Source organism: Marmota monax, unplaced genomic scaffold, assembly GCF_021218885.2.
Source record: "Marmota monax isolate L192 unplaced genomic scaffold, Marmota_monax_Labrador192_F-V1.1 WCK01_AAM20220418_F8-fsc00153, whole genome shotgun sequence".
Classification (NCBI taxonomy): domain Eukaryota; kingdom Metazoa; phylum Chordata; class Mammalia; order Rodentia; family Sciuridae; genus Marmota; species Marmota monax.
The window spans coordinates 465,871-537,959 of NW_026692146.1; the positions used below are offsets into that span (position 1 = coordinate 465,871).

A 72,089-nucleotide genomic window follows, 5' to 3' on the forward strand; every position below is an offset into this window, starting at 1 on the left:
CCCTGTGGAAGGAAGGAAAACCGCAGCAGGCTGAGTACGTGGATGCCGCTGCCGCCAAGAGATGGGCTTTGTTCCAGAGACCCCTCCTTCCTGCCTGCTGCATGGGTCATTCTTCATCCCTAGGGAGCATGACCCTCAGCACACAGATGCAGTCACAGGGGTCTGGGGACGAGTGTCCTGGCACCCCGTGGCCATCTGTTGGATCTGGTGCTTCACAGGGCATCTGCCAGCTCAAATTAAGGATACTGGGGGTGGGTGGGGAGGGCTCTGGCCTGGCGTCCACTGTCTGGGTTCTAGGGCAGGTCAGAGTCCTTCCCCATTAGCTCCACACCAGGCAGCTCTAATTAATTTTATTCCGTTTAACTGCACTTACTGAGCAACTATCCTATAACAGACTGCTTGCCATGGGGCCTCTGAGAAAGATGAACGTGAGAGATCTTCTCCTGGGAAGGCTGAGGACACAGTGGAGAGACCCACATAGACACACGGCTGGGCCCCACCAAAGGCCAGGGCCCAGGAGAAAGGAATGGGGACCAACAGATCCCTGGGGACCCTCAGTCCTGGTACGAGGTGGAGCTGGTCATCAGGCAGAGGGCTGCCTCGCATTCCTAAGAGGCAGACCCTGGCTCCGGGGTCCTTTATTGGGGGCTGTTGGGAGGGGGGTCCAGATGATTCCACTACTCCCCTGTGAATATCTCAGCTGTGGGTACCTCAAGTCTGTGTGCCCCTTCTGGGTGCTCTCTGCTGGTGGGGCCACACTGGGGTGGGGTGGAGGGATCCAACAAGAAGGGAGGGAAGGAAAGTCACTTTTCCCCTCCTGTCCCCGAGACTCATCCTAGAGAGATGAGGTAATGTCTGTAACTGCTCCGGGGAGGGGAGGGGACATGCACAGCCAGGCATCCATCCGACTCCCTCCCAGCTCTAGGAGGGGGCCTTGAAACCTCTCGCTGGGATGGATTCTCCTGCAGTAAAGCTGTGAGGGACAGAGGGGATGGGATCAATATTTATGAGGCCTTTGGGAAACTTGGGAGCTTCATCTATCAAAGCCACCCCCTGATCTTGTTCTGAGGCTTCTCTTGCTCTGGCTGTCTGTATTGTTATCCATCAGAGCCTGGGCCTTGGGAGACCAGGAAGGAGAGGCCAGAGAGAAGGGAGAGGCCTGGGCCAAGCCCCTCCTGGGCAGTGCACTGGGCAGAGGGGGCCTGAGTGGAAGGAAGAGGGCTGTGGGCCTAGGCTGGTGCCAGCCGTGCTATAACTTGGACCTGGACAATGACTGTGGTTGGGGTGGGGGAAGTGGAGCTTCTGCTCTGTGTTCTCTTGCTGTTCAGACCAGTCAGGGCTGCTTTACGGCATGGCTTCCTCAGGAGAGAAACAGGAAAATGTCTGGTCTTTTAAAGGATGCATTTAGAACTTCTGCTCCCTTCTGTTGCTCAGGGAAGGTCCCAAGCCTGTCCAGAGGTGAAGGAAGGGAGAAGGCCTTGGTTCTTGCAGGTCCAGGAGCACCTATGGATGGGAGGAAGGAGCAGTGGAGGCCACCCTTGGAGACCACCTGCATGTCTGTCCTTCCACATGGGAGGGTTCAGCCCAGAAGCCACAAACATCTCCCCTGAGGCCACAAACTTTGCTATCCTGTCACTCCACAGAATCTGAGATATCCCAAACCCTGGCTTCCAACCCAGGCACGGACTCTGGGTGATTTTCCAATATGTTGGCCAGTTTTTTTTAATCAGTATAACAAAATACCTGGAGTCATCAACTTCAAGGGAGGAAAGGCTTGTTTTGTCTCAGGGTTTAGGAAGCTACAGTCCATAGTGACTTGGTGCTGTTGATTTTGGGGTGTGGTGAAGCAGAACATCATGGTGGGAGCATGTGATGGAAAAATCCTGTTCACCCCATGGAAGCTGGAGAGAGAGAGAGAGAGAGAGAGAGAGAGAGAGAGAGAGAGAGAGAGAGAGATCAGGTCCCACATCCCTTTCTAGTACATGCCCCAATGACCTAATGTCCTCTGACCATGCCCCACCTCCTAAAGGTTCTGCCACTTCCCAACTGTGCACGCTGGTGACCAAGCTTTTAGTGTATGGGATTTTCAGGGACACCCAAGGTCCAAACCATGACAGCCAGGAAAGAGTGGCAGGTTGCCTTGACCCAAGTGGCTGTTGTCCCACTCTTGCTCTCTTAAATAGCTCCTCTTTCTGACCGTGGTCAGTGCCTAAGATTCAGGTCATTCTGCTGTGTGGGGGAGGAGAAGGCCCCTCTGAGTCGGTTCAGAGGTGGATTTCAGAACAGTGTGTGAAAGTTCAGAAGGCAGACCTCACATCCATTTACGAATAAACTCTTCAAGAATGGAGTAGGCTGATTTCTAAAATGGGGATTCCCCCATTCCTAGAAGTGTCAAAGTCAAAGCTGGAGCATCCCCACCTGAAGAATAGTACCAATTTCTACACAGAGAGGCTATCATCTTTAGACTCCCCAGGTTCCTTGCACCTTGAATCACCCTTCCTTCTAACCATCCGGGCCCAACTGGGTGACAATTATCATTCTGTAAGTGGGGTGATCCTCATTTTAGGGAACCACCCCTATTTGCCTGTGTGCTCACTGCTGAGAAATGGGGGCAGGTGGGCTGAATTCGGGGAGGCCCTAGCTACCTGGACAACAAGTTCAACACCAGCTAGTCAGTTGGGTCGTGTGGCTTTGAGCATTCCTACTGTACTACATGCCTGGGTGGAATTTGTAAAGCAAGGAAAGATCTTGTGCAGAGATGTTAAAGTGTTTCTGCTTGGCCTGTCACATGGGATGAAAGTGGAAAGGACATAGTTCAGAGTGCTCCTTGAGAAACTTGGAAACCTTTACCTCTCATGTTGGCATTTACCACTGTCCCCAGCCACAAGACTGGGCTCAGGTTTCCCCATTCTCCAAGGAGCCCATTCCTGGGGCTTGGCCCACAGGATTTGTGCCTTTTCCTTCCACACTTTCTCCTGGGTTCTCACAGCCACCCGGGCTAGGCTGAGCATCCAGGCCTGGAGGCCAGAGGATCTTAACATGATCTGCACACTGTGCTGGTCCTGCTGACTTTCTGGGGTCTCTTGGCTATTGGGTTCCAACGATTGGCTGGCCTCTGCTCCTGGCTTACTGCCAAGGCCATTTATCCTGTCCCTGCAGGAAGGATGAAACCAAGGGTCCGGATGAAGTACTGTTCCTGCTCACACAGGAACAGGGAAAGAAAAATCTCCCTCATTATTGGCCAAGGTCAGGGTCAAATGAGGGTACTTAACATGTAAAAGATGTAGCTGCAGGTCAATCAGTTTTAACCTTTTCCTTTCTGAACCTCATAAATGTTTGTCTTTATTTTCAGTAGCACACAACTCTTGGCAAAATTAGCAAAGGCGTGAGGAAATGCGCTCTTATCAGATTTTCTAGCATATTCCAAGTTCTTCTCTGCTTCCAGTTGTGCTGCCCATCACCAGTCTGCAGGTGCATGCAGGCCAGGCTGCGGTGTAGGCTGCTGGCTTTCCCTGCCACCTGGCATGTTCACCTGGGGGGATGATTATTCCAATCCTTGGATTGCACTTCTGGGATGACCTGTGGGGTGTTTGGTGGATGTGGTGTGTGTACTATAAAGTGCGGCGTGTGTGTGGTATGTAGTGTGTGTGGGTGAGTATGTATGTGATGGGTGGTATTTTTTGTGGTGTGTATGGTTTTTTTTTGTGTTGTATGTGTGTATGATATAAGTGTGTGCACGATGGATGTGTATGTGGGTGAGTGCAGTGTGGGTATGTAGTGTGATATATATATGTTTTGTAATGATTGTGCAAGTAGTGTGTGCTGCAAGTGTGTGTTATATGGATAGTGTGTGTTGTATGTATATAGTATGTGTTATGTGTATATACGATGGTTGTGTATTATGTGTATGTTGTATGTTTTTTGTGTAAAAGTGGAGCTATGTTGTATGTGTATATGTGGTATATGTGTTGTGGTGTGTTTGTGTGTGTGTGTATGTGTGTGTGTGTGTGTGTGTGTGTGTTACCCCTGCAGAGTCATCTGCAAGAATAACAGAAGGAATGTAGGTGGAGGTGGTGAGCTGTGTTCCCAGCCAGACGCCTCCATCTGTCAAAAGGCTGTTCTTGTGTTTTCTGTTTGTTTTAGTTTGTTTTTGTGAGCTTGAGCCTCACAGGGGTTTCCTCCCGAGGCCGAGGCGGCTGAGGATGTGGTGCCAGTAGGGTTTCTAGAGGTGAGAGAGGCCCTGGACAGACTCAGGGTGAGATGGCCCAAGCTCAGACTAGCTGGGTGTTGGCCGAGTGTGAATTCCAGCAGCCAGGCTCACAGCCCTGTGCCACTTCTGACGTCAGATGACAGGGACATGCTAGATGCCTTTGACTCAATTGGATTTGGAAGGCTGCAGAAGGTTTTGGGGTGCTGGAAAAGGGCCAGGCCTTGCATTTAAGCTTTGGTCTCTTGGTTTCTCCCTGGGAGACAGTAATTGAGGCTGGCCTGGGGAGCTTCAGCTGAGGGCACCTCTCAGGGCCATGATCCTGTGGCGCCATCTGGGGGCAATGAGGAGAATGACTGCAGAGGCCCCAGAGGAGGCCAAGTGGGTTCTGCAGCATCCTCACATCTGCCATTGGTGGTCAGTGTCACCTTTCCCTGCACGAACCCCAGAGGAGACTGCCCAGTTCCTTGGGGTCCACTAGTGGACAAGAAGAAAGCTCGTCCTGAAAGCCTGGGCTTCCTTTGGGATTACGATGCCTGGGATCCCAGAGGGATTCTAAGATACCATTTCCCACTCTTCCTGCCCCACTGTTTGTCAGAACACACTTTTAAAAAGGTAACAATGATTTAAAGATCCTTAGAATATTGAGCCGAGGAGACGGCAGATCCTGACTCCTAGCCCAGGAAATCTTCCCATTGCTGTCCCCCCTCCCACCTGGAGGCACAGGGTGCATAAATGTTACCTCCAGAGGGACAACAGGCAGCAGAGGAACTTCCAACCTGAAAGGAGAAAGGCAGATCCAGAATAAAGCCAAGAGCTGACTATGGGGAGGGGACTGTGAGCATAAGGAGAGCCCAAAACCCAGCAGTGTCACTGAGCAGGTCACTGTCAAAATCCCCACACTGCCATCGGGGCCAGAGAGAAATGAGGCTTGTTGAAGCTGGAAGGGCCACATGCTACTACAGCCTAAGTGAAACAAAGAAGTGACGATTGCAGGAAGTAGCTGAATTTAGTGTTCTGCTCTCCTACGTGGCCCTGGCCTGGCCTTGTTGTTGATGCTCCTGACCACAAACTCTGGAGAGCCAGCTCCTGACCTCCCTGTACATCTTGCCTCCAGGACTTTGATTTCTGCTGTCTCTACTTCCTGGAGCACCCATCACATTCCTCTCTACTGGAGCAAGATGCGCAAAAACTTCCTGCACACAGCTAGGGGCCGCTGGAGCCGTGTGTGAGCTTGCCCACCCCTGCTGTAGCCAAGCACCACGGACTGGATGATTGAAACAGGTCTCACAGTTCCGAAGGCTGGAAGTCCCAGTCAAGGTGTTAGCTGGGATGGTTCCTCCTGAGAGAAGTGGGGGAGAAGGTATCTCTCCTTAGCTTGTGGCTATTTTCTCCCTGTATCTCAGCACATGGTGTTCTCCCTGGTGTGCATGTCTGTCTCCATGACTTCCCTTTTCGTAAGAGCATGGTCATATTGAATCAGGGCCCAAACAAGGTCACATTCTGAGGCACTGGCTGTTAGGACTTCAACCTAGGAATTTGGCAGGTGGAGGCACGATTCTGTACCAATCCACAGTTCTGGTATGGACAGTCGTTGTACTTTTCCTTCTGTTAAATGGAATCTGAAGGCTGAAGGGAATGGAATTCTGATCAGAAATTCTGAAGTGGAAGATGGATTGGAAGTATACAGAGAGGGGGAGACTGTTGGTGGATGTGGGAAGTGGAGGTGGAGGAGGCAGCCTCTGTAGGAACAGAAACTTAGGAGAAATATCAGAACTGTAGGCTAAGAGTTTGGGAGACCTTGTGCACCTGCAGCCCCAGCTACTGGGGAGGCTGAGGCAAGAGAATCCCTAGAGCCCAGGAGTTCAAGGTCAGCCTGGGCAATATAACAAAACCCCATCTCTTCAAAAAATATAAGTATTTGGGAGGGAGTTTCATTGTTGGGGTATGAAGAAAACTTTTCTTCCGTGTACTTGGGAAACCTTAGCATGGATTACCTTATTTGTACCTAGACTGAACTTCACTATGTTGGGAAGACTGTGCGAAGATACTCAGGCTGGCTCAAGGGCATGAGCAGGGACTGCTGAGGGACTCAAGAGAAGCCCCAGCAAATTTAAATCCTCCTGACCTTCAAGAACTGACTCATGTCTTTTCTTTGCACATCTCAGCTTGTGTTATTCTGACACAAAAACCAAGCCAAATTACAATAAATTATATGATGTACATTATTTCCACACCACTTTTTTTTAGGAGAAGCTATTTTGCAAGCCTTATAACTTGAGTGTATGTTTGTCTTACTTCTCCAGGTGGTACTTGTATGTGCACATGACATGTTGGGCATCCAGGGGACAAACATGAGACTTGATTTTGTTTCTCCCCACTCCACCTCATTGTGCTTCATATACCACATTGCACACAGGGGCTTGTAAAACAGGACTTCTGGAAGACAGTGCCCATTACCATTCCTTTCTACCAGCAGTAGCACAGTACTGGACATTGTGTTAGTCAGTTTTCTGTCACTGTGATGGAATTCCTGAGATATTCAACTTACAAAGAGGAAAGTTTCATTTTGGCTCAGTGTTTCAGAGGTTTCAGTCCATGGCCAGTGGGTCCTGTCACTTTGAGCCTGTAGTTGCACAGTACATCATGGTGGGAGCACATAATGGAGGAGGATTGTTCATCTCATTTCAGCCAAGAAGCAAAGAGAGAGACAGGAAGGAACTGGGATCCCAATATCCGCTTCACTGGCAAGCCCCCCAAGACCTAACTTCCTCCCACTAGGCCTCACCTCCTGGAGGTTCAACCATTTTCCAGCAGCATCACAGACTGGTGACAGAGCCTTCAACCCATGGGCGTTTAAAGCCAACGTATAGCAGACATGTGTACTGAGGTTCCCAGCATACTTGTTGAGTGGTCAGGATGTAAATGGAAGTGAAACCCACATACTATACTTCTTCTGTTTAGCAAAGGCTCACACTAATCTTCAGATTTCACCCTTCTCAAAAATGCTGGCCACACCCCTGGAATTCACTAGAAGGGCCCAAAAGGTCTGCTGTTGCACTCTTTGGTCTCGGATCCTCAGGAAATGCTGAGGCATTTGGCCCCAAGGGTGCAGCTGACCCTGGCTGCTCTAGCATCTGTTTCCTTTAGACACCTCGGGAAAGAAATGGAATTTTCCCTGGACTCTTTGAGAGTCCCTTCCCACTTCATAAATTCTGTTTGAAGCAGATGATAATGGTTCCAGGGATGAAGTGTTGGAGATAGATTGTCACATTTTAGGGAACAACGAGTTCACAATCCCCAGACCTGATGACACAGGCTTTGAGTCAGGGCCACGCTGGGAGGACAAATGGGCCATACAGATGGAGGGAAACTGGAAAGGCATGAATCTGGGCCTGGAACAGGGCCACGTGGTGAGTTGAGGGATGTGGAGGACAGCCGGGGTTAGCAGGTAGGGCAGGGCACTCAGGGGAAGGGTGGGGAAGGAACCTCTTTGAGGTTGTTCCATGAACCAGGTCTTGTGAGCTTCTGGCTGTGGGAGCAACGGTGCTGCCAGTGGGCTCATAAGCAATAATGACGAACGCCGTTCCTTGCCACACTGGGGCTTGGTGCTGCTGAGAACTGTGGCCTCAGAGGATCCCATGACTGGAGTGCCGGCAAAGAAAAATCACTCTTCATACTTGCTAACGATGGTAAGACGGGCTCTGTTTACGGGGGGTTGTTGTGGTAGGTCTTAGAGAGCACTGGCAATGGAGTCTTGCAGAGTGTGTGTGTTGGTTGGGAGGGGGACAGAGTCTGAAATTCACCTACCCCAGCAAAGACAAATGAATGGGGTTCATAGCCAAGAAGCAGGGAGAGTATCAGTGGATGGAGAGTTTTTGCTAGAGAGATGCAACAGACTTCTTGCTGATGGCGGGCCAGAGTGAGGAGCCATTGAGGATCAGATACCCAGTGGGAGGTTTGGGAAAGATTTTCTCTAAACTGACTTAGCAGGATTGCTCAGACTGGATTCTACCAGACAAAGAGGGAAGCCCAAGGTCAAGCCCACTGAGCAGAGGATTCGGAAGAGCCTGGGAAAAGCCTTGTTGAGAGGCAAGAGTCTTTGTCACTGCCCATATTCCAAACAGGTGGTGGTAGGGCCCAGAGCCTGAAGGGAGAGAACCAGCTCTGCACACTAATGCCACTGGGAATGCATAAATACTTATTTATGTATATTTTTAGGTGTTTTACACATTACATATTCATGCAGCATATAGTGACAATAAAAATAAGAAAATTTTTTGGCACTTTACAATTTACAAACTCTCATGTGTATTTATTAATTTATCCCTAATATGATGAGAGGAAGCTCCCCTAAGACCCAGCAGAGAACACATGGAAGCACCTGTGTGTACTTTAAATAAAGTGGGTAACACCATTACCATTATCATTAGACCCACTTTGCAGATGAGGCAATTGAGGCTTGGAGTTTTGGAGCTGCCTAAAGAACAAAAAATAAATGGAAGAGGCAGACTGTGCAGCTCAGGTGCCTCTACTATCATTATGACTACAAGTAAGTCCTGTTTATCGAACATGTACTTCATGCCAGGCTCACAACAGTCCTGCCAAGAAGAAACAGAGACTTGGCAAGGTAACTTGCTCTGGCAGTGATTATCAGAGCTGGGCTTTGAACCTGGGGCCTCTGATTCCAAGCCCCATGCTCTGTAGACTGTCTGGCTCTTCCTCTCCTCAAAACAGAGTTTACTCCAAACTCGTGCATGTGGGAGATCTCCTTTAATGCCATGAATGGGTGGGATAAATATATCCCTTACAGATAAAACCAGGTCAAGTCCCACTTTTTCTTGTGAGATCAGCATCATAATTTGTCCTTGGACACACCTGAACCATTTTTTTTTAACAGGAGATCTGTGTTTGAATTTTTAGGTGCATTTCAGGGAATCAAATCTGCTGGCCTCATGCTGCTCATGGGCTTACTCTGCTCACTCCCAGTGCCTTGACTACACACTGTTTATGCCTTCAAATGCAGATTTAAAATACTCACATAATTCCAGAAAAACTCTTGCAATCAGCTCCAGAGTCTGTTAAGGTGTCTGTGGGGCTTTGGGTCTTTGAAGTACAGACTTCGGAGGCGCCCCATTCCCATGCTACCAGGGGATAAATGTTGCTTTGCTTTCTGCTGCTTCTTTTTTTCCAGGATTGTATTTTAATGAAAAGAAACGGCAGTTGGCAACATCCCTGAAGCTTTTTAGTGGGGTTCCTATAATGAGGATTGCTAAAATTCTGGATAGGAAATATTTCCCTCTGTAGGCTCAGGATGCAGGATTTTAAACTTTTGTGATGTCTGTGGCCTTTTTCTCTCGAGCCAGCTGGGTTTGCCTCTTCAAAGATGTCAGCCCCAGCCCTGCCAAGTTTGGAGTTTATAGCTCCACTGTTAGGGACTTACGTGAGTATAAAAATAGGTCAATGTTTTTTCTTCCTTCTCTCTTAACGAACAGAAAACGTGGTGTGTATGTGTGTGTGTGTGTATGTGCGCGTGCGCATGTATGCACGAGCTCGCTTGAGCGTTCCAACATCCCATCCGTCAAAAACAGTTGTAACAATTTTAGCTCATTTTTTCCCCCAAGAAGATTCACTCCAAGTCTGACTCAGATGGTGGAACACTTGAAGGAAAAAAAAATTTTTTTTTTCTTCCATAAAAGTTAAGTGTAATTAATGAGGAGGGAGTTGGTGGGAGAAAGAATTCCTCAGGGTTCGCTGTAATGTCAATTATGCTGCTCCCTGACAAACACACATAAAACATGTAACAGATCCACTGCGTGTTCCCCTCCCCATTGGATTATTATGAGAAGTGAACACTTCTTTCCATTACGAATCTGGATGGCTCAGTTTTCCCAGTTGAAATTTTAAACAAGATGAAATTACACACACACACACACACACACACATCTTTGAAATTACTGATGAAGAAAATTTCCTAAAAAACAAATTAAACAAGGAGTTAGTTCAGTCATGGATAAATTTACTATGTGCCAAAAGGGTTAGCTGTTGAAATGCTTTTTAACTGCAAAAGGGTTGTAGCCAGCTCCATAAAGCCTAGGAGGTTTTAATCTGTTTGTATTTGGCCTCTGTTTCTTCCAAGTTCAAAAATACGCTCATGGCTATGTTGACAGACAAGGTCATAAGTGTATGCAGAGCTTTGAGAGTCCTCTCTCACTTCTCCTCCTCCCCTCCCCCATACTCATTTGCTCCCACGGGTTCCCTCCTAGTTCCCTGGGGATCTTGTTCATCTTCACCCATTTTCTCACCTGCCCCTAGAGATCTCCGTTTTTACTTGGGTCCTTAGCCATCTTCTGCCTCTTGGGTTTTTCCATGAGCATCTCAACCTTCTCCAGACTCCTCTGTCTCACAACAGAACCTTCTCTCCACCCCATCCCTCCTTCCTAAATACCCTGTGTCTTTTCTGCCCTGCGTGGCCAAGTCGCTTGCTAGAGCAGTCTAAGCTTGCTATCTCTACCGTGTCACCCACTGATCTGCCATTCTCCAAAAAACTGCCATATGTTCTGAGCTCATCTGTGACTTCTGCCTACGACAGTCAATGGGGCATTCCTCAGGTGTTACCGTAGGGGATTTCCACACTGCCCTTGACAAGGACCATTCGCCCATCTACCACCCGCCACACAGTAATTTTGATGAGTCTTAATTTCAACACCTGGGCTTTGCAGGGTTGCTCGGTCCCCACCCTCCTCTGTTCTTTAGTTCACTTCTTCCTTTGTATGGAGGACCCCCCAAACTGTCTCTCCAGCTGGGGCCTCTTTACTTGGCTCCAGAAGTCCACTGGCTTCTCATGGATGGGGGCCTCTGGTTCTAAGTGTCCACAGCCCTCCTTCACTCTGTGCTCAGGATATGGCTCCAGACTCATGGAGGTTGTCCTCAACTCTCCCTCTCCTTTTGGCCAACTCCCTCTCTCTTTAGGGCAAAAAAAAAAAAAAAAAAGGCCTGATGTCCTTAAAGTTTCTTCTATGCCTTCAGATTAGGAGGCCCCATGCTCCCCACCAGTGGTCAGGGTTCCCTCCAGCTCTACGCCCCATCCTGCCTGCTCCCCTCTGACCCTGACTGTAGCTCCTTCCCTTTGAACTAGTAACCACATTAACTTAACGAGTGCTACTCTGAGTCAGATGCTAAGCCGAGGGCCTCACAGGTGCCATCTCACTAAACCCTCATGACCCTGTGAGCTCAGAACTCATATTATCCCACTCACAAGTGGGGAAACTGAGGCTCAAAGTTGCTTTTGCTGGTCCTTCCTGCAGGTGGCCTCTTAGCCTCCCTGGGCTGCTGTGGGACCTTCCCAGCTTTTGGCCCCCCTGGGTGCTTCACTCTGCAACCCCAGGGCAGATGCTGCCCATTCCTGTGCTCAGCCCTGGCTCCAGGACCCCTGGCTCCAGGACCCCTACCTGGGTCTGGAGTCCTGTGGTCCCATTTGCTGGAGCCTCATTTTCTCTGCCTTCATCTCTTTCTGGCTGAATTCCTGAGCGGGTGGGTGGAATCTATTAACTAAAATCCTCTGCTCCTGGGTAGTATCTTGGCAGCCTATCTCCCTCCGCTGCAGCAGGATTATTTCTTCAAAATACTAATCGGGTCGTGTCCCTTCAGCTTAAAACCCTTCAGTGATATCTCCTCGTTCTAAGGACAAAGTCTAAGACTTAGCTTGGAAATGATTATGGCGGTTACTCTAATCTCTGCTGGCCCCACCCCTGGGACAGCCCCACCATGGGCACCATCTGTGGTCCAGCCCTGTGGCCGTCCCACCTTCCTGGCTTCTCTCTCCTTCCTTTACAGATGTTTGGATGTGACAGACAAGGGCTGGGCTGGCCACTGAGGGTAGAGATGAAATAGACAAACTAGCAAAAGGAAAGTTCCTTGCAGATGTGTGGGCAGGGGTGACCCTCCAGGACAACGGGGATTAAGCTTGACAAGCAGTACAGTGAAGTTACATCCCGCCCCTGCTGCTCTGGACTCTGGCTCCAATGCCTCCCTTGTCTGCCAGCCTAGCTTCTCTGCCATTGCAACCCGGGGGGTGTTCAGGTGAGCATTTCCTCTCTGGAGCACCTCCCAGGCTCCCCTGCTGAAGGGTGCACACCTCTCAGGAACAGCCTTGGAAACCAAGGGGCAGATTCAGAATTTTATCCTAAGAGCATTTGGGTCCCATTTAAAGATTTTTTAAGTTGGAGGATGACATGAGTGGATTTGTTTTTGAATATGTCCTCTGACTGCTCTGTAGAGGAGGAATTAGAAGACAACAGTAGTCCTTCACACATCCAAGCAAAAACCTGGAGCACACTGGAGTTCCAAGGCAGCTTACAAAACACCCAGGCCTGGGGCACACCCTAGAACCTGGTGGGGAGAGGGCATGTTGGGTAATTCCTCTAAGACTGGCATTGACTGACCCTGCATCATTCCACCTCTGCACCTCTCTTGTAGGGACACTAACACCATGACCCAGCTTTCTGGGAGGGGCTCTGTATATGCTACTAAGACACAGACTCCCCTCTTGGGGGGTGTGTGATTCTTAGAGTGAGGGCTGGACTGTCTGAGGTCAACTTGCATTACCCATCCCCACTCTCAGTCTCCTCTGCAGAAAGAAGCAAAACCAGGAGCAAATCCCAGATCCCTTCCCTGTCTGGCTCCCTGGTTAAGTCTGCACACGAGAAGCACTCCAGGAAGAAGGCAGAGGAAAGGCCAGTATTCTCCAGAGACAGATGCTGCCAGATGTGGGATTGGATATTCCGGAGGACTCCCTGGAGCACTTCAGAGACATCCCTTTGCTGCTTCCTGGCAAGTTCGCAGTGTGCAGTGCGCCTCCTGCTGGAGAGCTGCTGCCAGGGCCTTTGGGGTGGTGGTTTCCCTGCCCTTCATTTCCCCAGGTCTTACAGCAGGTCAGCTGTAGACCATTCTCCAAATGGAAACTTTGAGCGCCTGTTTAGATATACAGAGTGTCTTAAAGCCTGCTCAGAGAGCAGGGGCCCTCTGGTATTTTTCTAGCACAGAGCCACAGTGCTTTAGCAGTGAGAAAGGAACCAGGCCCATCCCAGCAAGGAGAACAACCTCTCTTCTCTCTGGGTGAGTCACAGGGAGAAGGAAGAAAGAGGCACTTCAGCAGGGGGGTGGAGGGGGTGGGTCAGAATGGGGAAGAATCAAATGAATCAAAGAATCATAAAAACCTCAGATTTGAATCACTTACTATCTAGGCAAATTGCTTAACTTTTCTGAGTCTGAGTCTGAGTCTCCTTGTCTGTGAAATGGGGATGCGACCACTCTTTGCATTGAGTAAATGAGATGATGTGTGCAGTTTCCCTAGCATGAAGGCTGGCAGATTGAAGGAGCCCAGTAAACGTTAGCCCTTTTCCTTCTTGGCAGAGGCAGCCCGCATGCTTAACAAAGACGCTACCACCAGCCATCAGAGAGGGTGAGGATACTCCTCTACTTCCAGGCTAAGACAATGGCTTCTCATTCTTCCCTCCTGTTCAGAAGGAAAATGGGTGAGGGAGGAAAGCACTGAGGGTTCCCTTCAGTGGGACACATTCTCATGCTACACTATCTCCTTGTGACCATGGATTTATCTCCCCAAACCAGTTCAAGGACAACAGATTTAAAAATAAATGCTAAAATTAGAAAGTCTCTAGAAGAAAACACAGAGATATACTGATGATCTTGGGGATAGGGGAATATTTCTAGGCAGGACACAAGAAAACTCACCATGAAATAAACAAATGAATTGGATTTCATCAAAATTAAAAGATTTTGCTCATTCGAGGTATTGTTAATAAAATGGAAGTCAAACTACAGACTGTGAGAAAATGACACTAGGACATAGATCCAGTGAAGATCTGTATCCAAATATTTAAAACATGCCTACCTGCAAATCAATAATAAAAAGAATCTAATTAAAGTGGGCACACTGCTTGAAAACACACTCCATAAAAGAAGGTATAGAAGTGGCAACTAAGCATGTCAAAGGTACTCAATATATTAATCACTGGGGAAATGCAAATGAAAACCACCATGAGCCACAACTTCAGTCCCAGGAGGGTGGCTAAAATGTTAAAGACTGACCACATCAAATGCTGGGGAGGATGTGGGAGCAACCGGAACCTCAGACATAGCTGGTAGAAGTATAAAATGTTACAATCATCTTAGAAAACTCTTTAATTTTTCATTTTTTAGTTGTAGAAGGACACAATGCCTTTATTTATATACTGTTTCTTTTGAAAGGAAAAATATATGCCTACCCTCTGACTCAACAATTTCACTCCTAGATACTGGTCTGTACAATTATTTGTAAAAGAATGTATAAAGTAGCTGGGTGCAGTGGTGCACATCTGTAATCCCAGCAGCTCCAGAGTTCAAAGCCAGCCTCAGTGAAAGTGAAGCGCAAAGTAACTCAGTGAGACCCTGTCTCTAAATAAAACACAAAATAGGGCGGGGGACATGGCTCAGTGGATGAGTGCCCCTGAGTTAAATCCCCAGTTAACACCCCCTCCTCCAGAAAGAATGTACATAGTAGCTTTATTTCTAACAGCTAAACCCTGAAAACAGCCCAATAGGACACTGTATAAATCATGATATATCCATAAAATTCAATAAAAAGGAACAAAATACTGATATTTGACAACAACCTGGAAGCACCTCAAAAAATTCCAGTAAGTAAAAGAAAACAGATGCCTTTCCTAAAAAAAAAAAAAAAAAAAAAAAAAAGATGCAAAAAAAAATTGGCTGAATGGTTCCATTTATGTGAAATTCTAGAACAGGAAAAATTCATCTATGTTGATAGAAATCACAACAGTGGTCTTCTGAGTCAAGGTAGGGGCAGTTGTCAGGAAAGGGAAAGAGGGAACTTTCTGGAGTGATGAAAATATTCTTTCTTAATCAAGGTAGTGATTACATGGACATAGACATTGAAGGGTATTGGGTATATTTATAATTTGTTCATTTAACTGCTTTTTTTTAACCAGCTTAGTTATTTATTTCTCAGATGTCTGGAGGTATTGCTTAGACTCCCAAAGAGGTGAGTTTTATCCCAGAGACAAAGAAGGGAATGCGCAGACCAGGAGAACTGGATGCAAACTTGTGGAGTTGAGAGAAACCTAGATGGTCCACTTTGACTAGCACCTCTCTGCACCACCCATGTGTCACTGTGCATTGATCTTACACTAGAAACTATGTTAATTGTTTCTACGTATCTTTTAACCCTGGGGAAAACAGAATCCATAATCCTAAAATGAAGCTCCAAGAAGTTATACAACACACAGCTAGAACAGCAATTTGGCTCTTCTAGTCCAGAGCATTATCTAGGGCTGTCTCTGGGGAGGATGGCAGCCGGGGAACCCAAGGCTCATTTTAGGGCTGCAGCCTGAGCAAGGAGAGAGGCCATGCCTTCACCAGCCAGTGACTCCCCATTCTTGTTCCTGTCTTGGGTACCTAGGCTTGAGTGTCTTCCTTAGAAGCACCAGAGGGGAGTCCTAATTTCTTCTCCAATAAGCACTTGTTTTCACAGGGACCAGTGCACCACTGGTGACATTTTTTTTTTTTTTTTTGCAAATCCCTCCAGGCTTGGCATGACCTGCAGACTTGGAAGATGCTGGCCCTATAACACAGCTGCAGCTGGAGAAAGCCCTGGGATCCAATTAACAGCCCAGGCCACTGGAAAAACCATGGAGGTGGCCTCAAGTGTTAGGCCCTGCGGGCTACTTGCACAGCGAACCCCGTCAGTGCAGCAGAAAAAGGTCCCAGCCTCAGGTCCTCCCAACACCTGCTTCCTGAAGGGCAGCCGGGCTCCCAAAGAGACATGATGTCATCAACTTTTTATCACGTCTCTGAGAGGCGACCTTCCTGGGGAGGAGACAGGGAAACAGGCCTGAGGAGGTGAACGGCCTGCGCTGGGAAAAGAAACATGATTTCCAGCCACTTGGATCAGGTCCCCAAGTTTCAGGAATAAAGCCACCTTGTCAGACTTGCCTGGACTCTGGTGCCTGAGAGGAATCTAGGAGCCTTAGCAAGTTCTTTCCATGGAATTTTCTGTAAAATAAAAACGTTTCATTTCTTAAAAGTTCGATCTAAATGGAAGCTATTGAGAAATAAAACATTTAATTGCAAAGTCAAACAGATTAAAAATCCCTTTAATCTTAAGAAAAATAAAACCAAGCAAAACATATATCTTGTTTGCATACATATTCATCTGCTGAAGTAATTTTGTTTTCTTTGTGGATTCATTTTCAAATTCTGGCTAATCCTATCTATATTCGCTGCTGCCGTGGACAGAAGTTATCATCTCAATTTTATGTAAGCACATCTGTACTTTTGCCTATTTTAACAGTGGTTAATGAAATGCATGTACAGAGTTAAACATCAAATAATACAAAAGACCCATAGTGAAAGCCTGCAGCCCTCTGCCCCTCCTCCTAATCTCCCTCGGTCCCCATCATAATCCATTGTGTTTTTTTCCTTTGGTTGGGAGAGCAAGAAAAAACTCATTTTGCAAAAATAAGGTGTTCAGGGAGCATGTCCCATTAGTTCTACATGAATCGGTCTACTACGTGTCTTCTATTCCTTTAACAACAACCCCTGAAATCTGCCTGCTTCTTAAAATTTTTGTTTTTAAAATTGAAGAATAAGACCTTACAGATAAGTGAACAAATTAATGGGTGCAGATAAAATGCAACACCACTAAGTGCATACACCCAATGACCATCACTCATTTTATTTTCCATCAAGAAATGGAAAATAACCAGTATCTCACAAGTCCCCTCCAGCACTTTCCAAAGGTGACCATTATCTTCATTATCATAGATGGGTTTTGCCTTTTTGAAGTTTCTGAAAATCGAAGCACTCAGTGTATAATCATTATGCATCATTATGACTTTACATTTTTGTGAGATGCACTCATGTTTTTACAATTCGCCCTAATTGGTTTTCATTTCTGTCTAGTTTTCAATTACACAACTTATCCATTGTATGGATAATGAACACAAGGGATGTTTCCAAAGCTGGCTCCTACATATAATGATTCTAAGATGTTTTATGTGTCTTTTGGTGCACATGCGAATGGTGTGCACATACCTGGTGTGTACATATATATCTGTGAGTAAAACTGCAGCATGATAGGGCATGTGTGAATTCAACTTCCATAGATAATGCAAACTGTTTTTAAAAGTGTGCCAATTCCTAGTAACACAGGAGAGTTTCAATTGTTCTTTGTCTTTTCCACTATTTGATACTGTCAGCCCCCTTAATTTTAGCCAGTCTGGTGGGTTTGTAGTGGTATGACAATATGTCATTTTATTTTATCTTAATTGCTAGGAATTGAACTCAGGGGTGCTCCACCACGGAGCTACATCTCCAGCTCGTTTTATTTTTATTTTTAAGTTGCCAGATTGGCCTTTAACGTGCAATCCTGCCTCAGGCTCTTGAGTGGCTGGGATTACAGGCCTGGTTATAATGTAATTTTAATTTGCATTTCTCTGATGACTAAATGAACTTGAATATCTTTTCATTTGTGTGTTGGGCATTGGATATTCTTTTGTAAAATCTTCAATATCTTGCCCAGTTGTCTTTTCTGCTGTCTTTTCCTTATTGGCTTGTAAACATGTTTTCATATTTGCATTATGAGTCTTTTTCAGATAAATGTTTTCAAATATCTTCTACCATGCTATGGTTTGCCTTTTCACTCATTGATGCTCTCTTCTAATTAATGGATCCATCTCTCTTGATTTTCTTCTCTTGGATCTTGGCTCTAGTTACTATTTTGCAGCTCCCCAATGCCTTTAAATAGATTCTAAAAATTAATTTCTCCAGCCTTTCTAGATGTTCCCCTTGGAAGAACTAATCAGGACCCCTCAGATATTCATCATTAATCCATCTAGTGTTTTCTTCTGTCATTTCTATGTTTTAAAATATGCATTTAGAATGTTATTTCTTGGTTTAACATTATAAACTCTTTATATTGATTGCTTATTGCAGTAGATGAACATGTAACTATCTTACATGTACACACCACAGTCTCTTATCCTCCTAATAGAGCTATTTCATTGCATGATTTAAAACTTTAAATCACATTCATTCTACTTTATATTAAGACTATTTGAAATACTATTTATTGCAGGTGCATGTGATTGGCAAGGACTTTTCAAAGTCCCTTGTATTTGGGGTGATGAGGGAGATTCTCTTTGAAGTTTTCAGCAGCCCCAATCACTATTCTAAATTTTCCAGAATAATATCAACTTCAAACCTGAAAAGCTCTGGGCATTCTTAGATTGCACTGCAGTAGTTCCTACTATTTTGGCATGACTCCAATGGACTGTGCACAATGAATGCTATAGTTTAGATCTTGAGTGTTCCCCAGAGATTCCCTCCCATATTTCCACAGTGATGCTCTTGGGAGGTGATGGAAGCTTTGAGGGGCAGGGCCTACTGGGAAGTCTTCGGGTTACTAGAGGTGTACTCGCCAAGGGGACTGGGGACCTCAGCCCCGTCTTCTTCTTCTTCTTCTTTTTCTTTCCAGCCATGAGGTGAGTAACCTTGATCCATCACATGCTCCCTGCCATGATGTGCTGCCTCACTACAGGCCCCAAAGCAATGGGGCTGACTGACCATGGACTGGAACCTCGAGAGACTGCAAGTAGAAACACACCTTTTCTCTTTATAAGTTGATTTGTCTCAGGTATTTGCTATCATGAAAGAAATCTGACCAGCACAATGGAGTTTATCTGTTTACTGAGACCTGACTTTTAATGGCTGTGAAGTGAGTGAGGAACAACTGCCCAGCAAGAAGGGTCTCTCTGACCCCGCGGCTCTCACTTCTCAACACGGCTGTGCTCGACCTTCCTCTTGGCATATGTGTAGCAACTCTTACAGAGTGAGAAAGACTTGGGAAAATGGCCTCAAAAAGAAATCCAGGTACTGGTGATGGAAGAAATGACAAATGAAAAGAATTGAAGAAAGTCCTGGGTCTTTGCCAAACAGAAGTTCTGGAATAAACTGGGGGGGGGGGGCATGTTGAATTCAATAGTGGATGTATGGTGAGCAGGTCTCCTAGGAACTCTGTATAGAAGTGACAAAAGGTGCTTGCTTGTTGAACATACTTCATTAGGTAAATTACCTGGTAGTTATGTTCTTAAACATGAGGATTAGGAAAGGCTGTGAGATAGACCTCTTTCATACGCCAAGACATATCTGTGTTCCAACTTACTGTTCTATGAGTACATTTGCATTTGTAATTTTACGTGTCTGAGGTTTGGTGATGGTCACCCAAAGCAAGGGAAAGGTTCCCTGGTATAGCACTACTCCCACCCAAGCCCCACTCCCCACCCCAAACTAGCAACCTCCTTTCCCCAAGAGACCTGCCTTATAAGAGGTGCAGATGAGGACCCCCATCAGCCTCATGGCTGCCCTTGCTCCTGCAGCTTGGGGAGAATAAAGGCTGATGAGCACAGGTGACAGGTAGGACTGAGTTGGCCCAGGGTGGCCTTCTCCAATCTTTTTGACTTGTTTTTGTAACTGTTTCTAGCAGCAGCGATTTGGTTCTATTTTACTATATTTCTCAGAACCAGATTCAAGAGGACTTTACCCCCTGCAGATTTATGTGGGTTGTTTCCCTTCCTCACCTCTCTATCCCTCCCTCCATTCTAGCCCATCCATGCTTGGGAGTTGAGTTGGTATTTAGAGCCTGTGGTCTCCTCTCGCTTCACCCTGCCATTCCGCACCTCCATGGACTTCCAGTTATCATGGCCTCTCCCTGCCTGGCCTCTCCCCACAGACTCATAGCAGCAGGTGCTGACATAAGGGTGGCCATCACAGTACATGTCATGTATTTATTAAGCACATCCTATGGCCCAGGCATCATCCTGGATCTGGGATACACAGACGAACAAGACAAGGTCCTGCCATCAGGATCTCCCAGTCCTGAGTGCCAAGCTCACACATATGAAACACATTGGCAAAAGTGTCACATCTTAGTGACAGAAATCTATGGGACCAGGATGAATGGGAAGTCATGCGGGGCTAGGAAATTCACCAAAAGACCAAGGTGGGGAGAAGAAATTCAGTGGAGGAGGACGCTCAGACAAGATATGCTGGTGGGGGACTCTTGTGAAGGCCTGAAACTACATGTGATCTGTTACGGCCAGTGACGGGGAGACATGGAAGATGTGTCACAGGGTTTGTAGTCCAGAGGGGTAGGTGGCCAGACAGGCTCACAGCTCTCAAAGGCAGGAAGTAGAAGGTGCTAGTTTAAAATGAACTGATAAAGTGCCAGGAGTTTTCACAAGAGAGAGGACTTTGGGTTGGAGGGATCCCCAGAGGCTTCATGGCCTTGATTTTGAAGAACATATATGGAAAGACCTGGGAAAATAGTCCAGAAAGGAAGAACAGGGTGTGGTGCTCGTGGCTTTCATAAGGCCAAGTCCATCACTGGGTGCAGAGTGAGCTCCGTCTCATGGATAAGAGGAGTCCCAAAGAAGCCATGAGAACAGCCTGTGTGTATGTATATATGCGTGTGTTAAAGAGGTGAGGACTGGGATGCACCATGAGGGGAAGGGAGTGACATTTGGGAGTGCTGAGTCCTAAGCCCAAGAGTACTCCTTGAGCTGCAGTCATTGACATGACTACAACATACAGTATGTCGGATGTAGAAGAGGCTGAATGTGAAGCTAACAGGTAAATATGACACATGTTCTTTGGCTAAAAATTTTATTAATGCTTTTGTAGAAACATGCCTCTATATTAAGAAACACACAAAAAAAGAATTAGAATGTGAAATACATGTAGATTCCTTTTAGGGCAAAAATTACAAATTCAAAGACACTCCAACTGCCCCCAGAGGCCATTCAGTGTGTTTCATCTCTTGTGGCCATTAGGAAAACTAAGGAAAAGATCTGAGAAGTCCTGACATTCTTGGTTAATATAATTTTCCTAGTAACTGTGATGTCCACAGGCAAGAAAGCAGGCCCAGCAAGGGTGTACCATACTCAAAGTGACCCAACTAACAAGCAGCAGAATCAAAATTTGATCCAGGATCTGTGTATAAAGTCCATATTCTTCCTACAACAGCTTACGGAGTTGATGAATGAGGTGTTACTGGCAGGAAGGGAAGTTCAAGAGGTAGGTTGGTGCTAACATGGTAGGTCCTGAGCATCAGGCTGAAAGAAGAGTCACATGCAAAATGGCATGGTTCACAAGGGTTAGACTCAGAGGAGTTGAAGGTTCCTTGGGACCACCTTTTATCCCCAAGATAAAATGTGACCTGCATCCAGCACTGTTGATGTTCCTAAAGCCAAAGAAGGAAAGAGGTCTCAGTTCTTTTTAGTATTGTTTTGCCGAAAACAGAGTTATCAGAATCACAGACCAGACCATTCTTGAACCGAACCCTGCAAAACCATGAAGCCACCTGTAACTTTTTCCAAGGTGCCCTTTCCATGACTAGGGGACATTCTGTAGTCCATACAACAGGAGAGAACAGTATTATTGGGTCTGAAAGGAAATCAATGGTGAGTGGGAACCTCTAGGGGCAGTTGCAATTTTCCAGATATTATTTTCCACTTGGAGGTCAGTGAGACAAACATCGTGTTGACATGAAAGCCAAGAGATTGATGTTTTTATAGTAGGAACAAGACCTCCAGAAAGAGCCCCCAAATGGTCACTTTGTGCAAATACAAAGTCAAGCGTTCCTTATGGCTTGGGATGAATTGCAAGCTGTTCTTTGGACTAGGAGACGATTGCTATCGATCGCAACTGAATGCGACTGTCTTCTTTCTTTCCTTTTTCTTTCTTTAGGATGCACTGAGAGAGTTTATTGAGAAACCAGCCCACATCTTGGAGATCTTCTGGCCACCTCAAGTACTGCTGCTTCTGTATGAATCCTCTGATTGACTGGTGTTTCATCAACTGGTACTGGGACAGGGACCCAACCACCACCATGATAAGGACACTGCTGAGGTCAGAGAGGCACCTGCTCTGGGCGTAACTGAAGGCTTCCAGGCACCACCCATCCCTAAGGAAGTGTCTGCTCACAAGACAGATGATCTTTCGGCTGCTCCAGATGGCAGCTTGGATGTTGGTGATGTGGTTTTCCCCCGGGACGAAGTCTCTTTCTTCAAAGCACAGGTGAAATCTATTTCGGTCACTGTACTGAGTGTCCAGGTGTTTAAGCAAAGCATTCTGTACCCATTCAAAGTCTTTGCTACTGAAGCATAAATAGGCATCGTATCTGTACCTATCAGATTCTATTCTCTGTGTATGGTCATGGAACAGCAGTCTCTGGGCTGTCTTATAACAGATGAAACAAAATCCCCGGAACTTTGCGACTATGAGAACACTCACGAGGAACAGAGTCCAAGTGACAATGAATAAAATGTAAAGAGAAAACTTTAGGGACTTGAAGACTTCCTCTTCATCACAGTCTTCCATGGAAACGGAGTAGAGGGAAACCCCTAAGAGCGAGTTAGGATACATGCAGTTGATGTCTGCAGGAGATCCCAATAGAGTGACGTTGGTTTGATTGAGCCAACTGATAAAGGTGCGGAGTTCACACTCACAGATGAACTCGTTATGAGTTATGTCCAACATGCTAAGGGATGCAAATAAACCAGGATCAGGAGACAGGAGATGGTTTCTGGATATATCCAGGATCTCTAAATTAGCAGGTAAACTGCCAGGAGGGAGAACCGTCAGCCTGTTGGAGTTGAGGCTCAGTCCCCTCAATGCTGTCAGATCGCTAAATACTCCAGGGGGAAGGAAATTAAGATAGTTATTATTCAGATACAGAATCTGGAGTTGGGAGAGCCCCTTAAAAACGTCCCAACAGAACCCAGTTTCCCAGACAAGTTGCAACATATTTTCTCCAAGGAAAAGTTGTTTTAAGTTGCGATTCCCCGAAGGGGCGTGGCTTGGGCTGCAAGAGGAAAAGCGATTTTGATTTAAAATGAGAATTTGGAGCTGAGATACCCGGAGAAGTTCGTAGAGGTCAGCCAGATTTTCTAGCTTGTTCTCTGCTAAGTGGATGAAGTTGGCTTTAAAGTTAACGTTTGGCAAAGTCACCAGTTTGTTGCCACCTAAGAAGACAGTAAGTAAGTCTGGAATAAAAGAAATGGTTTTAAGAGCGTTGTCCCTGAGATCTAAGGTATGCAATTCTTTTAGGAATCTGAAGGTCTGATCCTGAATTATTCCAATGTGATTCTTTTGGAGATCAATGTAGGCTACGCTACGTAGCCCCTCGAAGTTGGAATTATAAAGTTCCCCCAGAAGGTTATATGATATATTGAGTATTTGGAGGTTCTCAAGTCCATAAAAGGCTTTGTCCGCAATCCGGTTTATCTTGTTGTAGGAAAGGTTCAGAACTTTCAAGTCCTTGAGTGTCTTAAAGAGTCGGGGGTTCAAGGAGAAGATGTACCCGTGGGACAGATCCAGGCGTTTTACTGAGCTTCTCTCCAGGCCGGTAAATATGTTCTCGTCAGGGTCTTTGAGGTTTTGGAAGCCAAACCCAGAACCCATAATATGGTAGGTGAGAATCAAAGAGGAAATCTGGCTTCCCCTGATGGCGTTGCTGAAGTTTCCTGTGATAGCCACAGTCCAGCCGTTATCAGAAACATCAAGGGTTTCCAGCCGTATATTTCTGAATGGGTTCATGCATTTCTCCCAGTCCACTGAGACTCTGATGTACAGGTAAGTTGCTTTGAGTCTGAAAAGAGACAGCATTTTCCCTTGGAGTGGCTTGAGCTCATCTTCACATAAGATGGATATCTGATTGAAGGAAAAATCTATGGACTTTAAGGAATTCAGCTCCTGAAATGAAGGATGAAGGTAAAGGCTCCCAATTTCATTATAGGACAGGTCTAAGCGAATTAAAGAAGTTAAATTTCTGAAATAACCATCTCGTAGTACAACATCAGAGAGACCACAGGCAAACAGTCTCAGTTCAAAGAGATGGGACAGTCCCTGGAAAGCATCTGGATGCAAGAAGTCGATCTGACTTTTACCCAGATCCAAGATCCTAAGACTGGGCAGGTTTCTGAAGGCCTCTTTGTCGATAGACAAGGGAGTAAACTGGCTCCCGATCTCTAGCAGTTGGAGCTGCTCTAGGAGGGGGAAGGACGTGGCAGTGACTGTCCTGATGTAGTTGAAGCTTAGCAGGAGCCTCTCTGTGGTGTTGAGGACCGAGGGAATCTCGGTGAGATTGCAGAAACGAAATAAGGCTATCCGACCATCAGAGGAGCAGGAAGGAATTCCGAACACAGGACTCGCCATCAGCAACACTCCTAAGAGAAGGTCAAGGTGATCTGCCATGATCCTATGGGGGAAAAGGAGAATGAAAACACAGCATCTCAGCTTGAGGCACTGTACGTAGATCCTCAGAACTTGGGGGGTCTCCTCTAAGATGTGCCTGCTCCAGTGGACCCCTTTCTTCATCTGATGCCAGAATGTGGCTGTGGTTGATACCGCCTGCTGTGGATGAAGCTGTTCTCTTTGTCTTTCTATCAGACACTTAATATTGCCCTTCCTCCACACTAGGCACTATTCTAGGTATTCACTTAGGTTGGGATGTAGCTCAGAGGGGGCCACACTTGTCTGGCAGGTGCAAAACCCTGAGTTAGACCCCCAACATCACAAAACTAAATTCTCTGAAACTGAGTCAAAATAAACCTTTCCTCTCTATAAGTTGTTTACTCAGGTAATTTGTCACCATGATGAAAAGCTGACTAATTCATCTGCAAAGAGTTATGCACTCAGAGGGCAAGAAAATGAAGGAGAAAATAAAATAAATAAATAGGAAGGAAGCAAAGTTTATAAAAAGCAGAAATCCCACAAAATACCATCAGCGGCAACAGTTTTGACTTTAAAATGGATTAAGGCCAGAATAGTCATGGAGCTACAGTTGGGCACTGAACCCCACTCCAATGGGGTTTTGCTTCCTGCTGGGAACAATTTGTGGTGGGGTTTCCAAAGAACCTTTGAAGCTATGGCACAGTAGATCAAAAGCAGGCCTTCACTCCTGGGCATCCCAAAATATCAAAATGAGGCATTTAATGGTTATTGGGAGAAACTTGGTGAGAATATTTATCATCACTCTTAATTTTCCTGCCATCTCTGCAAATGACCATATTATTTCCACCCAGAGACACAGGAAGACAACAACAGAATCACCCTCCTTCTCTTAAATATCACCCCACATCAGTTCATCTGCAAATTCTGTAGGCTCCTCCTCCCAAGCTTATCTACTCCTCCATTTGGAGACTCCTTTCTTGCCTCTATTATTTCTAGTCTTTCCATTCTCCAAACAAAAATCTGAATAAAGTAAAGAAGAGATGTGAAGAAGTCTTATATTCAAGGATGAGAGAGCATATAGCACCATGGTCCTAGGGGTTCCAGGCATATGGGCTTCTCATCTGTCATTCTGAACTCTTCCTGGCCTCAGGGCCTTTGCATAAGCTGCTTCCTCTACATGAATCTCCTCTCTGCTCTTCGCATGGCTGGATCTCACATCAACATTTCCCCACAGAGCTTTCTCTCACACTCACTATTTGAAATAACTCCCCTACTCTCTCTTGAAAATGACCTTGTGTTTTCCCATCAAAGCTATTATCATAAATCCTTAATTTTCTCGCCTGTTTGGTTTTTTTTTTTCTTATTGTCCATCCCTCCTGCTGGCAAGCATTTTGAGAGATGAATGGTGGGAGAGGGAGAGGGGAAGAGAGGGGGTAGAGATGGGGGGAGTAAAGCAACTGCATTTTACCTATAGAAGAGCAGTGGTTCTTAATGGGGACAGCTGTCCCTAGAGAGCATGGTGTAACCTGCAGGCCATTTTGGTCGTCACAAAGATGGGGCCACTCATACCCCCAGCAGGTAGAGTCCTGCAGCACATGGAACCAGCCAATATCCACACCGATGTAGGGTGTCCCTGAAGGTGAGAACCTTTCTCAAATTATCTCAGAAACCAACTTTTACATGCCAACAAACACTTTGTAAAGTGTTATTTACCATTTCAGAAAATCCCCTCTCAACTGCGTGGCTTCCCCGGGGAATCAAGACCAACACCCTACTCTGTCTCCACCTGTGTGCCTTCACAGTGACTGTGTTTATGCATATTTATTTTCCTTTCATTTCAAAATGTCAAGGGCAAGAAAAAAAAAAGCTTGAGAAGATCCAGTTGAATATTACTACTTCTCTTAAATACAAACTGATTTTCTATAATAAGTAGGCAAGTTTATCCTACTCACTCCTTTTTTCTTCTAGTGCAACGGTGGCCCAGAGTTCACATGAGAAACACATATTAATTCATTATTACTTTCCTTTCTATTTCTTTCTTTTTATATCCCCAGTTAGGGCATGATATTAACTTCTTTAAAATTATGTATGTAGGTAGTTTATGGTATAGCTATACATTTGGTTTCAACATTCTATAAGAGGTCATTTCAAATATTTTTTATAAAGAAATGATTTGGGTCTGACATCACGGAAGCCCAGGGATGTAAAGCTTCCAGATCTTTCTTCCCATGTTCCTTCCAGGTACCCTGGTGGCTAAAACCAGGAATTCTTTGACTTATTCTTTCTACCTGTGATTGTTTCTTTTGCAGGTGATCAGATTAGGTGATAGAAACAAAGTAGCCCTTTCTCCCTCCCTCCCTTCTTTTCTTTCTTTAATACCAGGGATTGAACCCAGAGGCATTTAACCACTGAGCCATCCCTTTTTATTTTTTTATTCTGAGACAGGGTCTTACAAAATTGCTGAGGCTGGTTTTGAACGTGTGATCCTCCTGCCTCAGCCTCCTGAGCCACTGGGATTACAGGTATGAGCCACCATGCCTGGCTACATTAGCATTTCTTAATGAATTTCTTGTGGCTTTGAAAGGGAACTAATGATCTTGGATTTATAGATAATACACAAAATGGAAAATGGAATAAAAGTTCCAAGTAATCTTAATAGTCAATATGAAGAATCACTGAAAGAAAATAGAAATCAATCAGAACAGATAAGGGTGCAGCAGAACCCCCAGGGGCAGACACCATCCTGTCTCCCTTGAAGGTTTGGGACCCTCATTCTCAGGCATCATGGGGGGTTTTACTGTCTTTCCACTGTACCTGACGTCCTCAATTTTATACTTATCATTTATATCCTACATATTTTCCAAAAGCATCAATAATACCAAATGTAAATTATGATGGATAAAGACTAAAAAGGGCAGACTAACATCTACAGAAAAAGAGACGGATTTGTCAAGGGATAAGATGGAAGACAGGCACTGCAAGGGCCTCTGAATCCAGTTCCAAGTGACTTGGTGTGCACATGTTGGGGCTCTGATTCCAGAAGCTGATAGAGTCTCGGAAGGCACAGATCAAGGGATGGGGGGTAGGAACACCATCCCTATTTAGTGGTACTCAGGGTGAAGATTCTGATAATGCACTTCAGAGGAGACAAGAACAGGGGAAATCAGGCCTTGTGACCCAAAGACAAAAATGAAAAATCATGGAAAACAATCACATTTAGATTGAGTTTCATGTAAGCTTTTTCACATCCTCTGGTAGGAAGTGGATTCTAGCATGTCCTTCAAGACATGAGAAAGTCAGTCTCATTGCCCACACCTGGATGCTATGGTGAGACACTGCTCGGCAGGAGACAATAGATTGTAATTCTCCATGTTTTAAGGTCATGGGCCCCTTTGAGAGCCTGCTGACAGCTTTAAGTCCTTGTCCTCCAAAATTGCACATTTATATCACAAACCAAATTTTGCACCCAGGTTTAGACAGTTCACTGATCATCAGAGTCCTACCCATTTCAATGTCACATTGATAACCTTTACCATATATAAAAATAACCACCATGGTTTATTTTCTAGAACGGGTTGGAAAAAAAGTTTTCTGGGAAGGGAGAGATGGTAAATATTTTAGGCTTTGCAGTCCAAACACAGACCACAGTTTGCTGACCTCTGTTCTAAGAAGAAAAGAGCACAGAACCTTTGATTTCACAAATGAGGATTTTAAGTGACTTAAGATAAACACGTTCTGATGTTGAACTACTGGTATTTGCAGAAAAGAGCCAGTGTAGTCCCCAAGTAGCTGTCAGTTTTGTAGCCGCTGCTTTATCCAAACATCAAAATGAATTCTCATCTTATGTAGCCAGACAGAGAAATCCCTGCAGAGACACAGGAGTGAGAACACCAGCTCAGGATAAGAGAGTTAAATTTTTAGTTTTTTTTTTATTATTATTTATGGATGGGTCAATGCTGGCCCCCAAGCATATATACCAAACTAGGAGACTTGACCTTGAATCTGCTGGTAACAATGACGGAAAGACAATAGATATTTCAAGACACCGAATTTTCAAATCCATAATAGGACAGCTAAAATTAAAGTTATTAAGTAAGGTGGATAAAGCCAGCTGCACAAGTATTTCAAAGAAAATTGTTTGAGCTTATGTTGTATTGCAAAAATTTCATGCTTACCTATTTTCTTATGAAATATAGAAAGGCATGAAATAACTACATTTTGACCTCTGAATCAGATCTCTATGGGTCCAATGCCTGAACAGGTGGGCAGAATAGTCAAGTGAGCTGAACTGAGGGGTCTGGAGAGGTGGTTTGTGCAGAAAAAGGTAGGAGGAAGGGTCACACAAGCAGATGTTCTGGAATGGGAGCCAGAAGCTAAAATGGGTGGAAGTAAATTTCAACTGAGCCCCAAAATAGGGCTCAGAAAATGAAAAAAAAAAAACAAACAAACAAACAGTGAAGTTGGTTCAGACCCAGTCAGACCTAAGAAAGAGTCCAAGAATGGAATCCATACAGCCAGAGAGGATTGGCACATAGGGAATCCAAGAGGTACCAAGAGACCTGAAACCCCTGAATCCCCAAACCCTAACTAAGTCAAGGCTGGAAGGGAGCCAGACGGGTGTGAGCAGGTGATGTAGGGCCCAGAAGCAGCCAGGGAGCTGTGGCCACTTGCTTCTCCCCAGGACATGTGGTGGGCACCAAAAAGCCAGAAGAGCTTTGTAGCCATCAGTGTAGTGCGCCATCTAGTGGTTGTCAGGAGTAGAGGGAGAAAAGGAAGGGATGGGGAATAAAATTCTCTAGAAGGTGGGGTGCTCCTACATCACTATTAGAGGTCTGATAAGAAGCAGCTATAGAAATCAGTATGGAGGATCCCCAAAAGACTAGGAATGAAAGCACCTTATGACCCAGCTATCCCATTCCTTAGTATTGATCCAGAAGAATTAAAGTCATCATATATTTAGAGATACATGAATAACCATGTTTATAGCTGCACATTTCACAATAGCCAAGGGGTGGAACCAGCCTAGGTATCCATCAACAGATGAATGGATAAAAAAATATGGTACATATACACAATTGAATATTACTCAGCCATAAAAAGAACGACTTGATGACATTTTCCAATAAATGGATGGATCTGGAGACTATCACGCTAAGTAAAATAAGCCAATCTCCAAAAAAACAAAGACTGAATGTTTTCTCTGATATGTAGAAGGTAACCCCCAATGGAGGGGAGAGGGAGAATAAAAATTCAGTGGAGTAGATGAAGGGGAATGAAGGGAAGGGAGGGGAATGGGAAAAGGAAAGACAGTAGAATGAATCAGACATAACTTTCCTATGTACATATATGAATATACCACAGTGAATCTCATCATCGTCCACATTCACAAGAAATTAACAAAAAATGAGTAAATGGCCAAAAGATCAATAGAGGGAAGGGAGCAGGGGTTGAGGGAAGGGGAAGGAGAGGTACTGGGGATTGAATTAAAACAAGACATATTTCATGCTTTTATAATTACGTCAAAATAGATTCTACTGTCATGTATAACTAAAAAGAATTAATTTTAAAAAATAAAATATGATATATATGTATATATGCATATGTACATATATATACACACACAATGGTATTTTACACAGCCGTAATGAAGAACAAAATTATGTAATTTATAAGAAGATGCACGGTACTAGAGAGCTTCATGTTAAATAAAGTAAGCCAGACTCAGACAGTGAAGGGTTGTATGTTTTTTCTCATATGTGAAGGGGAGAAAAGTGATGTTATAAAAACAGAAGGGAAACCATTAGGATATAGAAAGGGGGCCAGGAGAGGGAGGAATGGAGGGTAAGTGAGGTACTGGGGAATTAAATTGATCAAATTATGTTCTGAGCATGTATGAATATGCCACAGTGAATCCCACTACTATGTCTCACTATTATGCATCAGCACGCTTTTAAAGACACATGTAAAATTTATTTCTGTGGTTAGTTCTATAAGTAGTATATACTGTACTTCTTAGAAGTCACTGCACTGTATAAAAATCACACAATAATAACCACAGGGCTTATGGGAAAATATGGGACTATAGCACAACACTAAAAAAAACTTCATTAGTGGCACATTAAAAAAAAAAAGACAGGACCCAAATAAAAACAGTAACACCATATTAACTAAGTTAAATGGTTAAGAAATACATCAATACTAGAATAGATATGGCACTTGACTTTGAAAAAGATGTGAAGTTTGTTTGTGGAAGCAGGCGTCAGGAGGATTATAATCTATTAAGTTATTATGAAGTGGTGGAAAGAGGAGAGATATTTGGTATCCAAGGGAAACCCTGGATATGGATGCAAGGGACACAAAATACAATGGAGAACTCATGTAACTGACAGACTGTGGGGTATATTTTGTGTATTCTTAGATCAGCTTGATGGTTTTCTGCTGTTAAGTGTAAGAAACTGTTCATAAGCAAATGCAAAATTCACATTCTCTAATCACAGGTTGTCTTTTGACGTTGTTGGTTTTCATTTGGGTGCTGGGAATGGAACCTAGGGCCTTGTGCATGCAAGGCAAGCACTCTACCACAAATTATTACATTAGGGTACTGTTCCCATCAGCAGAAGAGAAGCAGATTCTGTAAGTGATCCCACCCCCACGCTGGGTGATACAGTTGCGGGAACACATGGGATTGATTTGGGGATCAGCCTAGGAACCAGTGCAGATTTGCCCTTCGGGGCTCAGAGGCTTAGACAGAATGTGTCCCTTCATGTAGCCTCAATGTTCTCATGTTTCCCTGAGGCCGAACAAGATTAGTGGCTCTCAGCCCTGGCTACACATTAGAATTACTTGCAGAGTCTCGAGACCAGTGAAGCCCAGGCTCCCCCAGACCCATTCACTGAGACTCTCAAGATTGGGGTGCTGTCAAAAATCTGTACTCTTAGCAAGTGTGTGAATTTTATACCAACTCAAATTTGAGACGCACCAGTGTAAAGCAATGATTCTTCAATGTGTCTATACCTTGGAATCACCAGGGGACTTTAAAAACATACAGGTGCCTTAATCCCAGCTGAGGAAGGCTGGTCTCGTTGGTTTCCAGGTAACTCCAATCACAGGAAGTCTGATTACCCTGTCCTCCGCGTGCGGCCCCGACTGTGCTTGAAAAACACTACTGACTCAAAAAAAATAAACACAGAATTTCCACATGACTCAGCAATTCCACTTCTGGGTAAACACCCCAAGGAATTGAAAGCTGAAACCCAAACAGATATTTATACACCATGTTCACGCCGTATGATTCACAATAGCCCCAAGGTGGAAACAATACAAAGGTCCATCCAGGATAAGTCAACAAAATTGGGGGTTTATATAAGAAAATAGGATCCAGCCTTAAGAGGGACTAAAATTCTGACACACCAGACAACATAGACGAACTCTGAAGATGTTATGCTAAATGTAATGAACCAGACACAAGAGAAAAAATACTGTATGATTTCATTTAAGTAGAATTCTCTTTTTTTCTCCCCACCCTTTTTTTGGGGGAACTGGGGATCAAATTTGGGACTTTGAGCATGCTAAATATGTGCTGTACCACTGAGCTACACCACTTAACCTGTATGAGGTTTCTAGAATGGACAAATTCACAGATACAGAAAGTAGACTGAGGTGCCAGGGGCTGGCAGGAGGCAGGAGATGGGGTGTGATTGTTTCAGTTTGGGACCATGAACAATTTGATAAATGACGGTGGATGTACTTAATGCCACTGAACACTTCAAAATGGTTAAAATGATAAAGTCTATGCTATACATATTAATTAAAAGATTAAATTAAGCCAAATTCACTACTGATGCCAAACCCGATTCCTGGATATTTAGGTTGCTTGGGTCTGGCAGGAACTGAAAATTGCATTTTATAGCCATATCCCAGGTACTTGAATGCAAGCAGTTCTCAGGATGCCCTTCAGCTCAGAAACCCTGTGATTCTTGGAGAGGAAGAAGGGCTGATAAGAAATTTAGAGGGCTGTTGAGTATTGGGTTTGGATTACTAAGCCTGGAATAATGTGTATCTAGGGTTTTGAGGGGGAGAAAACAGGAACAGCACAATCAATGCAGGCCTCAAGATTCCTGCCAGCCACTGTTAATTAAGATAATAAGACCAGAGGGAGAAGGGTCAGTCTCTCTTTCATTTGAAGTGAATCCATTTTACTTTAATCCCAGCCATTAGTGCAGCAGGTTCCCTTTCTTCCCTTAATTGCCTGAACAACAGAGCTGCTCGCCTAAGCTTCCCGAGGTACGGACCATGGTGAATCAGAAGCAAACATACATAGACTACATTTTGGGGGTTCCCTGCTCCCTGGACACCACAGTTGGCCTGTGAATGCCTTGGGTTGAGCCAGAGCTGCTCCTATACTCATGTAATGCTTGATCCCTAACAAATAATACCAGGAATAGGATCCTCGGCAGGGCCCCAGGTCTGAACTGGTCCCAGGCTAGCTGTGGTCATGTGGTAAGCTACAGAGAAATGTCTCTTCTGGCAGGTACCAGGTCAACCTCGGGCACCACCAGAGCACCAAGCTTAGAGGACTCAATATCTGAGAAAGATTTTGTAGATTTCCAAATGGGGACCTGGGAGAGTTCCTGCAAAGTTCACATAACAATAAAAATACTGGACTAGTTTCTCATGTGGGTATGGAATGCAGGTTTAGCCTTGAGAAGGCTGAAGGGCAGTGGACCAGGGGAAATCTCTCATGGCAAATACCTTCTCTAGATGCACCATAATAAAGCCTCCCACTGAACAAGCCAACAGGTTGGAACAAGTCCAAAACCTTATTAGGGCCCCAGTCCCTCCAGCCTCTGACTCTAGTTTCATTAAAACAGCTGGGTGACTGCATGCCCTTAGCCTCAGAGTTTGGTCCCCAGGTACAATTCTAGCTTCTGCCACTAACCACCATGGTTTCAAGACTGTACTGATGTGACTTTGTTTTCATTCAACACCACCTCTATTTATTCTACAGAGACTCTTCCTAGTCTGAGTTATGTCAATCACTGCACTAGATACTGGGCACCCTTGCCCACCAGGAGTGCACAGTCTCTACAGGTTGTGGAATAGTAATGTCCACAGTGTGTTCCCCCCGCCAGCAGCAAGAGCATCTAGAGAGCAACACAAATGCTTGGATTCCACCCCAACTCCCTGCATCAGAAGCTTTGGGATTGGGTCCTGGCACTGTGATTTTGATGCATGCTCACATCTGAGAACCGCTAGGCTAGAGTCTGGAGGGAAGACGGAATTGTATACAGTCGGCCCTCTGTGTCCTCCAGCTCCGCATTAGTGGATTCCACCAACCGTAGACCAAAAACATTTTGGGGGGAAAAAACCCAGCACCCACACTGACTATGTTCAGATGGTTTTCTTACTGTCATTCTCTAAATAATATAGTATAACAACTCTTTACACAGCACTGACAATATATCAGGCATTTTAATTCATACGAGATTATTTGAAGTATGTGGGAGGTGTGTGTAGGTTACATGCAAATACTACACTATTTTATACAAGACACTTGGGCATCTGATGTGTTTGGCTTCTGTGGGTGGTCCTGGAACCAACTGCCTGTGGATATTGAATGAAGACTGAATGCTAATCACTGTCATATCATACAGTGGGAAGCTTTAGAGTCCTCTTATCATTGTAGACAACATTTTACAAATGAGGAGACTGAGGCTCAGAGAAGTTAAGCAACTTACTTAAGAGCACACAGCTTCATCTGCAGTGCATCACCCTCTATGCCTAAGTCCTCCTGTATGGCAGTACAAGCTGTTTTGTGCAGTGGTCCTGCCTCAGCCCACCTCACAGTCATCGTCTGCTCATCTTGTGATCGAATCCTTTAATCACAAAACACTCTGGCCCTGGCTCCCAGCAGGTCACCCTCTCAGTCCTTGTCCTCTTCAATGTCCATACAAAGGTCCATTTTATCTCTATGTAATTTCTTGTTGGCATAATTCCTCCTTTGAAACGTTGAGATCTTTCAACACAGCCGTCTCCTCTCAGCTCTCTCATGTCTTTATTTGAACTATGGCACCTTCCTGATGGCCTTAGAACTGCCCTGGAGTGGGAGCAGTGGCACATATCTGTAATCTCAGCACCTGGGGAGGCTGAGGCAGGAGGATCGCAAGTTCAAAGCCAGCCTCAGCAACTTAGTGAGGCCCTAAGCAACTCAGTGAGACCCTGTCTCTAAATAAAAAAACAAAAAGCGCTGGAGATGTGGCTCAGTGGTTCAGCTCCTCTGGGTTCCATCCTTGGTACAAAAACAAAAATTACAAAAAAAAAGAAAGAAGTGCCCTGAACCCTAAGTGGATGGAGGTTGAGTTCTGGCAATAAGATCCATATGATGAGTGTTGGTGCCCTCACAAAAGTGCAGTGCTCAAGTGTGCCTTCCACACAACTTCACTAAGCCCCTTCTTTCTCTCACTCCCTCAGGAGTGATCCACACTGTCAGCCCCTCCTGTGTTGCCTCTCCCAGAAGCAGCTGGCTTTGCCTCCTAGGTCTAGCAGCCCAGGGAGGCCCAGCTCCAGCTCCTGACTGGGAGGGAGCGTGCTGCTGCCCTCTACTGGCCACTTGTGTGGCTGCCTGTGTTGGGACAGCAATGCCCATAGAGAGCTCTGTAGCAGTCCTGGGGCAGCACCCTGCAACCACACTGGGAGGGGCACTCAAGTCAAGCAGAGGAGGCTGGGCCTCCGCACTTCACACTAAGGTTAATGTGGTGAGAGAGGGCGGCTCACTCATGCAAACCTGAGTGCAAAAGGCGCTCACCCCATGCCTGGGGAAAGGCGACTTCATGCAAGCAAAATGGAAAGCACGCTCCACACCCACACTTAGACCCATCACGCCGAGCAGCGGCAAGCATTAGCATCTTCTGTGAGCACCAAGGACGAGCACAGCAGGGTAAAAGTCTGGCAACTGCCTACAGTTCTATAAACAGGACTCGGAGATCAGCACATTAAGTTTCTGGGCACTGGAGCATGCTCAGGAGAATGGCTGATTTATTTACTGACGCTAGCTGGTCTCATTAGGTTCTGTTTGCTTCTCTAAGTGTTTACGATGATTCTATAACACAAAACATGACTATTAAGTCTAGCCCAGTGAGAAATGTCCCTTTTATGTTTAGTCTTTGTTCCATGAGCACTGGGTGAGGGTGGGGAGACATGCTGTCCAAACCAAATTTCCTCCTGGAGTTGGTAGAAACTGGAAACCCTGTCAGGATGCATGTGACCTTGCTGCAGTGAACGTACGCAGTGCAGGGTTCCCTGAGCTGCAGACCATCCACTAAATCTCCTCTAGAAATTTGTCTACAACTGTCATCAAACTCCCCGGCTTCTATTGAGAGTCCCACCTGTGTCCCTGTTTGTGAATTAGAATTCTTTTGCTTGTTCTGTTTGGTTTACTGCCATCACTAGCACTCCGAAGGTATTATGTTGGCAAATATCTGCTAAATGAATGAATTTGCTTGTGTTCTGCCAGGGGGGTGGGGGGGGCCTCCCTTCCTCTTCCTGGACCTGCAGAGATGGCTGCCCAGGTGCTGAGAGCTGTGTGCTGGTTCTCTGGGTCCCTTGGATGAACTGATCTGGGCCCATTCAGGGCAGCCCCATCTCACTTGGACCATGACTTGAAGGGAATACCTGTTTGTATCATATCATCTGCTTCTGAGAGTGAGCTTGTTCCTTGCTTCTTCCCCTGAACACACCCTGAGATATCCTTTTCTGCATCTGCAGCATTTCCCCTAAATGCACAACATATGCACCACAACCTTTCCAAATCCCTTTGAACTGGCCAAACACTGCCTCGAACTCATTGTTGGTCATGGACCCTTGTTTCTGCTTCAGTACATATATCCTTAAAAATCAAATAAGTGGCTTTCCTAAGTCCCCACAGGAAGAAGCTTCAAGGATGGCATCAATGCAGTTGGTGGCCAATGCTATGAATTTCACCTCCGGGATCTCTGGCAGTGATTCCCCTACCCTACCATTCTGCTGCCTCGCCTCTGCTGCCAGGCTCCACTGTCTCCTGCCTGGGCCACTAAAGCAACCACCTCCCAGAGTGGGTGATAGGGTTTGGATCTTGAATGTTCCCCAAAGGCCCCTATGTTGAAGGCTTGGTTTCCAGCCCGTGGCACTGTTGGGAAGTGGTAGAATGGGGTTTAGCAGGAGAAAATTAGGTTCCTGAAGGAGATATTGAGATCCCAGCAATTTCCTATCTCTCTCTTTGCCTCCCAGTTACCATGAGTTGAAAAACGTCTCCATTACCATGCACTCTTGCCATGATGTGCTGCCTCACCACAGGCCCAAAGCAACTCGGCCAATCAACCATGGGCTGAAATCTCAAAAACTGTATGCCAAAGAAAACATTTTTTTATTAAATTCATTGTCTCAGGTATTTTGTGACAGTAACAGACTGACTAACATCATGTGTAACTCTGACATATGCATCCCTCCCTGAGGGAGCTTCCCAGAGCACAACTCCTACCAGAAAAGTCTCCCCTGGCTCTTTAGGCTCTCAAAATTAGAACTCTGCAGAATGGCTTTGGGGTCCTCCTCCTGCAACCATACCCTAAATCTGGAATGGTTACTTAGAGGAGATACTTAGGGCCTGCACTCTCATTTTACAGAGGGAGAAACTCAACCCAGCCTACCTTCCTGGCGATGTCTAGACTGCCTTCCCGTTGCTGCCTTGTTTCCCAGATATAATTTGCCATTCTCAGAATTTGACCTCCACCCCGACTTCTCTGCTTGGGCTGGTCTCTGGGCTTGGAATGCCTATGCATGCCTCATCAGCTCATCCCATCCCAACATTCCTTGCAAGGGCTGCCTCTGAGGCCGGGTCTTCCACAAAACAGCCCTCCCATTTCTCCAGGCATTCTTTGTCTCTGGCCCTTGATATTCTGAGTACATCTCCACGACAGCATTTTTATTACATTATGCCTTTCCCACTAGATTGTAAATCTGGAGGGCAGGAACTCAATTTTATTCACGTGGGATCCCCTGCAGTACTTGGCACAACTTAATCACCCCAGCAATTTTTTTCCCATTCATAATTTGAAGAAGACATATTTTCATCAGAAGCACTTACCTCCTCTTCCTAGTATGAGGCCCTTCTAAGTTCTTTTCATTCTAGAGGCAGAGGGTCCCCAGGTTGTTTCAAGGCTTCAGTTTTTGATTCTGTAGGAATCTCGTCACTGTGATGGTGTGTGTGCAGGTGGGGTGGGGGGGAGAATGAATCAGGAGAAAGAGCTTTTGTTTTCCTAAGAGAGAACAGGAAAGCTAATTAAGAGGAAGAAACAGAAAACATTACGCAGGTGGTTTTCTGTGTCCTACAGCGATTTTCTTTTTAGGTGTGATTCTATTAAGTGGAATGTTTATCAGAGAAGATCAAGGCCATTTTGTAAATCGAAGCACATAGGACATCAAGGTGGAAGGGATTTTGAAAAAATCTCTGACCCAGCCTCTCGTTCAGAAGGTGGATGTCTGAGTCACTCAGCCCAATGGGCATCTTTCTTTCTTATAACTCCAGGGAGGGGAAAAAAATTTCACTGTGGTGACGGGGAAGTTTTCCCCCAGGACCCAGAAGTCTCTTTCGTGACATTTCTATGGTCGTTTGATTTCTGAGGATCAAGCACAAGGACAAGACAATTCCACCGTCTCTACTCTCCAGTGAGCAGAGAACTTGCTGACGAAAGGATCTTGTGAGTTTCTGGGGGAACATAGAGCTAAGGTCACCATCAGAGCTTGACATTTCTAAGCAATAGGACTAGGTAAATCACGATGCTGTTAGGAGACTCTGTGCAATTACTGGGTCTCAGATTTAGGACGAGAGTGTCCTGAGAGTTGAAGATTTGAACAGTTTTGCTTTTCATCATTTTATAGATGATTTAAATGGATGCTCACCAAGGCTAAGCTCATGCCTAAGGTCTTACATCTATTAAATCATGGAGCTAGGGTTTGAATCCAGTTGAAATCTTGTCATTGTGATTTTTAAACAAAGTCAAAATTAAATCTACTGCAAAAACATGCAGAGCCTCAACGGGTGCTTTGCAGGAGAATCCCCTAGAGATCTGGTTGAAATGCAAATGTTGATCCATCAGCTTTGGGTGGGGCCACAGAGCCTGCATTTCTAACAAGCTCCTGGGTGGTGATCACGTTGCTGCTCCTCTGACCACAGAGTGGGGAGGACCTTAAGAGATGTGCTATCAAGAGATGTGCTATCAGTCTAGGTGCTTACTGCTTTCCTGCCCACTCGGGCTGCTTCATGCTGCCTAATCAATCTTGAGAAGAACTCTTCACTCCCAAGCCCTTCTCATCCCTGAAGAGTGAAGCATCAGATAGTACCTCCAAGAGGACTCATTTGGGGTTTCAGAAGAGGGGGAGCCAGAAGGGTCCCACCGTTTTACTAGGAGCTAAGAAAACAGGAGGGTTTGGGGTCAATTTCTCTGGTTCAGGAGAAACACTTCTCCTGGAGACCAGCAGGGGGCACACAGAGGGCAGAATCAGGGTGGGAGAGGCTGGGCTGGGCCCTCTGGGAAGCTTATATTGCTTGCATAATAAGGTGAGTTTGGAGATTAAAATGACAACTGAGCTAGTAGCTGGATTCAGATCCTAGCTCCACCATGTAACAGATGTGTGAACTTGAGCAAGTGCTGAAACCCTCTGTGCATCAGTCTAAATCATCTGTAAAATAATAGTTTCTCCTTCCTCCAGCAACATTAAGAGCAGGCTACCGAGGACCCTCCAGAGTCCAAACCAGAGAACCCAATTATCCACGTAATCCTCTAATATTTCTTACTTGCTTAAGTAGAAAGCCATCATTTATGCGCCTACCCCTCAGCAGAAAGGCATTCCTTTTAAAACCACTGAAGGGGAACAGTGCGAGAAGGAAGTGGGTTTCTTAACATGCTAGGGTGATTTGGTGTTTTTCTTTTGAGTACTCATGGGAAATTATGTACCAGCTTCCTCTGTTTTCTTTAATATCATCTCGTGGTGGTCCCCAGCACCATAAAACAACAAAAACAGCAGCCACCAAGGGAGTGATAATCTGAAAACAGTATGTTGAGAACTGAAATGGGTTAGGCACAGGGTGGCTTCCCTTTTGTCTGCTTATTATAAACTCATTAGCACAGTTTTAAAGGCATCTGATTAAAATAAATAATTTCATCTGGATGATTTTTGAAAAGTGAACTACTCGCACAACACATCCAAAATCCTCAGGGAGAGAGAGCTCACCTAGGAAGTGAACATGCTTACCTGTCTCCCCGTTCAGTCTGTGCTCATATTCTCAATTAGAAAATTAACATGGCAGGCTCTGACAGCCTCCCCGAATGCAACTCAGCTAAACCTGGTGTATTGATGGGCGAAGTAAATTGCCAGGAGAGCTAGGTAACTGCAAGGTCAGGGAGCTGGAGAGCTTAGAGCTGGGAAGTCCAATATAGCATCCCCTGAAAGTAATGACACAGACAATCTGCTCGGAGCAGCAAAAAAATCATTTGGACTGTGATGTAAATTGAAAGAGGTTGGGGCAGGGTGGGAGGTGTGAACAGGGAATAGAAATCCTATTCAACTGTGATCAGTTATACGCAGAGAATGGAAATGGGAAGAGAAATTATAAAACACTTGAGAACCATCCTGGGAATCTGTAGTCTGCATTTCTCTTAAACTCCTTAGGTACGTAAAACCATGTTGGCTCTGCAGCTTATGCAGATGCCTCAGTTGCAAGGTGAGCCCCCAAAGAGGTGAAGAAGAAGGGAGGATCTCTGTGAGTCTCTGGGCACTGAAGAGAAAAGATGATTTCAATGGTTGTGCCTGAGTGACTGTGAGCAGGAGCCAGCCCATGTGGGAGCACAGGTCCCTTCCATGTGCCCAGGGCACCGTTCTCTCTAGGAAGTTTATTATGTGTGAATCTGCCTGGGCAGGCTGCCTGTGGTGGCTGTGCTCCACACTGACTCAGGGCTCCAACTTGCTAGTGGTGTTTACTCCCAGGATACATGCAATCATGGCAGAAGCACTGGGCTGGGTAATAGTCAATCTGGGTCCTTCTTTGGGTACCACTGGGGCATCCCAGACAAGTTTAACTTTTGTGTCCTCAGTTTCTCCATATGTATGTATAATAGCAAATCTGAACTGGTAGTGTTTTCACATCCTTGTGAACTCTAAAATTGCCTAAGGAAACTTGCTGAGTATCATGACAGAAATCACAGACCACAGCCAATCCTCCCCGGAGCAGAATACTCATCTCCATGTTGGCAAATTTGCAAACCTGTTACCAAGGATCTTGAAAAAAAATAGTGGAAAATAACATTATCAGTGTACCTATAACATATATCCTGGCCTTCAATAGCAACTTCTTCCTTCCTTAAAAATGTGCTCTTAAAGGGGACTACATCTATGGCTAGATAATATTCTGAGGTTAGAAAACTTGTTTTCCCCCTTCTTGTATTTCCACCTTCCGATGCTCACCTGCACCTCTCTAGAAGATCCCCTGGTCATTGCTCTTGGGCAGGCAAGTAGCAGGACTGTACTCAGAAGTACCATGCAGGTTCTTCTGGCTTTGATTTCCTAAACAAAGCTGTAGGGAGAGGACACAGAGTCATTGATAGGAGGCACAGTAAGAAAGGGGGGTGGGGGGTTGCTAGGTAGAAGCAGAGAGGCAAGGGAGAAACCGGAAAGCAAAGGAGGTCTGCAGGTCCCCAGGAGGACAGCACTGTGACTTGACCCCAAAAAGTTAGCCTTGTGTTCTTGAAGCAGTAGAGACCAACTGGAACCGAAGGGGTCCCTGAGTAGACAGGGACAAGAGCCCCCTTGTGTGGATCAGAGAACTGGGCAGTAAACGCCTCCCAGCTCTGCCCCTGAGGTCTTGGCAATGAGTGAAATCTGGCAATTGTGATACAAACTGAGGCAGTTTCTATGGCTCCCTGCCCAGGGAGATGAAGACTCCAAACAAATATTAAGTCAGTATCTAGGAAATAAAGAAAAAGTTGTGATTTTTTTGCACATCTGAGTATGTTCATATTAGAGATGAATACCATCGATTTGTTTAACATGTTGACAAAGAAAATAAAAGATAGCCTTGAAAATTACAGGGACTCAGTTACACCTCTGAGCAAGATGAGAGGGAATCTCAGATCACAAAACACTCACAGATGAAAACGGCATTAGATTTTGCCTTTATTGTGGTTGTTTGAGTTCAAATCTTGGCAGCGTTTCCCCTGTCTCCAAATTGGAGTGATTAGGAAGAGCAAATGAGATGGAATACACAGCTCAGATTTGCAGGGTTCTTGCAATACTTTGCACATGGTAGATTATTTGATAGCTATTAAATTATTTATTGACTACTAAAGCTGGTCTGACACACAACAAAACTGGGTCTGGAGAATTAGTGGCTTGGCAACTCTGGACAAGCCACGTTGTCAGAGTTGTCTATGAATCTTGTAGAAGTATCAGGAACATTAACATTAATTTACAATAAAATACCAACTTACTAATTTTCAGTTTAGCATGGTGGTTTAAGTGCATGGACCTGAAGACAGACATGTTGAGTCTGAACCTTGGTTCGCCTTTTACCTTCCCCAGGTACTTGGGACAGTGTCTGGCTCCAAGTAAATGCCATGTGTGTGTGTTTGCTGCTATGGCTGGTGTTATTAATCTGTGTAAAGGATAGAATGACCACCACCATTATGAGAGAAAGTCAAGCGTGGGGACCTCTGAAAGAAGTTTATAATGTTAGTAATGATATTTTCATTTTGGCATTGCAACAGCCAGTGGTTTAGATTTAGTGATCGATTCCATGACTTTGGAAATTCACCAGAAAGTTCTATGAGATACTTGCAAGGGAAACAAAAAAAAAAAAAAAAAAAAAAAACATTAAATAAAATATAATCGATACGAACAGGAGAATTTACCCACATTCCTTCAGCATAAACAGGTTCCTTTTGTCCTGCACGCAAGCTACACATCAGTCTCTTACAAAACAGTCAGAAATTCATTTCTTGACCCAACTACTTCCCCTTTTTCATGCAAAATAATCTATTCTTTATTTCATGGCCAGGTTCCTCAGACATGAAGCCCAAGTCTCTCCCCAGTGTTTCCATTTCCTACTAACTAGCCTCTTTTTAACCCCTGAACTCTGGCTTTCCTACAAGGGTGCCCTCTTGAAGCTTGCTTTCTTCCTTTCTTTTCTGAACCTCCTTGGTTTGTTTGTTTGTTTGTTTGTTAGCATCAGACAGCTCTGGCCCACTATTTCTTCTTAGGCTATCTTCTCTTGGCTTCCATGATTTCCCTTCTATCTTTCCACCATTCTATTTCTCACCAGTTCTTTTCCCATCTCCTACTCCCTTTAGCTTGGGCATTTTGCCCTCCGGGGGTCTCTCAGCTGTAGGCTTCTTCCCTCAGTGACCACATTTTGCTCTCACAAATTGGACCATGCCCACTCCTTCCTCAAGATCTCTCTCTAGCCTTGACCTCTCCTGGTTTCAAAGGACATCCATCTGGATGTCCTCTTATACCAGACTCAACTAGGCCCCCAAATGATAAAACATTTTGCATTTTGAAAATCCTACAAGAGATAAAAACATTTTTTTTTTTTTGCATGGAACTCAGAGACAGATAAGTGGACTTCTCCTAGGCCAGGAATCTGATCCCTGTGGGACACTGCCCCTACCTGCAGTGTCCTTTACTCTTTTTATAGAATTAATTAATCACCAAATCCTACTCCCCCACCCCTTTCAAATGTCTGTAGATTTTTCCTTACTTTGGTATTTTCATCACCCCAGTGTTGTTTTTAGTCTTCCATTTCATACATGTTTATTGGAAAACCATCTCCTGGGAACAAAGCTAGCTGATGGTATGACACCCAGGATAAACCCTTGGCTGCCATCAAGGAGTTCACAGTCACCATCAGGAAGACAGCCATGTCACTGCAGCTACAGGAGGGTATGTTAATTGCTGTTGGAGGATGTGCCTGGGATGTTCTGGACCACTGAGGACTCATAGCCCTGCCCCAGGGGACCTGCACACACAGGGGCTACACACAAGGGGTCCCAAGGATCCAGTGTTAGTTAGGTAGGAACAGCAGTGCGCAGTCCTGGCAGAGGCTTCTAAGTAGCACGGTCAAAGGGCAAGAGAGAATCCAGGCTGGGGTGTTGCTTGGAGCTGGGGTGGCTCTGAAGAACAACTGTTTGTTCAAGGTGTGAGTTGAGCCTGCACAGGATATGTTGAGGCCAGATCAAAAAGAATCTAGAATTCCATTCTGAGGGCGGTAGAGGGTTTTGAGAACTACCACTGCATTAAACTCACACCCCTCAAGAGCTCTGGGAATGGGCTCCACCTAATTGATCCAATCTTAGATCTTCAATAACACATCTCACATCCTCTGCTCCAAGTAAGTGGGAGCTTTAATCTTCCCTCTATGTGGCTGGTGTTCAATCAAGGCTCATTTACCAAATGCCTCCTGTGTGCCAGATACTACCTTTGGCTCAGAGGATCCCCAGATGTGACACAGCTCTGCCTTGTAACAGGGGCTCAGAGAGGCTGATTTGGCTAAAAGCAGTGGCTCTTTACTTCCTTCAGATGTCCTATAGGTAATGACAAACAGGATAAAGTTTGGCATCCCTGCATGACTATGTATCCGTCTCCTTTATTACCTTCAATTTTGTGATCTGCTCAGCTCTGCACATTGGCATGATAATCATTTAAGGATGTTCATCTAAAAAAAAAATAACGTAAGGTTTATTAGCCCTAAATTTACCTAACTTACCTCATCCTCCTTTAAGACTGGGGCAAGATTTGCAGCATCCTGTTTCAGAACCCTGGAGTAGTGCTCACAAGTCTTTAGCAGTTGCCCTACATCTTCCAGATCACCCCAGAATGAGACTCTTCCCTCCCCAAGCATAGGCAATCATCTCATGGAAAATAACTCTTCCTTCCAAGATCACAGGACTAATAGACATCCTGAGTGGCAAGTGGCAATTGTCACATGATCAGGACTTCCCTGGAGCTACTTCACAGAGTAAGAATTGACAGAACAAATCAACCAGACCACAGTTTGACCGAGACTGCTTATTTCTGCATACCCCTCACACATTCCCCCAGTTCTTCGTCTATTTAAACTTAAAGCTCCTGTCAACAACCAAAGACAGGGCTGAGATGCTGGATCTTGCTTTGCCTTTCCAATATGGCCACATTGATTAAAGATCTCCTCCTGTTTTTCATTATTATCTTTTCTGTCTGGTTTTTGGGGCAAGTGGCTGAACCTCAGAGTTTGTTTGTTGGGACCTTCAAAATCAGATGTCTAGCCTAGGACTCCCTAAAAGCCTCTGTGAGTGGGGCAAAGACCCCCTCAACTCCAGGATGGTAAGAGATTCAACAGGAGTCTACGCAAGGAGCAATGGGAGGACAAGGGAGAAGCTCTCCAGCTCTGTGAGAAATTTGGAGTCGGGGCCAGCCAGGGAAGCCTTCACTGCAGAAGGTAGCATTGGCATGCTTTAAAAATCTAGGGGAGCCCCTAGCAGAGCATCCTGCACACAGGAGAGCAAGCAAAAAGGGGAAAAAAGGGTAGGAAAAAATGGTGTGGTCAGTAGGTTGTGTGCCTGAAAAGAGTGACCAGAGCTGGAGTTCAGAGTGCAGCTTGTGGACAGCAAGTGCCATTGCTTGTCCTGAGTTTCTTATTACTCTGTCTAGTCTTTGTGGTTTCTAAACTGAGCTCAAGACCAAATAGTTCCTGAAAGTCTTCTCTGCCTTTTCTAAGCATACCCGGGCTTTATCTTTGAACTAGAGGACGATACCACATAATTTTGTACTTAATTGCTCTCTAATTATCTCACAGGTGCTGGTTTTATCTTCCCATCTACACCTGGAGGCTTCAGAATAATAGAAACCATACTCCAAACTTGTGTTTGCCCCACAGAGCTGAATACGTCATAGGTCGTGGTTCACAAATTAGGGAACTATGAAGCCAGAACTTCAAACCACTCAAAGATTTGGAGAACTGACTGAAGATTCAGAGCTTCAGGCAGATTCAGAGATCTGCTTTCTGCATTCTTTTCCACAGTTGAGGGAGCCACATCAATGTTTATAACAGCACAGTTCACAATAGCTAAATTATGGAACGGTTGTGGTGTGAACTAATAAATACAATCAATAAGAGTGTAAATTATAGATTATAGATTAGTAAAAAATATAGACTATAGACATAAGATTTTGATAAGTGAGATAAGACAATTATAAAGCAAGAACTGTCCATTTTGCTGCCTTCTATAAAACACTGTTACAAGAACTGTTTCTGAGAAACTGAAATGAAAGCTGTTTGTTTTCTTATAAAAATTGCTTTTCTTCACTTTGTACCCCACAAATTGTAACCTACTCAGGATGTAGCGGTGGTCATGGTGAGCTATATCCTGGGTTTGAATGACCTTGTGGGTCTACGTGACTTTGAAGTAGATTCTCTGCCCACCGACCCCTGCCCAAATTCAGGATGCGACTGTCCAGCACCTGCTTGAACCCAGGACTGTGGTCAACTGAACTGCAAAGCTAATGCTTTTTTTTTTTTGCTTCTGTTTATCGCTTGCTTGCTGACTGGAAAATTCCAGTCTTGCCTAGAGCTCACAGGTCCCACTTATTAATGTTTGAATTTCTATGATTGGCTAGCTTACATGACAATAAACAAGTCACTGAGTTGTGGTTTTTGTGCTTATATTCTCTTTGGATGGACCAGGAAGATGCTGTCCACCCACAGAGCTTCAGTCTCTGTGGTGGGTGACAGCTCCTGGCCAGGTAAATAAAGCTCTCTTTTGATTTGAAATTCGGACTTAGAGTGCTTTCTGAGGCGTCTCCCCATAACAGAACCAATCCTTCAATAGACGAATGGATAAAGAAACTGTGGTATATATACACAATGGAATATTACTCAGCATTAAAAGAGAATAAAGTCATGACATTTGCAGATAAATGGATGGAGTTGGAGAATATCATGCTAAGAGAAGTAAGCCAATCCCAAAAAACCAAGGGCCGAATGTTCTCTCTGATAAGTGGATACTGATTCATAATGGGTGTGGTAGGGGGAGCATGGGAGGAATGGAGGAAATTTGGATAGGGCAAAGGGGAGGGAGGGGTAGGGAGAGGGCAAGGGGATAGGAAAAATGGTGGAATGAGATGGACTTAATTACCCTAGGTACATGTAAGAAGACAACGAATGGTGTGACTCTTTCTTTGTGTACAACCAGAGAAATAAAAAATTGTGCTCCATGTGTGTAATACGAATTGAAATGCATTCTGCTGTCATGTATAACAAATTAGAACAAATAAATTAATTAATTTTAAAAAAGAATGAAACAAACACATCTGGAATCAGTAACTGGACATTCCAGGATTTCCTTCCTATCCAAGTCTGTGAACAAATAGACCGATTCTGATTTCATCGCTGGGCAGTCACACTTCCAGATGTGTGGAAATCAACAAAGAAGTCTCTGTGATGCACATGCCTTCCCCAGGAGGTGTCTTCCCTCCTCAAACCAAACTGAAAACATTCTGACAATGGAATCAGAAAGCTTCCTGCTCTGCTCAAAGAATAAATGTCCAAAGCAGTGATCCTGTGCCACTGTTTAGGATGGAAATAAGTGCCTGTTAGGATAATTAAGCCTGTGGGTACCATCACAATTTTGTTAAAATATAGACTGGTTTTGTACTGCTTGGTAATTAGCTTTGGCCTGGGCCCTTCCTCTGGGACACCTCTGGAACCTCTCCACAATGTGATAAGGGAAGGATTAGCATCTAGCCCCACAGAACTTTTTCCAGGGCTCTGCTCCAGGGCTTTCCTTCTGACTGGCTGTGCATGGCACTCTGGGAATTTCCTGGCCATTGTTTTCTTTCCCAGAGAAAAAGGTGAAATGAGTCAAAGTGTCCAGGAGATCTTGGATGGACTGTTCAGATCCTGAGTAAATGCAGAGAAAAGTGATCAAACTAAACTCATCTGGCAAGAGTCTGATTACGCCTGCTTGGCAGCTAGCATCATCAGATAACCAACCCCCTCTTCCAGGCACCGAGAAGCAGGACAGCATTACAAACACACTTGATGTCCAAACAAGGCATTGCATTGATTGGGTTATTGCGCAGCAACAGTATCTGAAGGTCAGTGGGGTCAAGCTGTTCAGAGTTGACTATACTGGACGGATGTGTCCCAAATACTAGGTATCCATATAGCTAACCCACACCTGGGAGAAAGCCACCATTATAGATTTCCACTGAATGAGGCCTCAAGTAGTGTTCTTGGAAGCATCTCACCCACAGGAGAGTCAATCAACCAAACCACAATGTGGTTCCAAACCCACCCCATAAAATGTCTTTTCAATTGTGGTTTTACAGACGCAGAGCCACTGGGCCATTATCATCACAGGCTGACATTTTTCTTTTTTCTTTTTTCCAACATAAAAAAGGTCAACAATTTTTACTGTGGAGTGTTTGCCAGGCTGCTCCACCTGGCACTATGGGGCAAGATGTTTAAAGCCTTTTGTGGAGCATCTCAGTGACTTTCTGGGATCTCCATGGCCCTACTAGCAGTGGCTATGTGTCTTTCCTTTCCAAGAGGGCAAGGAGAAAGCTAACTCAGAACAAGCCACCTGCTCCTTCCACAGGGTGGGGACTAGGATAAAAATGTAAAAGTCTGCCAAGAAAGAATGGCTCTGTTCCAAGGCAAGTATGAGAATGCCTTAGTTATACTGCTAAGGTTTCTTCCTGTCCTGCCTGTTGGGCACAGGGATCCACGTGTCACTCTCCCCTCCCCACCTTGGATCAAGGGACCCCCACCTTCCTCAGCACCGCCATACTGAGAGTGCCATGCGGGTATGGGATGATCGCAGAGGGAAACGAGTTGGAAACTACCCAGGCCAGCTCCTGGGGGAGGCCGGAGGAGGGGCAGAGGCCCCCCGACAGCCAAAGGCGTCGGCTTTCCCACCCCGCGCGCGGGACTCGGGCCCCACTTTGGTCTCTTGCAGCTGCGGACGCTCACCTCCCGGGGTGAATCCCGGAGCGTGTCTAGCCTCGGCTCCCTCCTCCAGCCTCCGTTCGCTACTCCAGCCTCGGTTCCCTCCTCCAGCCTCAGCTCGCTCCTCCCAGCAGCAATGCACGGGGCTTGGGAAGGCCCCTCAGGTCCAGGGAGGCCCCGCCCACCGCCAAGCCACGCCCACCGACCGCAACACGCCCTTTGGCCTGCCATCGCCCCCTCTGCCCCGTCCCCTCTTGCTCTCTTGTTAAGTAGGAGACCTCGGGCTTCCGTGGCAGTGACCCTGGGGGATTGGACAAGGTGTCCACGTGTCGAGGGAAAACACAAAATGCTCCAAAGTTTGTGGCGCAGGGAACTGGCCGCTGTGAGTACCCTGCATCCAGGGGAAGGGCCGCCGAGAGGAGGCAGAGGTCCTGCAGGGGCCCTTGTAGATCCCAAATATGTCTGTCCACCGAGATCATCCAGGTCAGCACTGCCCCTTTTCTTTCCGTAGTACAGAGAAGCAAAACCCAACACTTCAGCAAACCCCTGAAGTGTTGTCCAAAGACCTGAAGTGTCCAAAGTCCCAGTGCCTTGCTCTTTCCGCTGCGCAACTTCAGGGCAAATTCTGATGATCTTCATGACAGGTTCTGGTCAGCCCATGCTACTGTGTTTGTGAGCTGGGGTGATTTGAGGAAGGAAAGTTCTCATTTGGGAGAATGCAAGAGAGGACAGACCCTTTGTGTCCTATGAGTCTGGTGTTCCTCTGCCCTAACTTCTCTTTCCTTTTCCTGCCCTTCCTCTGCTGCTGGGATTTGTTGCACTTTCAGGAAAAGGGGCTTGTCAAAGGAAAGAACCGTCTCCCTGGAGGCTGTCACAACCCAAAGGTTAGAAAGAGAAGTTGAATCAGAAAGCAGTGGAATGGCTTTCCGGGGTGAAATCCAGTTCAAGGACAGAAATGGCACTGTCTTGAGTAAGACTGGGGAAAGGGGGAACAGGTGGGGCAGACAGGACCCTCCCCTCTAACCTGCCTTTGGGAGCTGGGGTAATCACAGAGTGACTCCCATTCCCCATTCACTGCCTGGGGGATCCTGGTGATGTGATCAGCTCCATGGGAAAGATAGGTGTAAAACAAAGCCTGGCACTTAATTACAGAGTAAGGATCTCATTACAGAGTCTTCTCAGCTCCCCTCCTTGGCTGGCAGCTTGAAACTGAGTGACAAATTGCCTCAAGTAGCTCTCAAAGGGTTGCATGCAGAGAGGATGAAACTACCTCCTTCCTCCCCCTACCTCGTATGAGGAGCTGTGAGATGAAGAGGGTGCTTACATTCTGGTGATATGCAGGGCAGAGGAGCCAGGTCTATAAGGGCACCCAGAGAATAGTGAGAGCTGGGAGCCACAGCTGCCAGAACCTGACCTAAATGACACCTTGCTGGGCCAGTCGAGTGTTCCTGTTTTTGTCTGTGGAACCAAGGGCAAGATGGGGGAGAGTTTGTTACAGGCCACCATTTACTGCTTCATAGGAGAACACTGCCAGATCAGTGTGGCCAGGCTTATCATAGGAGTGCTGTGACTATGTGGGAGAGGGAAGAGCATTCTAGGAAGTGCTATGGCCTCCCAGGGTCACCCAAAGCCCTTGGCAAGTGAGGCACCTGGCTTTGGATACTGATTCCAGTTACTGGGCTCCAGAGACTCATGTCAGAATTGGAAGGACCCTTAGATCCTATCTACCTGGCATGTCTCATCTCATACGGTCTCTGGAGGAGATGACAACTTCCATCTGAATAGCCAGGACAGCTTAAGGTCTTCTCCTGTGTGACCCTGGAAGTGAGCTTCTGTTATCTTTCTTCTGTGGGTTCAGGGGAGGGAGCTGGTGACCACAGCTTTGCTTATCAGGGACAATAAGGGTTCTTGGTGTTTTCACCACTAAAATCCAGAGTTGTTCCCACATCAGCAGAGCACAACATAGTGCTCATGGGAAGATCCCACCCAGAGGTTCATGTCACTCTCCTGTTTTAAACCTTCAGCAGCTTCCTTATGCACGGATAAAATCCAGATTTCAGATCAAAGCCTTATGATCTGGCCCCTGACAGTTTCTCAACGTTTGTGTCCCCTCAACTCCGACTCCCAGCCCCTGCCTCACCAGCTGCCTTTTGCTTGCTTAGGATCTTTGCACATGTGGTTTCCATGGGCTGGAATGCTCTTTCCCCATGATTTTTCCTGGCTCACTCCTATCCAGTCTTTCACATCCCCTCTAGTGTCAAGGCTTCAAAGAGAAGTTCCCTAAACTTTCTACAGATGGTCCCTGATTTATGGTAGATCTTTTTGTGATTTTTTTTTCTTTTTTGAGTTCAGAATGGTCCACAGATGATTTGCATTCAGTAGAAGCCATACTTTGAGAATTGAATTTGTATGTTTTCCTGGATTATCCATATATGGTACAATGTTCTTTCACAGTGCTGGGCTATGGCAGGAAACCACAGCTCCCAGTCAGCCATGTGATCGCAAGGGCAGACAACCAATAACCTACAGTGTTCTGTGTTCCTAAGCTCTGATGTTCAGTACATTGGAAGTATTAAATGCATTTCCCACTTATGATATTTCAATGTGTGATGGGTTTATTGGGACATAGCACCATTATAAGTCAGGGAGCATTTATGTATAAATTAGATCCCTCCTTGTAACCTGTTCTCTTTACAACTCTCACTTAGATTTATAACTTTGTATTGATGCATTTATGGCTCAAGGTCAGTCTTTTCTTCAAAGTTATAGATTTAATAGACTGTAAGCCTTATAAGGGAGGAGCCAAATTTGATTTGCTCACCTCAATTCTAGTATCTGATAAGTGTTTCCCAATACATATTTGTTAGGGAATGAATGATAACTAGCAATCTTCATTTTAAAGGATACAAATAAAACTCAATGAATTTGTGACATAAGCATCAGTAACTATTTCTATTCAAAAGTTACAAGCAAAACAAGATTCGGGAAAATACAAATATCAAGGTTTATTAGGTACTTCCCAAAGCAAAGCATTCATTCAATAATCATATATTAATCTTCCACTATATATCTTGTGCTTCTTGCCAGGAATACCAATCTGATTAAGATCTAACTTTCTCTATAAAGGAGCCTTCAGCCCATTGGGGGAGTTGACATATAAACAAATGGTTATTTGATAAATGTTATAGTGACATAGAGATCTAACTCTGCCTGGAAACCCTCATGTCTGGGACCAGGTGCTGCAGATGCTATAGGCAAAAACTGATAATATGACTCAGGAGGCTGAAGCAGGAAGATTACAAGTTCAAGATCAGCTTCAGCAACTAAACCAGGCCCTTAGCTGCTTAGGGAAATAAAAATAACAAGGCAAAATAAAAAATAACAAGGCCTGGGGATGTAGCTCAGTGGTAAAGTGACCCTGGGTTTAATCTCTAGCATCAGAAACAAAAGATGATAATTTCATCAGCTGGGCAGGGCAGAGGAAATTGGAAATCTGGGCATGGAAAGAATAAAGAAAGGTGGCTTGTTCTGGGAACTGCTGGTGGTTTGGAAAATGCACGGATCAAGAGGTAGGTAGGCAGAGGAGATCACAGGTCATTGTACATGTGCTGAGATGAGGAGTTTGGAGTTTGCTTTGGCTCCATGTGGGGGTTGGGGAGTCACTGGATTGTGCAAAGCAATGCAGAGGGACAAAATAGCTTCATATATGAATATTAGAAGTGTGTCCCTAAGGGTGGTGAGCAGTATGAATGGAGTAGGGGAATGGTGGTTAGCATAACCCAGTGAGGAGGCTACTGCAATAGTCAAGCAAAGGCAATGAGTCTAAGCTAAAACAGAGGCATTCATCATTTCTCTCCGTATATATTTATTGATGCTTTTACTATGCTAGGTAGTAGGATAGACTATTAACCACTAACATCTATCAAGTGCTTACCACAGTCCCTCCTGTTTTCTAAGCACTATACATGCATTAACTGATTTAATCCTCAGCACAATCTTATGAATCAGTACTATTATCACTCTTGTTTTACAAATGGGGAAACTAAAGGAGAAGAGGTTATATAACTGGCATAGACTTATGTAGCTAGTAAATGACAAGGCCAGGATTTGAACTCAGGCACTTAGACTCAAGAATCCATGATCTCAGCCACTATCTTTATATTGATACTGGGGGATGGTTGTGTCAGTCATGGTGTTAGGAAATACAGGGTTGGAGTGGACTTGGATGGATGAGTTCTGTTTGGAGAGACAAGAAAAGATCACTGTATGAATTTCAAGGTAGTAGTGAGAATCAGTGTCAATGGTTCCAGAAGTCAAGTATCAAAGGAAGTGACATTTTCTCATTAGATATGATAAATTGCAGGTGTGTGGTCAGAATTTTGAGGTGGTCCCCACGATTCATATGTTCTGGTACTCTCACCCTGTATCATACCCTTCCCTCAACTACCATGGACTAGTTACTCCCTCAGTTAGGCGATGCTATATAAGACCCCAGCTGAGCAGACTGTCTAGAAATTCACCTGCAGATTTTACAGAAGCAGACAGCCTTGCTGCGGATGGCACACAGAGGGGGGGCATGTGGGTAGCTGAGAGCAGGTACTGGTCACCAGTCAGCAAGAAAACAGGGACATCAGCTGTACAATTAACAAGGAACTGGATCATTTCACCTACAGACTCTGAAAAGACTGCAGCCCGGTGGGTACCTGATTTCTGCCTTATGTCAACCTTGAGAGGAGAACCCAGATACCCAATGCCTGAATTCCTGACCCTTGAGAGGAGAACCCAGATACCCAATGCCTGAATTCTTGACCCACAGAAAGTGTGAGATAACAAATGTGCAAGATAACAAATGCTTGTTGTTTTGAGCCACTAAATCTCTGGTATTCACTATCCAACAGTATAAAACAAATGCAGCAGGTGGCCAATGACCTAAGGGTTGAGAGGGCTGGTTATTGAGAGAAGCTTTCTGGGACCCTGCAGTCCCTCTGCCTGGACTGACTCCCTCCCTCATGTTACTGCCTGACAGATTTGGTCAACTCAATCACCCTAGGCTGCCCATATCATGTTATTTCCTCCACTGGCTGTACTTTCCACCTGGTGTCCAATTTGATCTTGTGCATTGCCCCAGCCAGGCCTTGGGGGCTGAGGAGGCAGGACTCTTACCACAGTTTCCTTATCTCCATATTTATGTTCTCAGCCCTTGACTCTGGTTATGACACTTGTCAAATGCTCAATAATGCTGGCTGAAAGAGTGAACCTCCTGTCACTTCTTTATGCCCACTACAACCAAGCTTTGGGGATATAGGGAGTGGACTTCCTCTGTGGCATCTTTGGGCTTGTGGAGTTCTGTGGTGCCACTGTCCTTTTAGGTAATTAGAAAACCCTAGAAAGCCCCATGGGTGACTGTCGTTGTCCGTTCTCCAGGGCCAGGTGGCTACATACCATTGAAAAGGAGCCCAAGGAGAGGGCACCTGAGATGGCTCCATCTAGGGACAGTCTTGGAGATCCCAGGAGTGAAATGTTTCCCATAGCCTCTTGGTCTGGTATTTTATAGCTCTTCAGGATGTCAATTATTTGAGGGCATGAAACAGTCGGAGGACTCAGAGATATGATAAAACCTGTGTAATTCGAGTTTTATTACTAAACTGCCAAGGAAGTTCACCTTTGCCCAACACTTTAGGTTAGGAAGGACAATTGCTTACCTTCTGCTAAGGTGAATCAAATTTATCCATTCGTTCAGTGCTAGATTTCAGACTTCTGTCCTTCTTGTCTTTTTCTTCTGCTTCTCTCCTCCTCCTCTTCCTCCACTCCTCCTCCTCCTTCTTCTCCTTTTCTTTTTCCTTCCCTCCACCTCTGTCAAAACAAAGTCTTTCATTTCCGGGAGTTTGGTGCAGGCACACCTGCGTGACCAGAGGCATTCTTTGGTCTGCCTCCTCCCCTTTGATTCTAGGTACACTCTGGCTCTTTCTTCCTGGACATTTCTGTTTCCATTCTCCTTACCCCACCCGCTCCAAAGATGTAGTCAAGGTGGACCACCTTTCACCTTGTCAATGAATGCCTAGCAGTTGCAATAATGGAAGTTCAGCTCCAGGGCTCACCTTTCAGTTTTGGGCACAGCTGCAGGACTGCTAAGATGGCATTGTAAGGTTGTGCATTCTTTAGACTTTCCAGGCATCCAGGGTTGTGAGCCAGAGAGAGGCATGTGTTGGCAGGGAGTGCAGGCACTTTTCTTCTAGCAAGGTTTAATTGTGCTTCTGGTAACTCCAATAATGAGAAACAGAGGTGTTCTCCTTTTACTTCCTCTTCTCTTCATGTCAGGAACATGAATTATTCTTTTCTTTATCTTGACCTTTGGTATACTTGCTCTTCATTTGTATTGGACATGTCTCTGAAAATACTGAAGGAGGCCTAGTGAGACTCCTGAAACACACACCGCCAACACTCATGTTCCCGTCAAGGAGCAGTAATAAGATGAAAACATGGCTCCCTGCAGGCAAAGGCAGAGTCTGGAAAACATAATTGGAGTGCAGGTGGGCCCTGGCAGGGTGTTGGAAGGAGCCTCCCCCTTAGATCAGACTCAGAAGCCTTATGGTGGGGATAATCTGCCCACCGTGACCAGTGACCTCCTGGCTGTGCACCCTCTCATTTACTGTGGCTAATGGGGACATGGTGGGAGAAGCGGGTGGAAACAGACTTGATGACCCTCACTTCACTCACACTTGACTCTCTTCTCAATAATCAAATTGCAAAATAAACTTTGGTGTTATTGCAATTTGGGTTCCTCAAAACACACACTGTGGGAATTGGTTTTTTGTTTTTTTTTAGATATTTGGCCTAGAAACAGTCTAACTCCATTGCTGGCCACTTCTACCAAGCTGTCTCCTCTCTTGGTTTTTTTGTGACACAATGGTTACTTCTGACCTTTTCATTACAGCTCCTCATGAGACTCAGAAACCTTTTTTGTTTTTTTGTGCTGCTGGGGATTGAACTCATGGCCTTGTGCATGTAAGGCAAGCACTCTACCAACTGAGCTATATCCCCAGTCCCAGAAATCTTATTCTCTCTCTTCAGATCTCTCTCTCTCTCTCTCTCTCTCTCTCGATTGGGAATTGAACCCAGAGTGCTTTTCCAGTGAACTACACCACCAGCCCTTTTTATTTTTTATTTTGAGACAGGGTCTTGCTGAGTTGCTGGCCTTGAACTTGCAACCTTCCTGACTCCGCCTCCTGAATCTCTGGGATTCTAGGTGTGTGACACTGTGGTTGGCTCTCCAGTTTTTAAGCTCCACTCCCACCTCTGTGACCAGGTGGTCCCTGTCTTGAAGTCTTGCAGATGGGCCTTGTTGACGCTACCTGGAATTAATGCTTCACCTCCTACAGTTAACAGATCCAGAGGACGATCTGGACTTCCTCTGAGGTTTCTCTTATGCCACTTCTTTATCTCTTGTCTCATCAGTGCTGCTCTGATCCAAGTCCTCCTCTCTTCGTTCACCCATTTATCATCTGTTGCTTGAATTCCCACTCAATGGCAATGTGAGTTTGAGACCCTATTAGATCTGCATTCCAAGCCCATATTCTCTTACTTCTGAACCTTGTGACCTTGGGTGAGATTTTTAATCTCTCTAAACCTTAGCTTTAGATCTATAAAATGGAATGAATAATGTCTACCTTCTCAGGCTATCACTAGGATTAAACTAATACCACACATGTGCATTAGTCAGAGATCTCCAGAGAAACAGTAAGGAGAGATAGATAGATAGATAGATAGATAGATAGATAGATAGATAGATAGATAGATAGATGGGGATTTATTAGGGAAATAGGCTAATTAATGCTGGTAAATTCCACAATGCACCATATGCAGGCTAGAAAACCAGGGAAACTGGTAGTATGGCATAGCCCAAGATCAAATGCCTAGGAGCCATGGAGCAGATGGTCTAACTTCCTGTCCAAGTCCAAAGGCCTGAGAACTGATGTAAGTACTGGAGTTCAAGGGGCCAAAAACCCTGGAATTCTGATATCCAAGGAGAGGAGAATATGTGTGTCCCAGCTGCAGGAGAGATGGGGAAGTCGGGAGGGAAAGAGAAAGAGAAATTGCCTTTCTTTTAAAATTTTTGTTTTGAGTCTTCAGCCAATTGGATGGTGCTCATCTACATTAGGTGAAGATGGATTTTCCTATTCAATCCACTAATTTAAATGCCATTCTCTTCCATACATATCCTTATGGATATACCTAGAAATAATGCTTTGCCAGTTATATATCCCTTAATCCAGTCAAATTGACACCTGAGATTAACCATCTCGGTATGTAGAACATCTAGCAGAGGTCTGCATATATATCTCCTAGCCCCATCTTCCCTCACCGAGATGGTGCTGACCTTCTAACTGGTCTCTTCAGTGTCTCCCTGCTTGTCTTCAACTCCTTCCCCATGAGCAGTCAGAGTGACCTTTTAAAGCATAATTCAGATCATGTTATCCCTCTATTCAAAGCCTTCCAATGGCTTCAACTAGACTGTGGGATACAATAAAAACTCCTTTGCACAGCACACAGAGCCCTATGCAGATAGTTCCTGCTTTCTCCAAGCTCACCTCCTGCTCCTCTCCCCACCCCCATTGGGCTCCAGCCACACTGGAGATCTTTCTGTTCCAGCCTTTGTCTCTGCAGGATCCTGTGCCCAGATCCCCCACCCCCCACCCCAGGGCAGCTCCTTCTCACCCTCAGGCCCCAGCTCAAACCCTAACTCCCCAGGGAGTCCTGTCCTACCCACTTATCTAAAGCACAGTCCTTTGCTTTCCTCCTCTCGCCTTATTTTCTGATCAGTACCTTATTTATTCCCCTTTCCTGCCCCTTATCACTATCTGAAATTAACTATGTATTCCTGGGTTTACTTGTTGGGCACATGTTTTTCCCACTCAGTCTTTAAACTCCTTGTCCATTGTGTTTGGCCCACAGTTGGCCCATGGTTGGTGTTCAATAATAATTTGTTGAGTACATTAATACTCACCAAGGTTGGATGAGTGGGACCTTTCACACCTCGATCATTGGCCTCTTACCTGGCTCTAGTCCAACTCTGAAGCAGTCAGTCAAACTTGCTTTTCTTCTTTTAAAATATTTTATTAGTTGTGGATGGACCTTTATTTATTTCCATTGTTCTTAGCATTTTTATTTTTGCAAGCATTAGTTCTTTGGGGGATTTTAGATATCTTAATAATCTAGTGAACCATCCGCATAGAAAAATACCCCTAAATTTAGGCTTCATGATCCTGGCAACTTCTTTTTTTAATAATTAATTATTTTTATTTATATATGACAGCTGAATGCATTACGTTTCTTATTACACATGTAGAGTACAATTTTTCATATCTCTGGTTGTATACAAAGTATATTCACACCAGTTTGTGTCTTCATACATGTCTTTGGTTATTAATGTCCATCACATTCCACCATCATTTATAACCTCCTGCCCCGTTCCTTACCCTCCCACCCCTCTGCACTAGATAGAGTTCGTCTAATCCTCCCATGCTCCCTCTCCGTACCGCACTATGAATCAGCCTCCTTATATCAGAAAAAACATTTGACATTTGGTTTTTGGGGATTGGCTAACTTAGCATTATCTTCTCTAACTTCATCCATTTACCTTCAAATGCCATGGTTTTATTCTCTTTTATTGCTGAGTATATTCCATTGTATATGTAAGCCACATATTTTTATCCATTCATCATTGAAGGGCATCTAGGTTGGTTCCACAGTTTAGCTATATTGTGAATTGTGCTGCTATAAAACACTGATGGTGGCTGTGTCCCTGTAGTATGCTGTTTTTAAGTCCTTTGAGTATAGACCGAGGAGAGGGATAACTGGGTCAAATGGTGGTTCCAATCCCAATTTTCCAAGGAATCGCCATACTGCTTTCCATATTGGCTGCACCAATTTGCAGAGTTACCAGCAGTGTATGAGTGTACCTTTTCCCTGCTCCTCACCAACACTTATTGTTGTTTGTCTTCATATTAGCTGCCATTCTGACTGGAGTGAGATGAAATCTTAGAGTGGTTTTGATTTGCATTTCTCTAATTGCTAGAGATGATGAGCATTTTTTCATATATTTGTTAATTGATTGTATATCCTCTTCTGAGAGTGTCTGTTCATGTCTTTGGCCCATTTATTAATTGGGTTATTTGTTTTTTGGTGTTTAACCTTTTGAGTTCTTTAATCTCTAGAGTTTAGTGCTCCATCTGATGTGTGAACCTTTATTTATTTATATGTGGTGCTGAGAATCAAACCCAGTGTCTCACACATGCTACGCAAGCACTCTACCACTAAGCCACAACCCCAGCCCCTCAAACTTTCTTAAAACCTTCTGTCTTCATGTCACTTCTCATGGATAATGTCCCATTGTCCATTGCATCTAAAATTACTCTCTTTTTTATTTTATCTAAAATAACTTGTTTCTCCATTTCAAAGTCGACATCTGTTTACTGTAGAGAGATTACAAAATTCAGTAAAGAAAGAAAGGGAAAGAAATCACCCACAGTTATTCCATCTAGTTATAAGCATTGCTAACTTCTCTCTGAGATTCTTTCCAAGCTACTTGCTATGAATATTTTAGATGCAATCATCATGTTGTTAAGAAATGATTCTTTTCTGATTATAAAAGCATACATTCAACTGTAGAGTATTATAGGAAATGAAAATGTAAAGCAAAAAATTTACCCAGATTCCTCTACATTCTTGCTTTCTCTTTGTTCTGACACAGGTTCTGATACAGTCCATACTTGGCATACTATCCACCAGACATGTACCCAAATTTATTTCACTCTTTCTGCCCTAGCTCTCCTTCCTGGATAGCAAGCTATAGCAGGCAGTACCATGTTGGCTCTTAAAACAGATTATGGTGCCAGAATTCCTTGGTGTGATTGCCAAGTTATGCTGCTTACTAGCTGTAGGACTTTGGATGAGTTACTTAGCCTCTCTGGGCCTCAGTTTCCTCATCTGTTAAGTGGGAAGAATAGTACTAACCTCACAGAGTTTGTAGCACTCCTTATGTTGCAGTGTCTAGCACTTCAGAAGTGTTAGCTATTATTACCCTTCTATTTCTTTCCATGCCACTTCATTTTGTATCCCCCACTCAGTAAACTAAAGCCAGACAGTTGGAAAAATTAGCAATTGAATTGTCACCATGCACCTAAGGCTTATCAAGGTAAATGTCTATTATAAAGAAGTGTTTCCTCATGACAGCAGAAGATACTGTTACTTGGAAAATAAGATTCATTTTTATCTTGCTTTCTCATACACTCTCAAGTTCTCTTTATATGACATAGATGCACTTTGTATTGCTGTCAATATCACACTACATATATTACTTTTAAAGAAGAGTTAACGTAAGACTACTCACTTGTCTTGGTGATAATATGAATAGAGCTTGATAACATATTTCCTTTATGGTACTTTATTACTTAAAAAAAAAAGGGAGCTGGGGGTGTAACTCAGTGGTAGAGCATACACAAGGGTCTGAGTTCAATCCTGAGTACTTAAAAGAAAGAGTCAAAGCCAAAAATTTTATACCACTGAAGAGATGTAGAAGAATCATGATTCAAGCTCATCATTATTATTATGTGGCTGTATTTAACATCTTTTTCAAAACAGAAAGCAGGAAAGAAAGATTGTTTAGTAAATCTCCTGGCATAGCCTTCTCCCTTCTACCATGTTGATTGTGTGCTATTGTTTGTAACTGCTGGAACAGAACTACAGCAGTTATTGTTTTCCTTGTCTGTCAAGCATGGCAAGAGATACCACTGCAATTATGGAGTGATGCATCTGGCTCAAAGCCACACCCCCTGGTGCTGGGAAAGATGCTTTAGCAGAAGTGAACATAGGGAGGTGACTGCATGGCCAAGCTTTGCTCCGGGTAGACACATAATTAGATTGGATTACTAAGATTGGGATGTAAATCCAGCAAGAAAGAATCTGAAAATACTTTTAGATGTACTTTCACCAGTCTTGTGTTTTAAATTTATCTCTTGGTTGAATGGAACATATGTTCATGTAATTTTTTTCCCACAAAAGTTATTTTTTTCCATGCCCATTTATAAGAACATTTTAATGCTGTCTCTACATATCACAATTTGTCTGGGAATCATATTATTGAACCTTTACTTTCTTCACTCAATACTGTCTTGATAGGACCCTCCCCCTGCCTCAATATCTAGCATCACTGAGAAGTAGGCAACATAAAATCTGTTCCTTCGTTTATAATGAAAATAAAATTTTCTTTATGTAGATGCTCCTGGGACTTTCTTGCAGTTCTTTATAATTAAAAATAATTTTAAAAAGGGTTTCTAGAAATGAATTAACTCATTGATTTTTTTCCTGAAATTCAGACCATGCCATTATTCTTCTTACTCAGGTTTATTATCAGTTATATAATATGTTCTTTAATTACATCTTTGATTATTTCTTCTATTTGTTGTAAGGCCTTCTTTAGGAACACTGATAATTCCTATGTTGGATCACATGGGAATGTCGTACCATTCTCTTTCATCTCTGCTGCTTGGGAAACAAAATTCAATGTTGTCATGCTTTCTCACTCACACGGTCTCTAGCTCTCTTGACATCTGCCTGCACACCTGCTATTGTCTTTCTCATAGTTTCCATGTATTTGTTCTTTTCCTTTACTTTCTAGAGTGCATTTTGAATTTGTCCCCTGCATAATGGTTTATAGAGCATGGTTAATTCTGCTTTGTACATTCCCAACCTATCCCTACAAAACATTATTAAGTAAAACATGTGAAAGAATAATACATATGCTAGCATGGTGGTGCACACCTATAATCCCAGTGACTCAGGAGGCTGAGGCAGGAGTGTTGCTAGTTCAAAGCCAACCTCAGCAACTTAGCAAGGTTCTAAGCAGCTTATCAAAGCCCTGTTTCAAAACAAAACAAAACAAAATTAAAAGGGCTGAGGATGTGGCTCAGTGTTTAAGTGCCCCTGGGTTCAACCCCTAGTACCAAACAAACAAACAAAAAAGCCTCTTTAAAGTACAGATGCTCTTCTTTATAACCTCAATATCTTGATTACATCAAAGAAATTTAATAATTCCTTAATATCTGAATTCAGTTCACATTCAGAATTCCTTAATGGTTGCCAAAATGCCTTCCTGCCCCCCACTCCAAGCCAGTATACAAGGAAGTATCCCAGTGACCTTTGGTTGTTTTGCCTCCGGTCTCTTCATAGAGAGTACCTGCTCCTGCCACCACCACACCCCATCTATGTTATTAATTCTAGACTGTCCCACTTCCTGGATTAGTCTGATCATTTCCTCTTGGTGCACTTACCTTGTTCCTTCATCCCTGCATTTTCTGCAAAGTGGAAGCCCCATAATGAATTTAATTCATGTTACTGCATGGATCAGTGGTTCATAATTTTAATAGATGAATCATATTCCAGTGGGTGAATGCACCACTGTTTGTTTAGTCATTCTCCAGCTGAGGGACATTTGGATTATTTGTGCTTGTTGGTGGTAAGGGATAAAGCCGTTCAAATATTCACCTACAGGTTTTTTGGAAGCATAGGTTTTTATTTCACTTAGCTAATAAATGCCTACGAGTGGGCTGCTGGGTTGTAATTTAGTGAATGTTTAGCTTTATATGTAATTACTAAATTGTTTTCCCAAACTTACTGGGTAGTAGTCTCTCCAAGAGCTCTGATTGTCCCACATCTCCCTGTGTACATGGACTGGGCAGTCTGATTTACCCTCTCTAATCTATAAGTAGTGTTTCCACATGGCAGTTTTTTTTAAAAAAAGTCACATTTGTTTTTTAAAAAATATTTTTTAGTTGTAGATGGATACAATACCTTCATTTTATTTATTTTTATGTGGGGCTGAGGATTGAACCCAGTGCCTTCCACATGCGAGGTGAGCACTCTACCACTGAGCTACAACCCAGTCCCAACACATGGCAGTTTTAATTGGCCTATTCTTAATTAGATCAGTGATACTGAACATATTTTCATATGCTTATTTGCTATCTGTGTATTTTCTTTAATAAACTGTTCAAATATTTTGCCTGGTTTTTAATTATATTTTTTTCTTATTTTTGAATTTTGAGAGTTACTTATATATTGTGGATCAAAGGTCTTTGTCAGATAGGATATTTCAAATATTTTCTCCAAGTCTATGACTTGTGATTTCGATTTATTATTAACAGTATCATTTGCACAGTGAAAATGTTTAATAACAGTGAAGTCCATTTTGTAAATATTTTTCTTATAGAGATTGTTATTGTGTCGTATCCAAGCACTCTTGCCCTAACACAGATTGTTATTTTTTTTGTGTTGTAGCTAAGCATTCTTGCCCTAACAAGGTCACAAAGATTTTCTCTAATGTTTTCCTCCAAAATTCTTATAGTTTTACCTTTTACATTTATGCCTGCATTTTCAGATGAAATTGGTCTAAGATATGAGGAATAGGCAAAGTTTGCATAGAGTCATTACAACACAATTTGTTGAAAAGATCTTGCTTTCTGTCTTCACACCTTTGAAAAAGATAATTAATTTATCATGTATTCAAGGCCCTATTTTGGAACTCGGATCCACTGATGTATGTACCTCTTCACAAATGACATACTTTCTCCATCACTGATTTAAAAGAAGCCTTGAAATCAGGTAGTGTTAGTCCACCAACGTTGCTTTTGTGTTTCAAAATTGTTTGGCTGTTTTGTTTCTTTACCTTTCTATGTACATTTTAGAATCAATTTGTCAATATCTACCATATATACTATTAGGATTTAGATTGAAATTGCATTGAATCTATAAATCAGCTTGAGAAGAATTGCCATCTTAATAACATTGAATTTTACAGTTCATAAATGTGCGATATATCTTCATTTATTTAGGTCCTTTAAAAATTCTTTCATAATAATATAAAAATTTCAGTATGTATTTTTACATATATTTTGCTAGATGTATTTTTAAACATATTTTACCCCACTGAGGATAGAATCCAGGGCTATTCTACCACTGAGCTACACCTCCAGCCCTTTTTATATTTCATTTTGAGATAGGGTCTCACTAACTTGCCAAAGCTGGCCTCAAACTTGCCATTTTTCTGCCTCAGCCTCCTGAGTTGCTAGGATTACAGGTGTGTGCCACCACACCCAGATCTCTCACCCTTCCTCCCTCCCTCCCTCCCTTTCTTTTCTTGATACTATTGTAAATTGTAGTTTAATTTTTTTAAAAAAGTTTCCATTGTTCATTGCTAATATACAGAAATAATATTGATCTTTGTGTATTTACCTTATATTCTGTATTCTGCAACCTTGGTGAACTGTTGTTTAAATAAAGACAATTATGTATCTTTAAGAAAAAGAAAAACAAAGTAGAAAGTAGAAGCAGGTTTGAAGGTGTGGTTACATTCTGCGCAAATATTTTTGGCAAGAATATTTGTGTTAATCAGCTTATTGTCACTGTGACCAAAAGACTAAAAGATCCGATAAGAACAACTTAGAGGAGGAAAGTTTATTTTGGCTCATAGTCTTAGAGGTTCAGTCCATGGTTGGCTGACTCCATAGTTCTGGGCCGCGGATGAGTGAGACAGAGCATTATGGTGGAAGGGCCTGGAGGAGGAAAGCTGTTCAGTTCATGGCAGCCAGGAAGTAGGTGGGGGAGAGATAGAGAGAGAGAGGAGAAAGAGAGAGGTGGGGGGACTGGTTGGTTAAGGTGCTAGGTACACAATATAAACCCCAAAGGCATGACCCCAGTGACCTACTTCTCCCAGCCACATCCTACCTGCCTACAGTTACCACCCAGTTAATCCATTTGGTGGCTTAACTCACTGATTAGGTTACAGTCTCATAGTCTAATCACTTCACCTCTGAACATTCTTGCATTGTCTCACACATGAGCTTTTGGAGTACAACTGCTCTCCAAACTGTAGCAATACTTCATAGTGATGCTATATTCTTTGTATTGCCCCCCCATTCCAATATCAGTGATATTAAGTTTGATCACCTGGTGAAGGTAGTAACTGTTGGGCCTTTTATTGTAAAAGCTCTATTTTCCCCCTTGAGATTAACAGATGATCTTTGCGGAGATATTTGCTACTAATGTGAATTTTAAATCTGCTACTGCATGCTTATTTTTTTTTCTTACCTTCCTTTATGTACAATAATATCTGCTGTCTTTTCATCACAGATCATTTCCCCTTTTGCTCTGCATTATGCAGGCCCTCTCTTTTTGCCTCCTTGAGAGAATGCCAAGTCCTGATCTCAATTTTCCCTTTGGTTTTGGTAGAAAATCACTTCCAGAGATCTGAAGGCTAAGTCTTCCACATGATGTCTCCTTGCATGACAGCATGTTTTCCCTGGGCCTGCCTTGAGTTTGGGTGTACTCCTCAGAGCCCCAGGGATTCTCCCACATCTGGTGTATGTCTACAGATGGCCATGTCGTTCACTGTGTGTTCCTTTACTTGCCAAATTCCCTTTCCAGATCCATCTTTGGAGAACAAGTCAGGGAGCAGAGTCCCTGGCCCAGTCCCCATGTCTAGCAGTGGCACTCTCCTCCATCCCTTGGTCTGAAAGGATCTCTTTTGCAGTCCCTCGGCCTGCTTGTCTGATATTCCCAAATACAGAATCTATAGAGTTCACCAGTACCAGTCCTTCCTGATGTGTCTTCCTGTTCTCCCAGCTCTCACTGACTGCCTTCCTATGTTTAGAGGTTGATGGAGAAAGAGAGAAGCACTATCAAGGGAGAGTGCTTTGCCTCCTTCTGGAAGAAGCTGCTCTGCTTTCTGCCTGTGCAGTTTTCTGGTCAATACAGATTTTGAGATTTGGAATCAGGTCAGGCCATAGGGGAAGGGGTGAGAGTCCTTCTGTCTCTGTTGAAGCATATATTCTCACATCTGCCTCGGATTGGCCTTCTCCATCCAGGTCTACAAACTGTGTTCTAGTGAGTGGCCACCCTCCTCCATCTTCATCAATATTGCAGGAACGTTCTGTCAGCAGCTGACACCCAGGTTAACCTGGATTACTTCTGTCTGACTGCGAAGGCCCCGGGGAAGTCCAGTTCCATTTCATGTCCATTCTGTTTCCACCACTCCTGGGCCCTTTCCAGGATAACATCGTGGCTATATTTCAAACACCAGGTTTATCCTTACTTTCATTCAGTTTGTCCTTTTGCCCTGGGAGCTCCTTTCTTCTACCAATCTACATCCTCCAAGTGTCCCTCACCTCCTCTGTGAGTGTTGGGTTCATGACAGGATCCTCTTCCTTCAGAATAATGAGTGTCTGAAGCATAGCTTTTGGCCCCCCGCTCTAGGTCCACTTTGTCTCTACTTCATGCTCAGTTTTGTCTGTTGAGCTGACCTAAAGCTCTCTGGGGATGAGGATCTTCTCTTCAAGGTCTCTTAGCATTTCCAGAGCACGTGGGAGGGTTCAACTCCAAAGGATTGAGTGTTTGTGCATGTGACTTATGGAGGGGTCCTCTAGGAGAGAAGGCAGCAAGGGACTCACTGAACTTGAGATAGGATGGGGTTCCTGAACTCCAGTGATGCTCATTCCATGACCAGCCAGCTGTGCCCCCTATAGTCAACACTTGCATTAGGTTCCTCAGATTACCTGTCCAAGTGCCCTGACACACATTCTCAGGCTCACAGCTCTTAGGTTAGGCAAGTCTTGACTTCGTAAAGCTTTGATTTGGTTATCTGTAAAGTAAAAGGAGAAATGCCCTCCTCCCAAGGTTAATGTGAGTATTAAATGTATTGATATGTGTGAAAATCTGTTTTGACACATATGAACCTCTTGGAAGTACTTGACTCTAAATCTATAGTACTGACTCTTAGTCTATCCTACAATTAGCTACATAAACCGCTCATATAACTCCCCCATTTAAAAAATCTCCTCCTTTTTCCATCTTTTGTTCTCCCTATTCTTTTAATTTCTTATTTTTGGGGGGTTATTTCAGACACTCTGTACTGCTGAATTGAAATGGCATATTTTTCTGGCTCCCATACTCTGTTTCCTTGATGTTCTGAATCATTGGGGTATATTAAAAATTCTAATCTTTTCGTATTTTCTGCTCCGGAGTGTCTTCCTGTCAACAGTCCTCGCCTTTGTCCTCATTTATTCATTCATCCACCCATTGACTCATTCATTCATTTGGTCATTCACTGACTCATCAATCCATCCATCCATCCAAACACTCACTGGTTTATGTTTGGTAACTTTGTAAGTGAAAATGAACAGCTTAGAATGGGTTAGCGTGCCTCATGTGCACGCCTATGTGTGAGTGCATGTAATTATAGCCACCTATGTGTCAAAGTTCAATGTGAAATGGAAAAAAGAAGATAAAGGAGAGTGAGCAGGGTTTTAGTGGGCACTCTTACTTGGCAATAAAAGACATGATTTCTATTACAAAAATACACTCTTATTATATGGAAATTGTATTCATGGTTCCTTCTCATAATATCAGGGGAATTCCCACTCAATTCCCTCAAACTTTGCTAAACCCACCATGGTTCCTAGTCCCCTCATATCCCTTGGGTTCACTGAGAGGGAACACAGGTGCTGGGGATGTTGGGTCACAGCCAGGTGGAAGCAGATGAAAGACTGTTGGCTTCCCAAATAATGACACCGGTGATCTACTTAACGTGGAGAATAATCATTTGGGTTGTGATTAAATTGGAGAGTTTGGTGGAGAAGGTTAGAAAGAGAAAACATTCTTAGCCATGATGGTTTAGGTACAGAGGATGAGACTGAGAGGAAACACTATAAAACACCATATCCTTGGAGGGACGGTGAGCCCATGCTGGATGAACAAGGCACCCAAAGATTTTTCATTCACAGTCCACAGATTTAGACCAGTTCAGTTGCTGATTGAGCTCAGCTGCTGATTAGAGGTAAAAAGAGGGAGGTGGTTGACACAGCCACGGAGCTCTAGGTGTCAGGACACAGAAGTTTCATATAAGAAATATAGACAATTTCATTATGCATCCCTCAAGGAATGAGGGATGAGCAGAGAAAATTTCCCTGTGGATGTAAACTTAGCACGTTCTTTCTTATTGCTCATAGTCCTTTCAGATCATTAGCTCTGGATTCACAAGCTCACCTAGGTCTCCTTGGACCCCTTCTTATCTGGATGGACACAGGACCTGTCAAGTGGCAGCTAGTTGCCGCAGTCTGGCTGGGCACAATCAGGAGCCACTTGTCAAAAGAAACTAACTTTATTTTTAGAACCACACACGCCAAACAAAACAGCCTCTCAGGAAAAACCCTCAGAGCCTCAACTGCCACCACCGGCTTTCCACAAGCCTCTCTCTCCCACACCAGCTTCTCTCCCCCTCCCACAATCCTCCTGCTCTTGAGGCCGATTGGCTGGGTCACGTGGGCGGAGCCAAAAAAGTCCCCCAATGAGCAGCTCCGTGGTCTGAAAGGACAGGGAAACAGCCCAATGAGCATCACCGCAGAGGAGCCAATCAGCTAGATGTTGCTGGGGCCGCTGTGAGCCAATCATCAGCCGGCAGCTGGAAGTTTGCTGGCAGCTGGAAGTTTGCTGGGGCTCCTTCGGCTGTGGCTCTCAACAGCTAGTGCCCAGTTCTAATGTCTCAGAGGCCAGCCATGAGAAGATAATTCCCAATGATCTTAATGTTCCCATGTTGAAACCTAATCATCAAGGCAATAGTCCTAACAACTGGAGCCTTAGGAAAGTAAATAGGTCAGGGGGCTTAGAATAGGATTAATGCCCTTTTTAACAGGCATGGGGGAACCCGTTTGCCTTTCTGCCACATAATGATGCTGAAAGAAGGCACCATTTATGAAGAATGGGTCCTCACTAAACAATCTGCAGGCACCTTGATCTTGGATTTCCCAGCTTCCAGAACTGTAAACAATAAATTTCTATTGTTTATAAATTATCCAATCTCAGGTATTTTGGCACAGTAGTCTAAATAGACTAGGACAGAATCTCTTTTCCCTTGGCGGGGGAGTAAAGACCATGTCAATAGAGATTAAGAGTTACCTATAGTGTGTCCAGACATTTTCCTGTGGGTGGTACTTACTATGGTCTATTGAATCTTGGGCTTTCTCTCTTGGGAGTCCCTTACTGACCGCAAGGACAGACATCTTCCTTGGTCTATTGGTTGCTGTGGCAGGATGAGTTCTGATACCCAGGGGTTGCCACCTGGGAGCCGCTTGGGCTATGGGGCTAAGCCAAGTGGAGCTCTACAGAGTTGAGCTATTCAGGAACAGCTGGGGAGTGGGGAAGCTGGCAGTCCACCAGCCCTCTGTTCCTCTCCTCCCACATCCTCCCTCTTCTCCAGTCTGGTCCTCAAAACTAGACTTTCACTTCTCTTCCTTGGAGTATGGCCCAGGCAGTTTAGCATACACACATCCTGAAATTCTTGCTACTACCAGCAAAGAAATTCTTAAGATGCAAAATCCATAACTCTCCAAGGAGAGAATTAATAAAGGATCTGACTACATTAAAACAGTAAACTTCCATTTTCATATTCTTCTATTTCATCATAAATAAGAAAAAACACAACTCAAAGACTGGGAGACTGTATTAGTAATGTATATTGCTGACAAATCTTGGTATTCGGAATACATAAATTATGGCTGCAAAGATAGAGTTAAACAACACAATAAAAAATGGGCAAAGAATATGAATATGCAATTCCCAGGAGAGAAAGCTTCAGTGGCCAATAAACTCATGAAAATTTGCTCAACTCAGTAGTAATCAGAGAAATGCACTGGAAAAAAAATGACAAATGTTCCTTCCCTACTCCTGTTTTCTTTACGAAGGGAGATTTTTCCTAAATATTTATGACTTCATGTCTCCTACCCTTTTTTCTCCAACGGAGACAGAATGACTTATCTGGCTGGGGGGCTTTTGTCTCATGTTTTTCTATGGGGTGAACTGCAACTAAAAACAACCTTGAATGCAAGGAGCTTCATTTTTTTTCTCTTTTCCTCTTCCTCTTTCTGTTAAGTCCTTTGTCTTATTTCCAAGTTGTCCAGGACTTGAGAAAGAAGTAGCCCTATTGGTTGGGCTCTCCTCTGAGCCTACCCATCAACTGGCAAAACATGGAAAAAAAGAAACTAATGATGCCAAATGTTGTCAAGAAAGGGGAGTGACAGGACCTCTAATATGCTGCTGATGAAAGAATAAATTGATTCACTATTGTGGACGGTAATGGAGAACCATTAAATTTGAAGATGTGGATTCCCTAGGTATCTTTAAGAAGATGCTGTTGTCCACATCAACATGTGTGTTTATTCAGCAATGTTTATAAAAATAAAAAATCAGAAACAGCCAAAATTTCTATCAATAGGCAAAATGAATAGATAATTTGTGAAATATTGATATAATAGAGTGCTAAGTATATGGTAATATACAGCCACATCCCCATCCTAAATCTTTGAGGCTAGGCATGTTTTGATATTCTAAGTTGTTCTGAATTAAGAAATATCACATGGGGTTGTAGGGGAAAAAAACATGTTTAAATACATTAATATTTCTAATTGAAATATATGAATAATGACTTAAAAGGAGGTCAGTTTAGGTTTTCGGGCCAAATGAGTTTGCCACAGTTTGAAAAACTTCTGTTTCTCAGAACTTTTTTGGATTTGGAATGAGAGTAAGCACTCTTACTCTCATTAAGTAAGTGTGAAAACATGCACGAGGTGGAGGGTGTTGCTCTCTGGTAGCATGCTTGCCTCCCATGCACAAGGACCTGGGAAGCATCCTAGCACTAAAAAAAAAAAAAAAAAGAAGAAGAAGATTATAAAAAATAGGAAATAAAAAGAAAAAAAGACCACAAAAACATAGGAATAAAATCTATCAAATCCAGGTTATGATAGCCTTCAGGGAGAAAAATAAGGAGTTTATTACAAATTGTTTTTGTAATGCCTTTTCCTTTTTAAAAATGAGATGCTGAGGTCTGATAAAGTTTAGTGGTACATACATGAGTATATATTATTCTCTACAAAATTCTGTTTGTTTTTAAATATGTCATGATAAGAAGTATTGAATCTTCATATCTTCCGTGTCAGAGAGAGGAAATGAATTTTTCAGTCACTCAGCTATTGGTGGTAGTAGAGCTGGAATTTGCATTCTGTTGTTTTTTTTTTTTACTTGACTCCACAAAAAGGATGAAATATTAACCTCTCAGAAATGAACGACTCAATGAATCAATAAATTAAAGATCAGTTATTTTCTCAGAAAAAAATCTACAGTGTAAATAACTACAATAAGAAACCGGCACAGATTCAAACTATAGCAGACAGCCCAGAGACATCGGGAAAGGATGAACTACCCCCAAATTCCTAGTGGCAAAGAAATCTCCGTCTTCATCCCCATTTGTTTCTCTGTAAAATCACCTCACTTGACTTCTCTGAACTTCAGTTATGCTCACTCTTCACTCCTGTCTCCTGAGTGGTGAGTGTGTGGGCTCACCTTCCCAATCTTTGCAGGTTCTCTGGTGCTTTTTGCTTCTACCCATCAGAACTGTTTGTAGGAGCACAAAGCTGGGAGCAAAAGTTATGTTTTCAGGGAACCCCCTTCACCACACCCAAACATTTTGATGCAGTTGATAAAAGAATAAAACGAGCATTCAGGACTGGTAAGGTAGAAGAAATACATTGCATACACATTATATGGAAGGCTTTTGTGCCAGGTGCTCTATGTACCATTACATCTTCAGACCACTAAAGATGTGAATAGGGATTACTATGGGAAGAAACCAGGGGATACATGGCTAGTAATGGGCAGAAGAAGAGAACTTGGGTCTATACAGCCCAAGGATGAGCTTTCTATTAGACTTTCTATTAGGTGAGAAGATGGCTCAAGAGAAGTCGTGTGAGTCTGAGTTTTCTGACAGGCTGGAGACCCCAGGTTTTGTTCTTAACTCCAGTGGAACGGACTCTTTCTCCCTCCTGGCACTCAGCATGTTCTCCATCCTTCAGACTCTGGACCTTTGGAGCATGATAAGATAACCTTAGAAGACACAGTGACCCTTTCCTAATTGGTAAAATACTAAAAGGAAGCAAAACTCGTAAAGGACTGAGAAATACTGAAAAATGTCCCCCAGAATTGGGTACACATTAAATGAAGAACTGCAATCAGGCATAACAAAAACTTGAAAAACAGTGGTTCCAATGAATTAGTAGTTTTATTATGTTTTTCTCTTTTGATGTAGAAATCTCAGAAATAGCCATGTGAGGGTATGGTTCAAGGATTCAAGGATGTCAGGGCCAACCCTCAACTGACTCTTGGCATTTCTCCAGAAGCACATGTTGAGATGAGGACTGTAGTCACTTCTAGGTAGTACCTTCTTCTGAAAGGTCAAGGTCAAAAGGAAGCTCCCAGCCAAATACATCTGCTGGTAAGGATTTTTTTTTTCTCTCTTTGAAGTCAATTCAGTGATTTCTACTTAGGTCTCATTGGCCAGAATGGGCACTTGTCTAACCCTATCTTCAAAGGGGACCTGGGAAATGAACTGGTGGTATTTGTGGATTTCATTTGGGTCTTCCAGTAAAATTGGGCTTCTGTTAGTGAAGAAGAGAGGGAATGTCA

The 72,089-nt window shown here is 44.1% G+C and overlaps 1 protein-coding gene across 5 annotated transcripts; it reads right to left on the minus strand.

The window, feature by feature from the left end:
- Positions 1–20,752: 20,752 nt before the first annotated feature.
- Positions 20,753–48,666, minus strand: Tlr5 (toll like receptor 5). 5 transcript variants are annotated; one of them, XM_046418998.2, is made up of 4 exons: positions 48,552–48,666; positions 41,012–41,120; positions 37,635–37,806; positions 20,755–24,542 (listed from the first exon to the last, which is right to left on the minus strand). In XM_046418998.2, exon 4 carries the CDS (start codon positions 24,536–24,538, stop codon positions 21,962–21,964), a length of 2,577 nt encoding a protein of 858 aa, XP_046274954.1. In that variant the 5' UTR covers positions 24,539–24,542; positions 37,635–37,806; positions 41,012–41,120; positions 48,552–48,666; the 3' UTR covers positions 20,755–21,961. The 5 variants fall into 5 exon arrangements, 4 of the variants coding, with proteins under 4 accessions (XP_058427666.1, XP_046274954.1, XP_058427665.1 ...); XM_058571682.1 differs by lacking the exon at positions 48,552–48,666 and adding an exon at positions 44,194–48,523; XR_009224605.1 differs by lacking the exon at positions 20,755–24,542 and adding an exon at positions 35,339–36,893.
- Between the last annotated feature and the right edge of the window lie 23,423 nt (positions 48,667–72,089).

Excerpts from the sequence above, each read along its gene's own strand:
- Tlr5 (XM_058571683.1), bottom strand. The coding sequence starts at position 24,538 with ATGGCAGATCACCTTGACCTTCTCTTAGGAGTGTTGCTGATGGCGAGT.